The sequence below is a fragment of the Microchirus variegatus genome (genome assembly GCF_963457635.1).
Source record: "Microchirus variegatus genome assembly, chromosome: 10".
NCBI lineage: Eukaryota > Metazoa > Chordata > Actinopteri > Pleuronectiformes > Soleidae > Microchirus > Microchirus variegatus.
Genome location: NC_139811.1, coordinates 21,759,270 through 21,820,217, shown reverse-complemented (window position 1 = coordinate 21,820,217; position 60,948 = coordinate 21,759,270). Strand labels below are relative to the sequence as shown.

The 60,948-nt window shown below is 38.9% G+C and overlaps 2 protein-coding genes across 2 annotated transcripts; one reads left to right on the top strand and one right to left on the bottom strand.

The window, feature by feature from the left end:
* The first annotated feature begins 238 nt into the window (after nt 1–238).
* LOC310933211 (UNC93-like protein MFSD11) lies at nt 239–12,724 on the top strand. Its single transcript, XM_083896644.1, has 13 exons — nt 239–742; nt 1,334–1,389; nt 1,485–1,592; nt 1,677–1,756; nt 3,739–3,835; nt 6,083–6,141; nt 6,227–6,371; nt 7,360–7,409; nt 8,896–8,961; nt 9,592–9,717; nt 9,804–9,978; nt 10,087–10,222; nt 11,771–12,724. The coding sequence occupies exons 1-13, from the start codon at nt 653–655 to the stop codon at nt 11,921–11,923; spliced, it is 1,341 nt and encodes a 446-aa protein (XP_083752770.1). The 5' UTR covers nt 239–652; the 3' UTR covers nt 11,924–12,724.
* A 7,299-nt stretch (nt 12,725–20,023) lies between these two features.
* On the bottom strand, nt 20,024–27,440 carry kdm8 (lysine (K)-specific demethylase 8; the record flags this gene model as incomplete). Its single annotated transcript, XM_083896038.1, has 8 exons — nt 27,297–27,440; nt 24,564–25,042; nt 23,819–23,991; nt 22,807–22,939; nt 22,670–22,720; nt 21,143–21,292; nt 20,273–20,365; nt 20,024–20,188 (listed from the first exon to the last, which is right to left on the bottom strand). Exons 2-8 carry the CDS (start codon nt 25,035–25,037, stop codon nt 20,024–20,026), a joined length of 1,239 nt encoding a protein of 412 aa, XP_083752164.1. The 5' UTR covers nt 25,038–25,042; nt 27,297–27,440.
* Nucleotides 27,441–60,948: the final 33,508 nt, after the last annotated feature.

Below are 60,948 nucleotides of genomic sequence, written 5' to 3'. Positions count from 1 at the left end.
TATAATTAAAATTTTAAATCAAGCGAAACCATAATATTCTGGGTGCATTCAATTAAAATGGGAGCCCTCTATGTTGTTTTGTATTGCTCTCAATCTAAAGAAAGTTTGGAGACTCCTGGTACCCTCTTAATCTGGATGTAATTTCCATGGCCGCCTCTGGAGGGCAGCAAATATAAACGAGTGCAAACGCTTGGAAAATGGCACAAACAAACAGAAGAAGAAGAAGACTCGTAAAGTGGGCGATGAATATTGATGTTGACGAAAGTCATGACGAATACGTCGAGGTGGGGAAAAAAGGGAAGACCAGAGAAAAAAGTGTTTTTTAATTTAAGTCACAAGTTGTCATGCGAGCGCTGGTTGGTATGAGAGGCGGGAAGTGGCGTTTATTCCAGTGTGGAGAGTGTGTTTCTCTGCTCTGCTCCCCTCATCCCTGCTGTCTGCGCATTAAACTTTAACATAAAGTGAGAGTAAAGGCTGTAACTGTAGTGGCGCTGCTTTGTTAAAATGGATTTATCGGATACTTTTTACGAGTCCGCACGGGAGTCTCTATTAGATTTGTAGTTCATACCAGTCGACAACACAACATTACCAGTGACTATACATCTGCCTAACGATTTTTTTGTTCCTTCTTCATAAACCGGCGGAGACACAAATGGCAGACACAAGGACCTACAACGTTGTGATTTTGGGTGTGGGGTTTTTGCTCGTTTTCACCGCCTTCAACACGTGTGCAAACGTTGAAGTAAGTTTGAAAAACAAAATACAGCTTTAATTGTGCCATTGAACGTATCACAAACTCATGTACTCAACTTTGTTTTGGTCCCCTTTCCATCAAAAGCTATTTTTTTACGGTGCATTTAAACGCCGCATGAGCTAAACAAAAAATGATTTCCAGACTCCCAGCTCATGTCACTATACATTATTTTTATTATTATTACTACAATGTATTCGCATATATTATTACACATCCATATATTTTCTTACACATTATTGGTTACTGCACGTCACTGTCTCTGTATTTACCCTATAGCTTTATTATAATAATGCAGGAAACATGTGTCTTGGAGTATTTTAACTTTTTTTTTTGCTTTGACAAACATCTACAATTAATCTATATAAAGCCAGCAGCAGCAGATATATCATGGACACTAGGAAATTGGCCAGTCAGAGTTGTGTGTCATGTGCACCTCGTGTTTCCAATTTTCTTCACTGGCCAGTGAAGTGGTCAAAGCACATGAACGATTTTATCAGTACAAAACGAAATTGGAAAATTAAATTTGTTTTTTATTCATTTGTTCATGGTCCTTTTTAAAAAAAATATTCTTACTTACAGCAAACGGTGGTAAAAAGCCTGAACAATGACACCTTCAGTGGCAGTGGCTACCACAGGTAAGATCACACCTTCAGCTCAGGAAAATTCTTGGTGATGTATGTAATAAACCTGTTAAAATAATTAGTCATAATAATGTCTGCCTCCTTCACAGTCTCGGAATCATCTACGGCGTCTTCTCCGTCTCAAATTTACTTGCACCAATGATCGTCACAGTCATTGGACCAAAGTTTTCTATGTTTTTAAGTGGTCTGCTTTACAGGTAAACATGGTGATAATTACTCACAAGACGTTGACACGGATGAAGAATGACACACTCTAATGTCCCTTCATGTTCTGTGTCTAGTGGTTACATCGCTGTGTTCATCATCCCTTCAACGTGGTCCTTTTACTTGACCTCTGTGCTCATTGGCGTCGGAGCAGCCTGTGAGTTAAATGTCAGACGTCCTTCACATATACTGCATGCATACACACAGAAGTCACATTCTTGTTGATAGGGATGCACAATATAGGCTTTAAAACATATTATTGGAAATCAGCAAACATGCCAAGATCCCCAGATATGACTAATGACTGATAATAACATTTGGTATCGGTTATCACCCAAAGCACTCCCGATATATCGGCATATCGAATATAGGCCAAAAGTCCAATATTGTGCATCCCTAGTTGATACTTTCCAATTAGATTTTTCTCCAAACAACTTTAAATTCAGTTTCAAAAAGTATATATTTTAGAAGCCATGCAAACTCAAATACATCGAGCTTCAATTATTTTTTTCTGTACACTATTACAAAGGGAGGTGAATCATGGACTATAATGTTAATTATTGTCTTTTATTTGTGTTAGTATGAGTTGCATTTACACTAATTCATTAAGTGAGGATATAATGGTTATTTTTTGCCTATTAGTGAAATTTTCCACAACCCATGATGACTTCCAGAGGCCAAAGGTTGTTGTGTGCAACAAAGAATAGCACACAAATCATCACGTTTAAGATGCTGAAACTATGTGAACAATTACAGAAACATTTATTTAATCATCAGAAAAGTTTTACAAAGAAGACTTTAGCATTTACTTGGAGTTAAAAAAGTTGGTTCATCACATTTAATAATAAAAAAAAGCATGCATGTCAGTAAGGGATGGGACAACATATTAACATGTCAAAATAGTGTTATCCTGACTAGTGAGGTATGATAATCAATACACCACTGTTAAAATAAGAATACAGCATTCATAACAGATTACTTACCAGTTTGACTCACCTGCAACTCAACTTTGTGACTCCTCTCAGTTTTGATAATATCATGAATTAAGGAGGTTAAGGAGTTATAATAATAGACTGTATATAAAAATATGGACATAGTCCTTTGTTACCGCCTGGAGCCAACTAGGACATAAGAATGTATTGAACAGCCACCAGGGGGCGATGACACTTGTTGCCAAAATAACTCTGTTTGAATGGAAGCCTAGAGGAAAAGTCAGTAAACATTTCCCTGAAGAGTTAGTCACTGAGTTGGGAGTTTCAGGTCTTCTTCGATAGCACATGATGTTGAATTTCTGAATCATATTCCCATTTAGAGAAAAATGGACCATAAATATGGCATATGTGTGGACAGCAATGTGATTGACAGCTGGTATCATCTGAAAGTAGCCTGGTTGCAGGTGATGTCTGTGAACTTCCACTTACTAAACATCAAAATGGTGCCGGGACTTGGCAGACAGCAATAAAGAAATAAGAAGAAAGATAAGAAATCTGCCAATTCCTGCACTTTACATTTACATTTTGTATTCTTCACCTAAACAGATATCATGATGTTCATTTACCATATTATATCTTGAGTTTTTCTGCCATTCCCAATTCTAATATTAACATTTAAAACAAGCAGTGTGCTAAAAATGGTTGAAACACAGAGGCATGTATTCAAATACTTCACCATGGCTCCTGTTGTTGTTTTTTTTTGCAACCTTCCCAAACTCATTTTGTGTTAATATCCAAACGGTGTTTAATAATGCATGCAGGGATTATCATGACTGGAAATGTGATGATGCATTCAAATAGTATATCCCAAATTAGCCTTTAAATGGGCTAGGAGCTGTTTCTGTAAATAGTGCACAGCACCTTGAGCTCGCTCAAATCTGTTAATGAAAATAAAGTGAAATCAGCTCTTTGCTGAGTGTTTACTGGGGGGAAAAAATGAAGAGAAATGATTTGGTGGGGGTTGGTTTCTAAATGCAGCCTGAAACTGCTGTAGTGCAATGAATTTTCATCCTGTGCCTGACATGCTACGCTGTGCTTAAACACATTATCCACCAACACAGACGGATCACGTTTCTCTTCATGTAAGTCATTAACTGACCAGATAATGTTTCTTTTTCTTCTTGAAATGACCCCCACTGACCTGCAGTGCTGTGGACGGCTCAAGGACACTTTCTTGTGGAAAACTCAGAGGCCTCGACTATAAACAGGAACACAGGGATGTTTTGGGCTCTTCTACAGTGCAGGTATGCTGCTGTTTACTCTAATGATTGACTCTCTCTTTTAGGACTAAACAATACATCCTTATCAAATTGAAATGGCACGTTTAAGGGAAACTAAACCCCCTCTTCTGAAGCTAACCTTGCCCAATGCCTGATTTTGAAAAATGCCAAGAAGTTGGCTGAGAGCTGAGCGAGGGTTGATCGAGTTGCAAAATGAGTGAACTACTTTGATAATGGTTTAATAGGTTTGAGTGATTTTTCAGTAATTATTTTCTGGCTTCTTTGCTCCATATAACAAAGAAAATCATTAAAAAATAATCACTTTTGGTTCCGGTCAAAACAAGACATTTGAGAACATCATTTTTTCTGGGTTTTAGAAACACTGATCACCATTTTTCAAAATTTTTTGGGGGGATATTTTACAGACCAAACAAGTACTCTTTTAATTGAAAAAAATAATCAACAGATTCCGATTCACCATGGCTTTACGCTAAAGTGTGAAGATTTGCACCTTTTTTACTAATTACCTAATTACTTTGGCTGTCACCTTGATTGGCAGGTAACGTTTAGTGGCACTTTTAAACAACACAGTTGTCAAATGCAATTTAATTACAATGGAATGAAATAGGTGTTTTACATCAATTACACAAAGAATGCAAAAATGTCACACAAGTATAAACTATACAGCAAATATTTTTGATGGAGTCATGTTGGTTATTTAAAAAAATATTTGTCTGCAAGTCGCTAGAGTAACTGCAATATATATATTTAAACGACAACAGAAAACAAACAGTCAAAGGCCCTTTACTTCGGGGAGATTTTCAGGTGAGAGTTTGGGTCTTTTCATGTCTTTTATGTGGTCCACAGCTCTTGCACACAAGCACGGACATCTAATTTGTATTTGCTAAAATATGCAAATTGAAAAATTGAATTAGTATAATAATTACTTTGGCTGTCACCTGCGCCAGAGCTCACAACAGGGCAACGCTAATCCGAGTCTGCAGTGGCGATTCCTGCCACAGTAAACTTATGAATCAATTTCTCACAGCCCACACACACACACAGTATTCAGTCAGTGTTATCTATTATGAATATCCCGTTATCCCTCATTGAGGCTTTGTGAAAGGATAATTGCACAAAATGTTAAGCGCCCAAGAGGTTTGACTGTCGTAAAACTTGCCATCCACAGGAAACTGCATTGAGGGTATTGTAATTAAACGTTCAAGTGTTTGGAAAAATCAGATTATGATGAACTTTGGAGGGACAATTTAATTCTTCCTTGTTGGTTGCAGCGGCAACTGTATAATTTATGGGCAACTGGGTGCAACTGTGTTTTACAGTGGGGGGTTGATAAGCTTCATAAACACTTCTTTACACTTTAGTTTCAATTTGATGGATGAGCCAATGGTGGATTGTGTTCTTAACAGGAGAAAACCCTGTGTCTCTAAAATGTCCCATTGTTCGTAGCTGTTTTGGACTTTGAGTCATACCACATGATTTTCATCTTTAAACGTCCAGTTACTGATATGTTTAGCAATTTTGGGGGCTGCAGGAATAACTTGTGACAAAATTACCTTGGTAATTGGAAATTTGGTTGCTTATTTTTACACATTCATTCAGCACAGCAGCATAATCTGTTTTTAAGTGTATACAGAATACAGTGTGTTGGAGAACATCTTTTCTCCTCAGTTAGCATCAAAACTCAAAAGATATTTAGTTTGTGCATTGTTGGCTATTGTAAAAACACTGTGCTCCAAAATGGTGGCGGTAATTGAGCTGGCATGGCTCCTGATATGAATATAAAAGCAACAGTTCATACGATCAGGTGATGGTACACTTAGAAAAAGTGTAATTATTTTTCATCTTCAATTTATGCCAAATGAAAATCATTTCATCTACATTGTACACACTGGACCTTTAAGGCAGGGTATATTGTTCTTTGTCCCATGTTCTCAGCAACACAAACACTCGAGATGTACAGTGAAACATAAGCCTGCAGATATTCCTTTACACTGAGAAAAATTCAGTCTGCCAATTATATAATTCATATTGCATGACTGAAAACACCTAATAAGTCCACTGAAAAACACCAACAACAGCTGCTACATTGACCTTGAGGTCATATTTGTAAACACTGAATGAGGCAAAGATAAATTGTGACTAGTAGTGATTACATGTGATGTTAATTTTTTTAATATATATTTTTAATTAATGTCACATTGTCATGCATGTTTTTGACTCAAAAATCATTATTATCTCTTTTTTTTACAGCATGTTGTTTGGCAATCTTTACATTTACTTTGACTGGAATGGGAGAAAAGATATATCAGGTATGGTACTGCTGTGAATATCATGGAAAATATCAATATCTTTACCAATGCATTTTGTGTGATATATTTAAATTTTTCCTCTCAGACAACAATAGGAAAAACAACTTTATGTCCTTGTTGGTGGCCTCTGTACTTGGTACACTCAGCTTCCTAGTGTTGAAGAAGAGCCATCATGAAGAGGAGATACTCTCTGAAGACGAAGGGCAGCCGCTGCTCTCAACTCGCACAATGTAAATCCTTTTGATAATTACACCTTTCCTCACCGTGCTCTCACACAATGACAGAGGATGTACAACAATCACTTCTAAAAGGACACACTGGTGATGAATGTAATATAGTGAGTGCCGTGATGATATATATTACTGTTAACATGGCAAAACAAAGTTTTTAATTTACCTTTCGCCCGGTGTTCATCATGTTAAACTAAAACAAAACCACTCAGGAACATTTTTTTTCAAATAACCTACGCTGGATCCTAATAATTCTTTTTTTTTTTCCTGGATGACTTACCGCCGCAGCTCTGATGGAACACTTGTCCTTCACATAAATGACAGCAGCCATTTCTCTCTAGATCATTGCAATTTTGACAAGTCTAATCATAGCCCTCTTCAAGCAGGGTACAATCATGCAGATTCAGGACGACTGGGACGGACACTTGACAAAGGGACGGACATATTGATAGCGGTTAAACACCGTGAACCACTTCAGACACGGGCCTTCACATTAGATGTCAACTTTACATTTCTGTGACTTGAATGTGGACAAAGTTTGACTTAAACTGTGAAGTGTAGGACAGGAAATTGGCTTTGGGGAAAAAGAAAAACATGCTAAAATTGAAATTGGACGATCACATAGAAATCCTGTTTGTTCTCTGAGGCTGTGTTTGTCTCTCATGGCAGCAGATTGTTTTTGAGACAGTGTTGTGAGAATCTGCCAGATGCAGGTATTTGCTTTCCGCCGGAGTCTGTGCATGATTCGCGCAGCATAACAAGGAATTCTTTTGGGAGCAGTTGTTATCTGTGGAAGTGCTGTTGTGTGCACTCTGTTGGGATTTTGAGGAAGTCTTGTGATCTCGCTGCAGCTAAAGTTTTTTACATTTGTAAATAACTTTGCCAGGTTTACACTCAAAGGACGTTATGTTGTTGTTTGTGTGTGTGCGGAGATGATTAAGTTTCAGCTTTGGGGAAGTTAAACCGTGTTTCTTTTTCTCTTGTTTAGGTATAAACAACGAGCAAACACTGCTGTGCAGGACGCAAAGTCGGAATTCAGTAAGTTCTATTCTACATCACCTGATGCGTTACATTACAATTACACCCAATGCCTGCATGCATTTATTGTTGTAAGCATACGCATAAAACAAAATCTACAGCATGTCCCGTGTTCAGACAACACACTATCTCGATGCAGATATTTAGTATGTAGTGTGTTCACACTGGAAAAGTGACAAAATGATGTCAGCACCAACTTGACAGTGTGAATAACACACATTTTTTTTCTCCTGCTTTTGGTGCACAAGACTCCTACCGTTTTATCCTCCACCTGAAGCTCACAAAGGACGCTGGTGCCAATCCCAGTTGACATATAGGGCGAAAGCTGGGTGGAGCATAACCTGGACAGGTCGCCAGTCCATCACAGGGCCTAAATGGGAACATAATTTCCAAAATTTACATCATGTTCTATTGAAAAAGACATGGAACTATCAAATGAAAACATCAACTCCTCAGGAAAATGTTTACTGACATCATAAATCAAGTCAAAATTGGGCTTTACTTAGTTCGTTTCACACCCAGAAAACTACCCCCTTGTTAGCTAAGCTAAGTACTACTTCCATCCACTTTTTCACTTTTCAAACTGGAAAGTCCAGTTCTTGTTCAGAGTCTATGGTTGCAGCTAACAGGTCAAGTATCATGGAACAGCAGCATTACAGCACCACAACTCAGGAAACACTGTGACATGTTTTCTGTCCCTTGGGAAAACGGTGTTCCGATTTCCTGGCCCTGTTATTTTGGGATCAGGGGCTGAACTGTTTGGGAACCTTTGAATTCATTTATCAAATTTGGACCCTGTGAGTGAGTGATAATCATTACCTCCCACTGAGCCACTCCCATGGATCAAAATATATATGTAGTAGAAGAGGCAAATATTTTTTTTCCCTTGCATCCTTGCCGAGAAAATATTTCATATTTTTCTCAGCAGACGTAAATATGTGTGTGTGTTGTGTTCTTTTCTCCTTCCATACTGCAGTTAACCTCTAGTTCTCTGTTCCAACGCTGCTGGTGTGCATCTCACCTGCAGTCGCCGGCACTTTTTGTTTTTCCTTGAGTGAAAATTGCTGATATGAATCTTCTAGCATTACAGCACAGTACACATAAGCTGCTGCTTGTGCGAGAGTTTATTTCAGATTATATCTCTGTTACTTGACTGGGAACTCTGCTGCACTTGCACCTGCTGTCAGTGCAGCACCGATGCAAGCTGATGTATGTCGGCATCAGGCATCTGGGTACATACTAGAAAGCCTAGTGGGATTTCTTCATGTAAAATCTGAATTTTCCTCACTCTTCTACATTTCTCATGAGTGTTTCTCCAACCAAATGTGGCTTTTTGGCTTATTGAGAAATATTTTCTCATTTTGAACCGGCATTAAACTTAAATCGTCAAAGGAAAATTGGGCCTTGACATACTCGAGCAGACCATTACTGCTCAAATATAGTGATTAGCAATTCAAATCAATCTTTTGTGTCTCCCCTTGTTAAGAAACTATCCTGACACTTCTGAAGACTAAAATTATACTGCTCCTGAGTCCCTGCATGGCATACAGTGGTAAGTGTAATGCACAATGTATTTATGTAATAGGCAATTTCATTTAAGTACATACAGGATCCACATGAAACAGTGGTTGTCACTGAATTTATTCCTACCTTTTTATGTTTTTATATTATTTAACTCTCTGGGGAAAAATATTATGTACTTATTTAAAAATGTCTTAGTTTTAAGTCTATTTTTATCTCCGCCAATGTATATTATCTGGGTGTTTTCATATAAGTGCAGGCAGATTTCTACCACACCCTCACTCAAACTTTTTAATTTGACTGGATTTTATTCCATTTCTTTGTATCAGGGACAGTGTTGACAAAATATATAAATTAAGAGACATTAAAGACACTTTGTGCCAGATTTAGCAACTAGCTAATTGCCATCTGTAGTCCCCGGGCAGGTGAACAAACACAATAAAGTACAGAGCATACACACGTACACACACTCGATAGCATGCTGAATAAAAGCAAGACGCTCTAAGATATCAAAATCTAAATCTAAAAAATGTAAAAATATAAATGTGTTCATGTAGCCACAGACAAATCAATGCCAAAAAGACTAATTGAAATCCATTTTTTTCAAGTTATTTTTCTTGTATTTGTGGGCACGAAATCAAATAAATCCTTTGTTTGCCAGGCCTGGAGCTATCTTTCTACAGCGGAGTATATGGGACATGTATCGGAGCAACGGCACACTTTGGACAGGCAGCAAAAGGCTTGATTGGCATCTCTGGGATCGTGGTAGGCATTGGAGAAATCGTGGGTGCGTTAATATTTCTCTGTTATCAGAGTTTGTTTACAGTCACTGAACATCACTGGGCTCATGTCGACTTTGTTCTTCCTCATCAGGTGGAGGCTTGTTTGGGTTGCTGTTCAAGAACAACCGCTTCAGACGGACGTCTGTGGTTTTCCTGGCAATGGTTGTCCACTTTGTTGCCTTCTATTTGATTTTCCTCAGCATCCCGGGTGACGCTCCTGTCGTCTTTACAACCACCACCCAAGAGAGCCCATATCTCACTCCTAGGTAATTCATTTCTGTGATGATATCACCATAAAAATATACAAACAACTGAAATGCCAATGTCACATTTCTGTTTCGTCTTTAATAAAAAGTCAATATATTCCCCCTCAGCGTCTCCATTGCCCTGCTGTGCAGCTTCTTGCTTGGATTTGGCGACAGTTGTTTCAACACACAGCTCTACAGCATATTAGGCTGTGTTTATGCTGAACACAGCACATCTGCTTTTGCCATCTTCAAATTCATCCAGGTAATCCCATGTCTCCTGTTCGCAGACACTGTTAGCAGAGCCAAGCAAAGCTGGGTTAAAGTGTTGTCCCGTCAAGTGTGAAATAAATTCACCTGAAGCCTCATTAAAATAGGAAAAGACCGAGACCCACACACAAAGCTTAATCCCTCCCTTTTTTTCTTCCAGCAAAATTGGTGTCTAACCAAACATAAACCCTCGAAGTTGCAGTGTTTTTATAAATATTTAAAACGAACACTTGTTAAATAAAAAGCTTACTGCTACATGGGTCTAATAAACAGGATTTTCTTTTTCTTCTTCTTACGTATGCATTATGTTATTGTAAATGCATAAAACAATTAAAGTTAAATTATGAAAACGATTCAATCTTAGATTCAGTTTAACCGTAGTAAACTATGTTAATTAGCCGGAATTATCCCATTATTATGCTGTGGAGTGAGTTACTTATAGCTAGCTAGTCCGACATGCTGCAACATTTGCAGCGTAGACAGGATACAGTGCGATACGATAAAATATGTTACAATAAGATATGATACAAAACGGTTTCATAATTGTAAGATATGATTCATACGATGAGATGTGGTACAATGTGATATGTACGATAAAATGCGCTATAAGATACAATACACATGATAAGATAAGATGAGGGTATGAGATATGTTACAATACGATATGATGCAACCCAAACTATATAAGATGCGTAATGATACAGTACATACGATAAAATGTGATATACGGTAAAATACATGATACGAAAAGATGCGATACATAATGTGACAATACAATAAAACGTGATATGAATACAATATGTATGTTAAATGATGAGATGTGATACAATACGATACATGTGATATATGATATGATACAATACGATATGATACAACACATACGATAAAATGAGATTTAAGGTACAATACATACAAAACGATAAGATGCTATATGATACAATATGACATGTACTACAAAAATGCAATATGATAAGACGCGATACAAACGATACCATAAGATGTGTTATGATGAGATACGATACATACGATAAGATGTGATATTATAAGAGATCATACAGTGAGATAATATATGATAATGCTATAATATAATGATATGATACAGTTCGACAAGATAAAATAAGATATGATAAGACATGATAAGGGGGATAGCGCAATTGAAGCATCATTTAAGAAAAGCATCTACAAATAATTAAATATAAAGCCTAGGGACAGTATAAACATAAGGATTATAAGCAGATGAGCACAGTTTACGCTGTGAAGACTACTAAACTAACTCTTTAACATAGCGAGCGCTGCTTCCCTGAGAGCTGCCGTGTTTAGTTACGGTTGATAAGCTGTGACTGGGCAATTGCTGTTTGGGAGCAGGGATTATTGAACAGCCAGCCGACAGTAAATGCACCACAGGGATGTGTTAGTTTGACAAAAGAAGCGCGAGTGTTACTTCCTGCTGTCAGCCGGGGCGCCGTAACTCGTTCAGGCTATGCAAGAGTTACCCTGTCTATTAAATGACGGAGCTGAAACTAAGTTACTTTTCCCTCGACAGTCTGTTTTTGCAGCCGTGGCGTTTTTCTACAGCGGTTACGTCCTATTGATGTGGCAGCTCCTGCTGATGGTCATCCTGGGCTTCGCTGGGACGCTGTGCTTCTTCGTGGTGGAGAGGATGCAGAACGCCTCAGGGGATTTGCAGGAATATTAGAGACAAGACATTCTGTGGTTTTCTAGCTTTTTTTAGTTTTTGATAATTGTGGTTGTGTTAATGTGTACGGCATGGATTTTGCCAAAGGGGTGTATTTCTTTTTGGTACATTTTAATTTGTAAACCATTTTTTCTAAAATATGACCAGTCAGTGCCTTAGTGCTCCCAATGAAACCCGTTCAAACTGATTTAAACTTCCCATTAGAACATACTATCATGTATTTTTTGCCATTATGATTTCAATCTCAGGTCATGGCTTCAAAATACTATAATTTTATACAACATGCCTATACATGTTCCTCTATGTGCCATACAGTATAATGTATGTATAAATGAGCCATAACTGTGCACAAAATAAGGTAAATACAGTAAATGCCAAATTTGAGCCCATGTATAATAACTGCATAATACAAAAAATCTATATGGATATTTTATTAGAGGCAAGACATTTTATAGCTGCTTCTATTTTTTAATAATTGTGGTTGTGTATTTTTTTGGGTAAATTTTTAATTGTGAACCAGTTATTTTCTAAAATAATGACCACTCAGTTCCTCCCAATGAAACACATTTAAATAGATTTAAACTAAAGGACATACAATCATGTATTCTATGTAATTTTAATCAAAACATTGTTGTTGTTGTTTTTTATTCTATTAAAACACCATACCTGTGCATTTCCCTCTATATGACATATAAAGCACATGCAATATCAGGTATACCAAATATGAAGGAGTAATCGGAGTATAATAATCACATAATACAAAAAGCAATAAGGATATTTTACTCGGACCAGTTTGTTTATTTGACACTACACAAAGAAATAATGATGCCATAATGTTGTGGCCAATCTCGTTATCATAATATGATAACGAGATTGGCCACAACATTATGGCATCATAGTTTTTGTTGTTTTTGTCATATGAAAAATGGTTGTCTAATGTAAACAAGCTTTTACTTTAAAGAATGGAGATTCTGATGAAGGATAGATATGATGGTCTTTGTGATCAGGTGAATAAGAAATGAGTTAATATATGTAGTCGGGAATAATTGATTTGTTGACTGATAAGTTCTTTTATTCATGATGGGAACCTGTTTTTTTTTTTTTTTTTTTTTTTTTTTAACTTTAATTGACAGTAGGTTTCACACGTTTGGAAAATAACGACTTGAAAAGTTCAGATTGATGTCATGACTGGAACTAAGCTGCCTTAAGAAAAGCGTTGACTAGTATTGCACAGTCCTTGCACATTTCACTCTTTTAATTACACTAAACAATGTGACTGCTGACTTTTTTTTTTTCTTCTTTTGACTTGATTTACTTCCTGAAGGAATTGCATTATTTTTACTGCATCGCTTCTAGCTCAGGTTTGTTTGTCACGAAACGAAGTGTCGGCGATGAAGATATGTTCTGTTTATATTGTATCAGAATGATTGACAGGTGTGAAAAAAATGCACAACATTGTTCCCTGTCATCGTGTGTCAGAAATAATGGTCACTAATTAACGCTTGACAATCACTCTTTCTTAAGGTTTTCTGTAAATTTTGCATATTAATGTCAGTGTTTTTGCCTCCGTTTTGTGACTCTCTGTGGAATAAAGGTCCATGCATTTTGCATTTCTGGTCTCACTTGAACTGAAACTATAGTGAGGAAAATGTGATTTATTTTTCTTATTAATTTGTCTAATTAATTCAGACAGTATTAATATTGTTATACAAGGCTTGTTATATTTGGAGAAGGAGAAAGGAACCAAAAGAAGAGTAAAGTGTGAATTTTGGAGTGGTGAAAAACGCCTGTACATACACTCTTAGAAATAAGGGTTCCAAAAGGGTTCTTCTACAAGGGCTAAGTTTCTACCTGGAACCATTTGCTTCTGAAAAACCCTTTCCAGAAGAAGGGGTTTATCAAGGGTTCTTGGTAACACTAATGGTTCGAGTAAGAACCATTTTGATCCAGAGAACCCTTAAAAACCCCTTTAAGCCGAAGAACCTTATATTGTTCCACTTATCACTTTTATTTCTAAGAGTGTAGTTTTCAATTTTTTGGACATTGGGGAGGACAATCATACCGTTCAAATTTAACACACAAACCCACTGTTCATGTACAACTGTGTTTTTGTTTTGTTTTGTTAATTAAATAAAATGTTAAAAAATTGTAAATAACTGCCAGATATTGAGACTCACTTTTCTGTTCCTTTTATGGTTAAAATAAGCACAAAAAAGTCCAGGGGGACATTTTGAGGATTAGACATTAAAGGGTTAACTACTCATTTTACCAGATTTGACTGGGATTCTACTTCATTCACCCCTTACTCAACATTCCCAGTTTACACCCAGCCCTCACTGTGTCATATAACAAGACAAGACACACTAAATCTAATGGACTGGACCTTATTTGCCAAAATCCATGAGGTCATTAATCACAAAGACTAGAGGGAGACGAGGGCCTGGGTTGAAGAGAAAGGGTTACAGTGCCCCGGGCGTCCGCCATTACTTCACTGGTAATTAACTATTGATTACAGTATAATGAGCGTAAGCAGTTTTGTGTGATCAGTGTGATCTTAAGTCAATTGTGCCACTTACTTGACAGCAGCGATGCACTGATGTCTAAGTGGAGCGGACAGCGTTTACGCGGAATTAAAGACGGACTGTGTTCATATTGGTCGAGCGATAACCTTGTAAGGAAAGTAACCGGGTTTGGAGAAGTCTATTACCTGCACGCTGCCATGTTTAATACATAAGCTGCTGGTTTCATTTGCTCAACTGAGAATTAAATCTATTCACTGTTTTATATTTATTTTATAATCATTATCCAGCGATTCATTTTACAGAAGACACTTATATTTTTCGGGTTGCTACTAATTATTGTCAGTCAAACCAAAACATTTCATTTTCATAGTCGATTAATTGATTAGGGCGCACGGTTGGTGTAGCGGTTAGCACTCTTGCCTTTGCGGCAAGAAGACCTGGGTTCCTGGGTTCGAGCCGTATTTGGAACAACTTCGGAACAAGGGCCTTTCTGCAAGGAGTTTGCATGTTCTCCCCGTGTGTGTGTGGGTTTTCTCCACGTTCTCCGGCTTCCTCCCACAGTCCAAAAACATGCAGTATGGGGATTAGGTAAACTGGTGACTCTAAATTGACCGTAGGTGTGTGAGTGGGTGGTTGTTTGTCTCTATATGTGGCCCTGTGATGGACTGGTGAACTGTCCAGGGTGTACCCCGCTTATCGCCCAATGTTGGCTGGGATAGGCACAGCACCCCCAGTGACCCTCTGGTGGGGGATGAAGCGGTAGATGATGGATGGATGAAGTAATTGAGTATTGTTTGGTCCAGAAAATGTTGAACATTTTCCCCCAAAAATGATGACATTTTCAAATTTCCAAAAACCAAAAACGAAGCAGGAAACGTCTAATCAAACAATACATGGATTTTCACAATAGATTAATCAATTAGTTGTTGCAGCCTTAATTACTTCTCTGTATTTTGACAAACTAAAAAGTAATGTTTCCTTCTTCCTCAACTCTTGTTTCCATTTGTAAATGAACCAGGGCTGCAACAATTATTCAAGTATTAATCAAAATGAATTGTCAACTATTTTGATTGAGTCTTTTTCTAAGAAGTATCTAACAAGTATTTACTGGTTTCTTTGCTCCATATAATAAATACATCATTAAAAATGTATAATTTTGACAAGACAAGACATTTGAGAACATCATCATTTCCAGAGTTGGTAAATACCGATCAACATTTTTAAAAGGTATTCGATTAATCGAGAAAACAAGACAGATTAATCGATGAGGAAGATGATCCTAAAATGAACCTGGAAACATGAGATCATGTGGTTTCAAAGCGCAGCTGCTTCTCCGTTTCATCAGCCGAGCGAGTTAATCTCACTCTCTGCAATATTATTGTGGAATGCAACAAATCATATTTCTGAGGTTTTAAAACATCAGCATTGACTGATTTCCTCAAACACTGAGTGTAAAGGAGAAGTCAATAAAGACGACCGAAGCCAGATGGCACTCTCTGCATGATTTGATCATTTCCATTTCACAAAAGTTGACTTAAGACGGCTTCTCATTGTCACAAACCATTTGCCTGATGAAGGTTTATTGCGCTGAAATGTTGGGAAATATTATAATGTATCAGTGCAAGTTAAACTGTGTCTTTGTTTGTCGTTTAAAAGACTTAAAAAAAAAAAACACATTTTCAGAAGCACATTTTCATCAAGAATCCATAATTATGTCATTTTTTTCTCTAACTCCACACTTCACAGAATGTAATGGAAATCATTTGGGTAGTTTTTGATCCAGACAAACAAACAGTAAAATCATTCCTGCCTCTGTGAAGGTATGATGTCGCGTTTCATTCATTTCGCTTCTGCCGTTTTATTCAAAATTGTATTAAAATTCTTCCCACGTTGCTCTTTAGAGGGAGAAAGAGTTTCGCAGCCTCGATTTCCCCAAACGTAACTTTTATTTGATGAAAAGCAGATCAAATTTGAACATCACTGCTGAGCTGCCTGATTTTCTCCACATAGCCACATCGTGTACGTCTGTAATGTAATTAGCAGGCTTCATTGAAATGGGTGTAGAGCCAGGGTTCTCAACCAGGGGTCCAAGAGATTACATGAGAGGGCTTTCTCTGCTCTGAGGATGGGAGGTTATTAAAATGATAATTGTGCATATTGCATTTAGAAAATCCCAATCACACAGTCTATTTGGATAATCAGAACTCTTACAAGTACGAAAGAAACAAGTTTATTATAGCTGACGAAAAACTAACAAAAAAACTGATAACTAAGTGAAACTGAAGTGTGTGTTTATAAACTAAACTATAACTAAAATTGTAGAGAAAATGTGCTTAGTTTTCGTCTTTGTAAATTTATATCTAGCAAAGTCGCTCCTAAAGCAAATGAAATCTGTCATTAAAAATAATAATAAAAAAAAAAAAATCTTCAAAACTAAAACTAATGAAAAATCTGAAACTATTATAACCTTGGAAAGAAAAGCGCTACCCGGGTTTTGACTTGATGGAAGCACAGGACAGTTTTTATCCATATGAGAATAGGAACATAACGCTGTAAAACGTTTGTAATCATTCACTTTTCACACTTGTCCACTTGTGTAGACAGAGGCTTGAGCTGTGTGTGTGTGTGTGTGTGTGTGTGTGTGTGGGGGGGGGGGGGGCTTCAAGGAAAAAAGGTTGCAAACCACTGATCCATTTAGATGAAAAAATGAAAGTAAATAAGCAACATTTCCCTGTGTTTTCCTCTGCTGTGGATGCAAATCAGTGTAAAGTAAAGTGAGGCTAAATTCGCCTGAATATCAGGACAAATGCTGATCACACAAACCTTTGATCCATGAACAGTGAACACACACACACACACTCACACACACACACACTGCAGAATGATTAGTCTAATTATGCCGCTGATGACTGCAGCAACATCCATTGTGCAGAAAGCTAACAGCAGAGGAAAGAAAAACAAACACACACACACAAAAACAAACCCAAACCAAAACAAATGAGCGGTTAAAGTCGTTTGTGCTCGTTTCATCTCGCATATTATTTTCCGAGGGCTGTCGTCTAGTTTGATAGGATGTGCTTCTCTTTTCAAAACGGGCTCATTTAATTGCGTTCTCGACCTTTTTTTTATTTTATTTTACAAATACCTTCAAATGTGCGATTTCCATAATTCATGTGAACGAGGCAGGTCCTCGGGTTTCATAAGTGACTGCGCTACAGGTAGAGAAAAAAAACAAAAAACTGGTGGAAACTGGTTTAAGTGGCAGTCTGACAATCATGCAGGTCACAGATGCAAATGAATACATTATTAATCAATTTCCTGAGCACAGAGACTGGTGAAGTACCTGGTGGTACAACAGGAACAGAAAGTACAATCAGAAATGAAGGAATAGCGTATCATGCAATATTCATTGATTTTTGGACAAAGTGACCATGCTCCATGGTCTTTTTAACCTAATCCAGGTGCTTTTCATGCCAAAACCTTGTTCATAACTGGGAAATGTTTTCATTATTCCAGCACAAAGAGCGACAGCATGTTTATGTGGACAAACATATCCTGTTTAAGAGCACAGAGAGATCATCTGGATCTGTACTGTACAGAACTTTACCTGCTTATACTGTATACCTGTATAACCATCTCACATAAGCATGACAAAATTCATCGTGATATGCTCAGATGTCAGGAAGATTACATTCATTTGAACGTGTTAAAGGTCCCATATTATGCAAAATCAACTTTTTAATCATTTAAATCCTTATATTTGGGACTGGAGGCAAAGTGTGAAAAAAGATAACTCACTCATGTCTTTGTGGTCCTCCTCAGTCTACGTACAGCAGATGAAACATGCGATGTTGACTTCTGCACTCATTGGGACGTCACAATGTGCTGAATTCCTGGAATTGTTGTCTCGCGGAGCTCCGCTTTCTCCGTAAAACACACAAGAGTGCTGGAGAGGGCAACGGTAGTCTAGTCTTGGCTCCACAGTGCAGCACAGAGTCCTACACAAACTTCCAGCCTCAGAGGATTTATCTGTCCAGTGGATACATGTTATATATGACGGCAATGTGCCTGCTAGAGCCTGCAAATTATTACTTTTCCAAATACTAACTGATGTTAGCTCCCAGTAGCCTCTGTTGCTGATGACATTTCCTGTCCCTAAAGTTTTTTTTTTTTTTTAAGAGATACTACTAAACAGAGCGTTCTGAACAGAGCTGTTTTGGCAGGATGATTGAACTGCTGTGGTGCTTCATCCTTATGGTATTTTGACCAAAGCATCACAGACATGTTCATTAGGACACCAGGGAACTAGTTTAACTTGGAGAAATAGGGTATAATATGGGACCTTTAAATGGGACTGATGCTAATTTCAAAATGCTGCCAAAGCATGTAATCTGGATTAGATCCGGATGAAACTTAAGTCTAGTAGAGTGTCATAGAGGTGGAAAGAGTACTGAGATATTTTACTCTAGTAAAAGAACAACTATTTTGATAACTTAGGAACAAGTACTCAAGTTAAATTAAAAAAAGTAGTAAACTTTTTTAAACAAGTTTGGGGTTCTTTCTTGTGTCGTGCAAAAAGGACAAGGGAAGACAAATCTCACATTAATTGCTTTAAAGCTTACATAGAGTGGTCCTGTTACACATATATGTTAGTTTTGGAGGTCTACTTACATACATTAAGTTGTTTTTATGGTCAAAAACCTCCTAGTTGCTGTAAACGAGCCAATAGAAATCCTCTTTTGTGACGCTGTTTGCCAGCCGCGAGATTTGAGACTCAACTCTCTCACCCAGAAGTACCCAGTCCAGTACCCGGAAGCATACCCGCTCTCAGAAGCACAGCTCCCCCCTCTGGAACGGTGGATGCACTTCTACTCATTATCAAAACATTGTTATAACAATGTTTAAAAATAGCTTCTTCACGACTCCCCGCCGCAGTCCCTTTTATGACTTTGACCCAGAGTCAGACCCAGAGTCAGAAGACACTGTCGCTCGTGAAACACCTCCACAACGGACGTTATTCTTCTTCTGCGGTTCAAAGTATGCAACCGGATGTGCCCGGACTAATTCCCGGAGCAGGACGATCGGCTGTTCCAGAGAACCGCCTTTTACGTAACTATAACGGGATTTTCAGAGATCTCGCTGAGCCCGAGATTACAATAAAACACAGCGTTCTCAGCAGTGGCTGAACTGTTTGTTTAGAACCTTCAGGGCTTCTTAAACAAGGTAATGACGCAGATACACACTAAAAAAACAGCATTAATTGGAACTTCCGGTCTAGGTCCACTTTAATTAAAGGCAAACATTTACAAATTAAATTGCTAACAAAATAAAAAATTCTTACCAAAATGTTATGGGAACCTTGGGAACTTATGGTAAGTTGCTAACTTAGGAGGGGAAACTTGGAGATAATCCCACACCAATGAAAACATGTTTTTTAAACACAAGCTCACATGTTTAAAGCTGTTCTTTACTTTGCAGAAACACACAGAGGCAACAATCCAGCGACTGAGATAAGAAAACAAGCTCAACTTAAATTCTGATAGCAAAATATTTTTTTTTATTATTACAAATCCTGAATTCATGACCACCAGAAGCTGACGGAGAAGCTGAGCTCCAAGGATCGGACGTAATGCCAGTGCTGGACAGGGATGAACAGCACGTCTCCCGGGTGTAGGACACATTCAAGATACGGAGCTTTGGCAAACTCCGGGAAAAGCTCCGCGTCTGGATTCTCCACCTCCACCTGCACGGAGGGAGTCAGAACTGGAAAAGCGGCATATATTTGCAATCTCAACGTGTTCTATCTCTCCGGGGCTGTCAATCCTACCTGACTGGTATTGTGAAGCAGCTGTGACTGATGAGGGTACAGCTTGTCTGTGTCCTCTGGGGAATAAAGGCGAATGTATTTGCTTCCAACAACCTAGCACATCATATACAGAGGGGAAACGCCATGTCATAAACAAGCTGCGATCACGTAACTGATCTCTAACATTCACTGGATCTATTAAAGCTGTAGTGTGCTGCTTTTTAAATCTTAACCAATGTCTGTTACAGTCAAGCCAATGCCACATTTGTCCAATTAAGACCGTCAGGTCAACGCAACTCTTTGTCTCTCTCTGTTCTTCAGGATTGCAGTGAGCGTTTTCTTTTTTCTTGTGTAACCCCACGACAATCAGTGCTGTGCAGAGGAGTTCTTTTGTTTTACATCATGACTGACGAAGAGACGAAGGAGAGAGCAGCTACATCTCAATTGTAAAACAACAATCCTGCAAAAGGTTGGCGTATGGCTGAAAAACATCAAGCAGCTAACAAGAAAAGTTTCTAAAGTGCATTCTGTTAATAAAAAAAACCGATCACTGCTCATTTCCTGAATTGATTCAGTCACAATTTCATTAAATTCCAATTGTGCTTGTTTTTTTTCCATTTTTCTTGGTCAATTTGGATCTCTCTCTAACCTCTAATTCTTAATGTTATGTTAAAAATGGGTCCTAAAGTAGTTATGTAAACACTATTTTATTAATATGACAACATAATGAAAACTGATGATTCAAGCTCAAACTGTAAAAACCTGGCTGAATTCAGGAATCGATATCAGATCTTTCAAATCGATAGGAAACAGATTGTTTTTCTAACCCAGGCCTACTTTTTGGTATTTCGTATGAAGTTACGCAGTGGAGCTTTAAGTGGTGCTGTTCACCTGAGCCAAGAAGTTCTGCTGAGGGTCCTGGTGAAGAGGAGACACCGTACCTCCGGGTCCAAACCACGCGTTTATGGTGATATTGTCTTCGTCATCTTCACCGAGACAGCAATAATCAGGGAGGCGGATGTCTTCCTTCAGCTCTGGTATCTATGGCAACGTTGCAGAGAATGATTCAATTAGAAAAGATCCACTAATTCAAGATTATCAAGATTACCTTTCCTTGACAATGATGTTAAATCAAGTTCATACCAGGATTTTCTCTTGGTTTGGTCCTTCCACCAATCTTCAAGTATTTAATGATACGATTGATCACGATTGATGAAATAATCAATTTATATGTGGGATTTCCTCAAACCTTAAAATTATGAATATTTCAAAATATCTTTTTCGTCTACAAAACAAAATTAATTAGTTTTAATGATTTCTTTGTGACATGGAGCAAAAACATTCACATTTAAGAAGCTGAAAAATCAAAGAGCTTTTTTTAATTACAAATAATACATAAAAACCAACAAGTTGATTGTGAAACAGTTGGCGATTAATTTAGTAACTGATTAATCATTCATCATCACTGCCATAATGGCTGTTGTGAGCAGCTGTGGCTCAGAAGACTACTGCTGTCCATGTGCCCAAGTGTCGTTGGGCAAGAAAAAATAACATCTGGAAGAGTGTGAATGATAAGTCCGTACACAAGACAATGAGTTTAGGAGAGTCGATAAAAAAAAAAAAAGACAAAAATTCCACACAAAAAACGGCGTTTCAGCGTCCCTTAAACAGCATTTATTTAGAAAAAAAGGCCATCTCAAAACACAACCCTTGAGTTTTCATGTACACAACCACTAGCTACTTCAGGAATAAAAAAGGCTGGTGTTGGGCAAAGTAGTGTTGTCTGTGTGAACAATGTGCTTTATATAGACGCGCTGTATGAATAAGTGTGAACAGGTGTACGGCAAGAATACGGTGTATGAGAAAAGCATGATTTAAATGTTGACCCTTACATGTGTATTTAAAACATATCCATGCATATCATCTTGTTTTCCTAACAATAATAATAACAACAGGGCTGGGATTATTTTCATAATTACTCAACCAATCTACAAATCTTTAGACTGATTATTTGACTTTTAATCAATTTAAAATAAGAACATGATAAGACTATTGTAATAAATCCTAAAGACATTGTGAGGACAGACACTAAACTACATATAAGACGTTACTGCTGATTTCTGGTTGTGTGATGATTCCTCGTTTTCCCTCATTCTAAATGATCAGTGGTCCAAAAAGCAGCTTTTAGCTCCAGGGGGTGGCCATTTTGTAAAGTTCAACTCAGACAATGTTATTGACTTCTATGGTAAAATTAGCTCCGAGGAGTCAATACTGTTTCGAAGCAATGTGGTGCAACAAATTTCACAGTGCTGGAAACGTTAGCTGATTGAACAATTAGAGCACTGACAAACTCTTTCTTTCTCAAACACTTTCATCATTATGTCTAAATTAGTTTCAAAGTGAAATATCGAACTGTACCTGATCGAAAAGCTGGTGCTGAGCCAGATAACCCAAACCTTTCCCTCCATCCTGTGGAAATATAACATGAAAATACCCCCTGTTAGATTCAATTGTGCAGTGTATTACCTTTGCGTGCATGCTGTGGATGCACTTACTTTATTGCAAATATATCGATCGATGAAGTCATTGACCGTAAGCAGCGTCTGTGACCATTCCTCGTCTGTGTACCTCGATCCCACCTCAACGGGAACAGTTCGACAACCGGCCACGCACCTCAGATACTCGATGCTTTGCAGGAGGAGGGAAACAAAAGACTGTAAGACACATGTCAGAGTGAAGAAAACCATGTTTGCTTACATCAAGCTGTAGAGTGAGGAGTAAGGATTATAGTGGGAAAAACAACTGAGCTGTTTACACGGTTTGTCATTTTAAGGCAGAAACGTGCTCTGTATGTCAGTGCTTTTTGTCAAACTCATGTTAAATGTATGCTGCACGCTGGAGGTGAGCACTCGAGCAGGCTTTTCCCCTCTCAGCTGGATTCGAGCAAATCAGTCTAATTACATAGTGAGACTGAACACAAGTGGAGTGGATGACTACAGGTGTCCGCCTCACAACGCAAACAGACAGAATTGATATGATTATTTTCACTGTTGTTATTATTATCAATCCAGCATTAAACACAACATAAGATGGCAACACAATGGCAAATAAGAGACCTGTTGATTGATTGATATTTATGCATTTCCTTTCATTTAAAAAAAAACAACAACAGAACATCTGAAATGTCACATTCTGTCAGCATTAGCTTGGAAACATTTGCATTTACTTAAATATTCAATCATATTCTGCAAGTTTTAATAAATTTTTACACCGTTTTTGACACACCAGTGTTCTACATGTTTGAACATTTTCCAGAACAGGTAATTTCATACGATTTTCTCAGTTTCCAAATTTGAATGTAGTAACTGTCACTCATTTTATACAACCTCTGCATACTTTGTGTCTGTACATCACTTGTATTGTAAACTACTAAATCCTCATATTCCAGTAGGTTTCGTTTAATAAATAGAGTGCTTTTGCCCACAAATTAAATGGTAATGGTAATTAGCACAGAGAATAAAAACTTACAAATCATACAATACATTTTTGAAAAGCGTGTCATCAAACCTCCATGGGTGTGTGTTGAGCGCCGGCCAGTGATCAATGATTCCTTCTAAAACCACTGGTTTACGGAGCAGCAGATAGTTTGTGTTGAAACTCTCCAGTGATGGACATTTTATCCTGGGAACTGCCGACTCCTCTCTGATCACAGGAACATGTGGGCGCTGGATCTTTATTCTCTGTTAATGAGACGACAAAGGGTTTGTCAATTCTTATTCTTTTTGAGGGTCATGGTGGGAGCATACAGAGACGAACAAAACTAATGTGTTTGCAGTCAAGCTGCAGCTGCTATTAACTAGTGAGAAAATGAACAAACAATGTTGCGTGGATCGAAGTGATCATGTGCCGTCACTAGAAAGACATAATATAGTGTACCTGTAAAACATTCATTCTTAGCTATCACTTAGATGTGACATCGATATATAATACCATTTGATGAAATGTATTTGCATAGCGCCAATTGATAACATTACATTATCTAGCAACCCTTAATACCCTACAATTATTATAGCATATATACATAGCATTTGGCAAAAGTGGAGAGAAAAAGTTCCCTGGATCTCTCAGAAACAAAGTGTACTGCCATCTGCCTCGAGGTGTTGGGGTAGGAGAGAGGATGAAGAGAGGCGGGAGCAATGATAAGATCATCTTTGATTAATATCAACTTTAGATTGTCTTTTTAGCTCTCTGTAGCTATCTTGGAAAATGTGTATTTTCTACATGTGTGTTATTATTTAAAAGGGCCACTAACCTTCACCTCCACTTGTTCAGCTTCATCATCTTCCTTTAAGGATTTTCTGACCTCATTGTGGAGAATCCCAACAATAACCTGGAGTATATTGTTCATGATGGCCGCACCCATGAGTAAACCCATGTCACAAGTCCTGACGGCCTGCCGGACCTCGTCCTCCGATGGAGCGTCCCTGCACAGAGCGGCCACTTTGAAAAGGCAACCGTAAGAATAGACACGTCTCCACTCTTTGTCCACATGGCGCCAAGTTCCCGTGTTGAGCTTCTCCCATGAATAATCCAAAACGATCTTAGCGTTTAGCACACGGATGGCCCTGGAAGTGTTGCTGTACAGCTGCTGCCTGGAGCGTTTCAGCACATCCACCACACTTGACTCCACTGTGTCACTGAAGTGCAGGGGAAACTGGTCCTCATTAGGAGGCAGAACAGCAAAGATTTTCGACCACAGCTGAGCCATTGATGAGGAGGTCTTCATTTATGCTGTGGGGCACACAGTGGTGAGTCAGAAGAGCACTTGAGATGATGATGAAGCATTTCTCATTTTCAGCTACACTTCCATGTGCACTGTGTGACTTTTCAAAAGTAAAAATTTGACCCTGAAATACTCATTCTGTGCTCAGCTCTTTCAGAGTTCCCCTCTGTCACAGTTTGGTGAAACTGCCCACATCGTATTTCATCAATCCTACTTTATTTACAAGCATCTTTCATACAACGCAATGCAACTCAGTGATTCACAGGATAAGAACACAACAAGACCTATTAACCATCCCAGCAACACGTACGATGGGGGAAAACACTGTAGACTAAAATACTCATGAATTACCATAACTTACTCAGCAGGAATAAAAAAAAAAAATTATGAAAGTAAATCAATAATAACAAATAAAATAAAAAATACAGTAAAACGTTCCAAAAATTATATCGAGTTCTGTTAAAAGTCAGGTCTTCAATTTGCTTTTAAAAATACTGATATTCTCTGCTGACTTCAATGAGGCTGTTCCATAGACAGGGGCCATAATAATGAATGGAGGCTGCACTGTAGGTTACTCAACCCTCCCTTTCCCATGTGCATCAGGGAAAGATGTTGTCATTTGTGCAGTTAGCTTCCTAACTCTAACACTAACTCACACACTGATTGGTTGCATTCAGTGCACAAAAAAGGCACATTTTGATTTCAACTAACCCAGTTAAACCAAATTACTACTTATACACTTTTACAAGCACACTTATGGGTAGTTTATTAAATTTTTGCCAATAAACCATCCTAAATGTTACATACTGGACCTTTAAATGTTTTTCTTTAAAAAAGAAAAAGAAAATACCGTGGGAAAAAAAGCAATCTTGAAACATCCTGCCACCTCTGCTTGAAAGTCTCCATCTCCATATTGATGCCATCATAACAAAGTGAACTGACATTCGTCACACTCTATCTTCAGTGACACATGATGGAGTGCGGCAAGATAAAACTGCCCACCGCAGTTATACAAAAACACAAGGATACTTGTTTTTCCCCATCACTGACAGCCTCCTCGCTGCAGTGAAACAGATGTAAACACCTAATTTCCAAACTGGCATCTACAAACACAGGTGAGGGCATCCTGAGCCGAGCAGAGATGTGTGAATGTGACACATGCAGAACAATGACGCTGCCAACTGCTGGCTTCAGTTGAGACGCTGTCCACGTTTGGATCCTCTGTGAAGCTGCATGTTGGCAAAGCACAATTGATTTGGGTACATGAACACAGCCTTGTGAAGTCTGAGGCTGGTGCAATTATGGGTCCAAACTATAAGAATAAATGATATCTAAGTGGTGTGACTGCAAGATGATAACAAACACAGGTTTTCTGTGGGAAGTCCATTTCCCTTGCATATTAGGGAACTTCACATTGGATAAAATATGTTCTTATGTTCTTTTTTGTTTGCATGGTAAGCTTGCACTTGCACAACATGCAAAACATGCAATCTGGCTGATTTGTCATGATGGACTGAGGTAAAAAAATGGCAGCCTTCATAAAAACATTTTGATGATTGAAGTGATTACATGCAGTCTCACCATTAGACGTAACTATTTTTCTTCTCATCATTATAATAACAATTACATGATATTGGTAATATATTGAAATTCTGCTAATAAACCTTAGTAAATGTTAAACACTCTAAACTCATTTTTAGACACTTGAAATACCCTGAACAAAAGTATTCACATAATGGCTGAAGAGAATGAAACTGAAACTGCCAACTTTGATAATTTATTCATTATTTTGGAAATCTTTTTAAAAACAGGTAAAATTATGTGTATTTTGTTTCTCATTACAAAGAAGCCAAACAAATTATAATGGCATATTACAATATGATTTTAATATCAAAGGTTGGACACAACATTTTTATACCATTTTCAGTATAATCTAGTATAATATAGTCTGTAAATTGCAGCCCGACTGCACAGTCACAGCAGCAGGCCGTTCTGGAACACGACTACATTTTTGTGTTTTTTTAAACTGCAAAATACACGACCAAAAAGCAGAGTATTTGATGATGTGTGGATTAATTACAATTCCACAAACATGTGTTTGAAGGAAGAATTGACTCCATCAGTCCATCAGTAATCCACAGGAACGTGTCCACAAAACTAAGACCACACACTAAGTAAAGAGGAACAATTTAATTCCGGCATAAAACTAAAACCCACGTCATATAAAGCAAAGTAAGTGTTGATTTGTTTGCTGCTACTTACACAGACAGGGAGTCCAGGTAGCCGACACATGTTTAAAAGCAGGAAGTTGAAGACGAATTCAATCAATTAAATTACATATTAACCTTTTAATGTAACAATAACACCGTTTTTGTAATAACAATGTCGATAGAATGACAAGACACGCTGAGAATCAGTGGTGGCGAGAACGCTGCTGCCGACGGTGGCGCAACAAAAACAGACCGGGAGGAAACGAGGACACGTGAAGACTCTAGTTCCACGTTGCGTTCAGGATTTAAAACACGTCAAAAAGCTTTGTCACAACTGTTCTAAAATACACATAAATTCAACAGTAGTAGAGCGGAAGCGACAACAGCAGGGTTGTCAGTGATTTGTAGTGGAGTGTATTTGTGAAGAAGAAAGTTGGATTTGTATTCACTATCTGGTCCAGCAGAGGGTGGTAATCTGCTGTCAAGGTTTTTGGTCTCCATGAGGACTATTGGTCCTGGCAAGGTCAATGTTTATGTCAGAAAAGATCATTAAAAGGTAAAAAAAATGCAAGCACATGCACAGATTATGCATCCAATAACCCCTAACCTAAACCCCAATTCTAACCTTTATAGCAAAACTAGGACTTAACCCTTAACATTGTGAGGCCCAGACAAAATGTCTCCACAAGGTCAAAATGTTGTTTATTAAGGTGTTCATATAGATCTAACGTGAAAACTATGTGTGAAGTGTGAAGAATAGATTTACTGCCTCATTGCTTAATTTTACAATAAATATTTCAGTGACTAAATTACTTAGGGAATTGTATAAATGTTTGTGTCTCAGTGCGTATGAACACGATTACAATACCAAAATTACACTATACCTAAGATGAAATCAAATAGAGTAAAAAGTACCGTAGTATATAGAGCCATGTGCAAATGGAACACCATGCCAGGACAGATCATTCAACAAAATAGCAAAAGATCAATTCAAAATATTACTTAAAAACATCTCCTAGCTGAGCAGCTCTCTGCATTTGCAGATATATATAATCATTAAGGGTTTTGGTTTATGTTTATTTATGTGTGTTTTGGACTGATGCCTGTCTTGTTTATAAATATATATGTTTGCCTCTACATTCTGTGAATAATATAGCTCCTGTGTGTTGTGTTGTGTGTTTTTTGATTGTTATGGTGTTTTTGTTATTATTTTTGATATTAGGTCTGTTATCACTGTCTTGTTATTGTGATGGTTGTTTAATGTAATTATGCACTGCAAGAATAGCTGTGTCTATGGCCCCAGCTAATGGAGATCTCAATAAATCAAATCACATCCCCACAAAGATAAGTTTGTAAAATTTTTTGGACCTCCAAAAAAATATAATTGCGCAGCTATTCTTCTCCGGAAACTGCATCGACTTTGATTAATTTAGCCCGCATGAACAAAGCCTTATCCCAGACATTTACCACAACCAAATACTACCGAACCCCTAGAATTCAAAGTCATCCCTTAACTTAGACCAGCTCCACAGAAATGAGGTTCTGCCTCATTAGAACCAGGTTTTGGTCTCCATGGTCCTGACAAGGTCAGATATGCCAGAAGAAAATCCATAAAAAGTAGAAATACAAGTGCACACACACACACGCACACACACACAAACACAAACACTGTACAAACACCTGTTAATCATATGTTGCCAGTTTCCCACTGTGCACACTCCCTCCCACTCTCTGCTCCGAGACAGTCACATCTGTCCACAACCCCTCGATCCCCGAAGCTGCAAGAAAATCTGTTCTCTTTTCATCTGATTACTTTATTCTTCCTGTTATTCACATTATGGAGTAACTGCTGTACAGCTCAGTTAGCTTGGTTAAAAAAACCAAAAAAAACCAAAACAAAAACACTGCTCCTGTGACAGCACAGCCTGATTTACAAACACAGAAAGACACAATAAATTATTAAATCTGTCTGGACAGGCGAGCACAATCATTTTGTGGCAGTGATACGGTTCTTCCATCATAATAAATGATACAATTGTTATGCAAACATTCCTCTCCTCTGCTTTCCTGTCGTCCTTATATAAATAAAGATACCCCTACAAGAATGATTGATATGTGTCTACTCATGCAAAACTAAAACAATAATTGGGTTTATCTTTTTGATGTCACATAGTGATATTTGAGTTTTCCTGGGATTCAATTGCTTTTGCAGGGGGAAAGGGAGGGGGACGCACACTGAACAAACATGATAGGAATCCTATGACAGAGGAGTGTAGAATCTATAAACACATACCACCATTATCAAATGTCAAACACTCTATGAAATTCAAATAATCCTTGTGCGAACCACAGATCTGCTCCTGTATGTAAATGCAGATGGAAACAAGAGAGGGAGAGAGAGCGAGAACATGCCTTGTCAGAAATCACAGGGGATTTAAAAATGAAATGTTTGATATATTCTCACTGTGTAAACAGCAGAATTCTCATGGCTCAATCTATTCTTCACCGAGGGGAGAAATTAATGTACGGCCACAACTGCAGCATCTTGCTTTTTTTTCATCGCTCTCTTTCAAGCTTTAGAAACAATAGGGGCTTCAAGGCAACTGCAAGCTACACATTTGAATGTAAAAGAATAAAGAGAATTGTAATGCAGACAAATCAGGAAGTCAACGCCAGCTGGTCAAAACACAGTGCGTTCTTTATTGTACGGTATTGCTGTGGGAGAAATACTCACACCATGATGTGAATGCAGTTTGTGCTCCTCTGCTTGTGGGCCCAGCAGGAGAGGCCTATGTATTATTCAGATGCATCTCGTTGTGAGACAGTGTGGGGCTACACTGAAGGTCAAAGGCCCAGCAATGTTATTCCTCGCTGTGCTGTCACTACTGACTTCATGTGCAGGCCGTCCTCTCAAATCTACCTCGGCAGGGGTCAGTGACCTCTCCCGTGTTTACTGGGAGGAGGAGGTGATTGTACTTTCTGTTCCTGCATGGCCTCGTTAGCCAGTGTCACTCAAAGGAACATTGCATTTTTGTTTTAAGTATATAAGATTTTTCCAGTTTTTATACCCAGAATGTTCAACTATTTACATTTTTATCGTGACAACTAATTATTTTACTGTGCTATAGCCGAGACAAAATTATAATACGAATACAAAGAATGATAATATTCTTTATAAAGTCTCATAGAGATTTCTAATCTCTATAATCCAACCTTAACATAGGTTAACGAACTAGATTGAATAGATTTCATTGAATGGTTTCTGATATGTCAAATCACTTTAAAGGCCTAAAACACTTTAATTGTTATAAATATATAATATAATATAAAGTATAAAATAAGTGATTATGCATTTTATTGAGTGATTCTCATCTCTCAAGTTGCCTGTGAAAATCATGATTAAGTAATTCTGCCTTTTCTTTAGTTCTTTGTCTATATTATGAAATTATGTTTTTTAATTAAAAACAAGTGATTTGCAAGTTTGAAGTTTTTTCTACACCTTTCAAACACCTTTAGGATCTTAAGAGTGCCTGAGTTTGTTTAGTCAACAATTCTTTTGCGTTTTATCATCATAATTCCTTCTTCTTCCTCTTTTGTTTTAAAGTATTTTCCTTTTTTTTTGCTTTACCCTTCTTAACCAAGGCTGCATGTTGCTGCTCGGGGTTCACCAGTAGCCAAACAGGACAATGTGAACCATGACTGTCAGCATGTGTATTCTCAGGGGCCATGCGAGGGCTGAGACACCGGGACACCACAGGAGGGATGTAATCACCACCATTACGCTTCAGGTGCCGCAGAAATAATAGAAGGAAACAACCCTCCGGTGGTGTTGTCATGGATCAGAATCCAATTAAACAATGTTTAGAGCGACATAAACTGCCAGTCGTAGCCTGATGACTCATGAAATTAATGTATTGTCATGGCACAACGAAACTGTTGCAACAGAGTGTGTAGCGTGACCCAAGGCTGCGCCCGTTTAAGTGCTGCAACTTCATTTTTTTTGCATCTGCATCCCGGAAGGTCACCCGGTTTTTCTTAAGTGAGCGCAAACACACATCATGTCAACAGCCCACAAATGCAGTGTCACATTTATTCCCTAGATAAATTATGCATACATAAAAGCTGGTGGAGGTTAAAGGTTGTTACATTCCCCGGAAACATGGTAATGGATATTTGGAAATGCCCTGAAGAGGTAACAAATGATAGGTGTAAAGTTCAATGTCCTGTGAAATCATCAGGGGACCTGAAACAAGCTGCTTTTACAGCTTCGGGGAGGTTTTCACAGACTGTTATCTACAGGGCACACGCACGCTGCTCTAAGCTCAGTGTTACTGCAGGCCAGTGTCGCAGTGGCACTGTTCTCTCACAGATGTTGCTGGTAAGTCAGAGGCGGGGATGACTGTGGCGTCTGCTGGGTCAACTGTGAAAAAAGGCGTAGGCCCGCCAGCTTGGCGTGCCTCCACGGAGCAGTGTTAGTGGGACGCTCGTGTCTGCTCACTCTATGCAGGTGCTCAGTTCCAGTGGCTTAATGTGGGACGCCAGAGTGCAGGCAGTCCGTCAAAGCCACTTTAGATCAAATTAATGCAACCAGGTGTGCCCCTGCATTTGGGGGCTCAGGTGACACCTGCTACTTCTCTTTAATTAGAGCTCAAACAGCTGTTTCAGCACAGACAGAGAGGAAGAGGGTTTCCCCACGTTAGACAGCCGCCACCCCACTCACTGCTTGACACTGGTCACACACGATTATTGCTGCAAGCTTTGGGTAATGATGATACATGAATCAATATGTGGAGGTGGAGAAATTGTTTGGTTACATCCGTCAGAGAGATTTCATTAGCTGTATCGTGCAGCACGTACAAAAATACAGCAGAAGGATAGACTTTCAGAGCACAAAGTCTATCCAAGTTATATAGTTATAATGAGTTATTTCTATTTCTGTTCATTTATAGATCAAATCTGCATCATAAATATGTTCATTTTGTGAACTATTTATTGTTCCATAACAAAACAAACACTTTTATTTGGAAATTATGTGAAATAAATAATAATTATTTATAAAAATAGTTATTTACGATATCCTTTATCCAAAAAGTTAGAAATTTTTCCACTTGACTGGTCCGACTGACCAAACTAGACACTCAGTGGTCATTTGAGTTTGAGACCCCTGAAATAAAACGTGGTTCTGGATCTTGATTTAAATGAATACATTGACTATGAGCATGTGTATTAATATAAGGGGTGGTTCTACATTTGTAATTTAAAGGGACAATGTGTAGTATTTATGGGTTTATATAACCCAAAATCCCCTTTTTTATACATATTGTGTGCTCCTGCATTGTCTAGTCGCTGTATAATAGTTTTTGTTTCATTTTCGTAGTGTTTCAAAAAGTCATGTAAAATATCATGGTCGTGGGCCGCGGTTGCATAGCCACTGTTAGCAGTGAGACGCCATGTTTCTACGGGAGCCTGTAAGGACAAACGCGAGAGAACAAATCAAGCGTCTCTTTACTTGTAGCGGAAGTCCCGCCTCCTCTCTCTCCGCTTCGTCTGCTACGGCCGCAGTAGCTCGCCCTCTCCCTCGCCTCATGAAACCTCATCTGCTGACACGGAGAAAGACGACGAGGACGACATTTGACCGGCTGAGGATACCGTAGCGCTCAGGGAAGGGAGGGGGTGAGCAGAGGAGCAGTTCTTTGTTGTAAATTTCAGCCTCTCCTCTAGATGGCACTATAAACTACTTACTTCACCTTTAATTGTGTCAATTTGGAATATTTTTGAACCCTTGGAAGTGTGTCACCCTCTGACCAGTTCAAGTTGCACCCCCAAAAAGACCTTCAAATTCAACACCAGTTGGTGTTTTATTGTCTTTAAAGTAGTCATGTTTGATTACGGTGTATTTTACGTATTTTCAGTGCTCCTGCTCCACTCAAGAGTGCCTGGTGTTTATAATATAAATGCAAAAAAGGAATGATGACACGGAGTAATCCCCTGTTTGCAGTTCTCCCTCAGTGCATGCATGAGAGGAGTATATGGCACTTCTGGCCAGGAAGACTCACTTCTGACAAATATGACTCACTCCGTAAGGAAGGCAAAGATAAAAGTGGAGGCAGTCTATACACCTCGTTATTCCTGCACTGTGCCGAATCTTTAGAAGGGCTGCGAGCTCTTAGAGTAGTTTAGGTAGCTTTGATCTTTCTTGCATGCAACTAATAAGCATATGGTGCCGATGAAGAGAGAGGGCATCCATCTTGAAATGGGATTTCTCCTTGGTCGTTAAGGCTAAGTCGAGGTAGGTGGTCAGCTCCGGGTGCTCTACAGGAAGTTCTAAACTCCTTGACAAGGTTTGAATGTGAAAGTGAGTAATATTACTCCACATGTTTGAGATACACACACCCACACACACAGAGTCAAGATGGAGGATCTGCACTGTAATCCTGCTGGAAGAAAGAGAAGACTGAACAGTTCTCCCTCTGTATAGTCAGGTGATTGATCTTTCTTCACACAAACACACATGTAGAGTATTTGCATTTGTAATCGTTTGTGTGAGTCATCAGAGATTTCCTCCTGCTCTCTGTGGAGATGAGCTTTCTTTCAGCCTGTTTGTGAACCGAAGGCTCATTCTCTTCACAACTGTTGTCCTGAAAGTGTGCAAAGGTTAGTCAGACAGAACCAGCAGAGAGCAGTTTTGTGGCAGCAAAAGCCTCATTCTTCACAGCCTAACGATATATTAGGCATAAGAGGAAATGTGTGCATGGTGTTTTGTCATCAGGTCATGAATGGCATCCTATGGTTTTAAAAAGAGACGCTGTAGAATAGAATAGACACTCAAAATTTGTAGCCATGCCACACGTCATGCTAAATTTTAGCAGGACGACTTTTGTTTTGCTTATAAATGTAAAGGCTTGTCAGAGTTGGAATTAGAAAATGTCAACTTCAAACTCCTCACTGAAATGCACAATGAACTGGGCCAAATCCAAGCTGATTGACGCATGATGCAAGACACAATTTTCTTCCTCTTTGTTCTGCGTTTGTTGATTTTTACTTTGGTTAGATGGGAAAAAAAAAAGATTTTTTATTAAAAGGCGATAATATTTCTCTTTATTGACTTGGACCCCAACAGAATGAAAGTAATAATAAAAACCACACACACACACACACACAGAGAAAAACATCATCAACCATGAATAAATAAAAGCTGTGGGTGGGTGACCTTGCTGCATGTTATACTGGCATCAAAGTGGGTCAGCAGTCACCTCTACTCGTAAGAAAAAAAGAGTCTATTTTTCATTTGTGTGCGAGTTATAAACTAATGCCCTGGGTGGATGCATGCACTTGCATGTCAGTGTATGGGAGAATAAATGTTTGCTCTTGTTTGCAGTGAAAGGAAGAAGATGGTTCATTTCCACGGCACCTGTGACCTGCCGCTGTTTCTGTCGCAAACACAACTGCCTCGGTGAATAAGGATGGAGAAGACAAAGATGAATTGAGGCAGATTTAGAGGTGGAGGCCTGTTTTTTTTCCCTTTGTCCCGACGGTGTTGTGCAGATGTATGCAGAGTGATGTCAAAATGCCATTGCATGGTATTGATTGAAGAAACCTGAGGAGATAATTGATGATTTCCACTCTGCTCTCTTTCAGAACAATGAGCTCCACTTTCACTGGCTCTCTCTCTGTCTTTAGTGTTGCATGTGTAACCGAGACGCTCGATGTAAAGTCTCTATGTTGTCCTTCACTTTGAACTCTAATCATTTGAATTATGGCTAACGTAATCGCAATCAATCACATTATGTTCAACAGTTAATGCAGATTATGCAATCGCAATGTTTAAAGGTCACATAGAGTGGTCCTGTTGCACATATATGTTAGTTATGGAGGTCTACTTACATGCATTAAGTTGTTTTTATGGTCAAAAACCTCCTAGTTGCTGTAAACGAGCCGATAGAAATCCTCTTTTCTGATGCTGTTTCCCAGCCGCGAGATTTGAGACTCAAGTCTCTCAACCCGGAAGTGACATATCAGCACACCCGCTCTCAGAAGCTCCCCCCTCGGGAACGGTAGATGCACTGCTACTCATTATCAAAACATTGTTTTAACAGTGTTTAAAAATAGCTTTGTCACAACTCCCAGCCGCAGTCCCTTTTGTGACTTTGACCCAGAGTCAGACCCAGAGTCAGAAGACACTGTTGCTCGTGAAACACCTCCACAACGGACGTTATTCTTCTTCTGCGGTTCAATGTATGCAACCGGATGCGCCCGGACTAGTGCCCGGAGCAGGACGATCGGCTGTTCTGGAGAACCGATGTTTACGTAACCGGACCGGGATTTTTCAGAGATCTCACTGAGCCTGAGATTACAATAAAACACAGCGTTCTCAGCAGTGGCTGAACTGTTTGTTTAGAACCTTCAGGGCTTCTTAAACAAGGTAAGATACACACCAAAAAAACAGCGTGAATTGGAACTTCCGGTCTCGTTCCGCTTTAAGTCCTCTTGAATAATGTACAGCGAGTCTTGATTGGGAATCAAATGCATGCAAAGAAAGTTAATTAACTTGAGGCTGTGGGTTGGATTCCCGGCTCTGCTCGTCTACATGTTGATGTGTCCAAGTTTGGCATCACAGTAAAACTCCAAGTTGCTCCTGATGGCTGTGGCGGTAGAGTGTGAAACGGTATGAAAGATGTGTGATAGAAAAAATGTGCTGCAGACCATTTAATAAAGGATTATCTTATCTTTCTTATCTTACCTTATCTCAGAGGTCACTACTTCAGCATTCTGCTCTTTGCAGAACATCCAGCTTAGTTGCCTTGTCTGTTTCATACAGATACTGTATAGGTGTTGGACATTTATTATTTATTTATTTCACTTCCTGACGAGTGCCCTTTCACACTGTCAGTTGGGATTGGCTCAAGTCTCCCCCAACCCTCATGTGGAGAAAAAAACGGTCGAGAATGAATTAATGAATTAATGAAATTCCTTTTTTCCACAGTGGGGCTAAAAAAAACGAAACGAAACCCAACAAGTTATTGCAGATACTTAATTAATCACTATTTACGTATCAGCTCTACCAGCATACTTTTAATCTCCCTTAATACCCATTATTTATTTTGCAGCGAGTCTCTATCTTCATTCAGAGCATTTTTCCAGAGATTTTAAATGAAAGACAAAACGTAAACAAAGCATTCGGTTCAGCTTCAATCACCTGTGAACAAATACACACAGACACATCCGTGAACATGCCCAAAGGGCTCTTACGACATCCGGCTGTCAAACGGGTGCTGATCCATCATCCAAGTTTCTATGTTCACACTTTGACACGCTCACCTTTTTGAATAAATCATTCATCTCCTCAGAATGAGTTGCATATTCACAGCTCACGTGCTGACATTTACAGTAAAGAATTTTCATAGTAGGTGGAATTGTTTTGACATGTTCTAGTGTATTATGGCAGGTGGGATTCATAATATGGCATTACTGTGCTGCTGCTTCTTCTCTGTTGTTTTGTCTATTTTATTTCCTGCAAGGTTTGACTCTTCAGCTCATTCTCCAGAATCACACTGAATGTTTCCTTTCTGCGAAATATTCTTCTTGTCCTGCTCAGGTTTTTTCCGCTATAGCATCTTTTGTTATAAAAACAACACAAAACCTTGCAGGGTTAACATCCACCATGATCCTAGTGGAAAATTGTAACAATTTTAAAATGCTCAACTCCAAAGTGAGTCAAATAAAAGGAATTTATTCAACAACAACAACAACAACAAAAAAACACTCACATGGGGGATCAAAATCTAAACGTTTAAAGGTGAAGTAAGTAGTTTATAGTGCCATCTAGAGGAGAGGCTGAAAGTTACAACAAAGACCTGCTCCTCTGCTCACCCCCTCCCTTCCCTGAGCGCTACGGTATCCTCAGCAGGTCAAATGTCGTCCTCGTCGTCTTTCTCCGTGTCAGCAGATGAGGTTTGTGAGGCGAGGGAGAGGGCGAGCTACCGCGGCCGTAGCAGACGAAGCGGAGAGAGAGGAGGCTGGACTTCTGCTACAAGTAAAGAGACGCTTGATTTGTTCTCTCGCGTTTGTCCTTACAGGCTCCGGTAGAAACATGGCGTCGTGGCAATGCAGTAGCGGCCCACGACCATGTTATTTTACATGACTTTTTGAAACACTACGAAAATGAAACAAATAATATTATACAGCGACTAGACAATGCAGGAGCACATAATATGTATACAAAAGTGGATTTTGGGTTATATAAACCCATAAATACTACACAGTGTCCCTTCAACTTATACTTGATGACTTGGTTCTTGGACAGCAGGACTAAGCTGCAAGACAGACAAAAAACAACTGACACAAGACAAGCGAGATGAGGACTATTTAAACACGCGGTAGGGGAACAGGTGAAACCAATGAGGGACACAAAGGGAGGAAGTCAGGATCTGAAGACAGAGGGAAAAGACGAGAACAAAATAAAACAGGAACTGCAAGACAAGACTGGGCATGATTGACTTTAACTCAAGGACAAAGTAAACACAACGGTCAAACAAATTCACACATGACAAAACGTGAAACACTAAACATGATTAACGCTCAGGTAATATTTGACGAGACATAACAACAATCATCTTTGGCCCCAAATGAAAGCACAACATAAATTACAAATACAAAAACATCTATTTAAAAAGGAGAGTAAAAACTAAATTCAGTTTACCAATGTCATAATCTAATAATTTAATAGTACTTTTCTCTCAGCCTGGTTCAAAGTGTTTTCTGATACTTATTGGACTCCATTTTGTTGGAGGCCACCACCGTCTCCTCCTCTGTGTGAAATGTTTCGGCTCATATTCCTGAGAGCGATGCCACTTCAAAAAACAAAATGTAACATTGAGATATTTATTTCTGTGTGCACAATCTATAAATGCAACATCTACCGAAATTAAAAATAGCAGCATCTATTGTGGGAGGTAAATGCTGGAGTCCCTGTTTGACCTGGCGTGTTCTCGTGTAGGAGTTTGGATTTCCTCCAGGTACTCGTGCTTCCTCCTTCAGTACAAAGACATGCAAATTGGGTTTGATTTAATTGGAGACTTTAAATTGACCATGAACATGAGCATGAATGGTTGTTAGTGTGTTTGTTGGCTCTGGTGATCTGTACGGGTGAATCCCGGGCAGCGGGGAATGACTCCCCTACTCCTGTGAAGTTCCTCACAGGATAATTATATAGATAATGGATGGATGGAGAAAAAAAGAACACATCTTTTTTTTTTTTGTAAACTGTCCTGTTGGCTTGTTCACGTACAATTTAACAAGGAGTAGACAAAGTATAGCTTGTCATTTTCACCCATCACAGCGGTTTCACAGGTTTATTATGACAAATATCTCTTCTCCATTTTGTGATTGTGTAATATTATTTCCTAACAAAAATGCTGCTCACCTTGGAAACTGCAGCATTGATTGAAATGGCTGTCGTGCTGGAAAAGACAGAGCATAAACACCTAAAATCTTTATGACAAAGATCTTCCATGCTATGTATTCCTGCTATTGACTTATGTTTTTTGACATTAGGAAATGAAAAATATACCTAAAAAGAGAGTATCCATTTTTTTTTTCGAATGACATTTACCAACAGAAATCACAACCAACCTTTATTTGCGGCAGAGGAAAGAGGATTTGCTGTTTCTGAAGTAATCAATATTGTACTTTGTGGACTTAATCCACAGAAACAGTTGAAATGTGAGTGGGAAGACAAGACCCTTTGATTCTTTGTCTGGCCACAGAAAACATTTCCAGTTGCCACATTCTTTGCTGTTGAAATGCTGAGATGAATCCTTTCGTAGGATGTGAGAGATTTGGCAGGTCACTGACTTGGCAGGCCTCACTAGTTTGAGTCTACTGTATACTCGAGCTGAAACACAAAGTCAAGTCGCTCCCCGATGTGGCCCTCTGATCTTTATACGATAATGCTAAGTGAAACATAGAAATCCTGGGATTCAATGTAGGAACGTTGTAGCTGGAAGTGAAGTCATGACAACAATTCAAGCTGCTCACCCGTGATTCATCATCCAAAACAGAGAAGTAGAGAAAAGAGAACTTTTTTTTTATTGAATTGAAATATCTTTATAGGCTACAGTCTTCATTCAGTCCCCATTAGAATTCAGCATATTTACCATAGAAGAATAGCATGACCCTGGCTCTCTTCAAACCGGAGTGGAGCACTTGCTAATGTGACTGATAAAATCTTTGTTCTTCAATTTCATGTCGACAAATATAACAATTTGACAGACTCAGGCAAAAACAAAACTGGGTCTCTTTATACTTTTGGCACAGAAATTCACTGTGGCACCAAAACCTTAAATCTACAAACTACGATCAATAAGAGATAGACAATAACAGCAAAATATCCCATGACATTGGAAAAATCTTTAGTTTATATGGGACACAAAATTTTGAAATTTGTGACACAGAAAATTAAAAAACTTGCCTGCAGTACCTGTATGGCCCATAGGGAGCCAAGGGCCACACTTATATTATGCTACATCAATGAAGCTGAATGTGATTCTCACAATGTTTTTTATAATTTTGAACAACATCAAAGATTCATGCGATTTGTTTGAAATGAAGGTTACTGTACATTTAATATCTACTGTTTTATGATTTTTCTCCATTTATCTCCACTTCATCGTCTTCCCCATCCCTCTTACCCAAACTGTCTGTGATTCTCTCCACGCTCCATGCATGCCCTGGACATTCTGGCAGAGAGAAATGAACCTCCAGCACAGCACAGTGTACAAACCTCAGTCCACAGATCCGATCACAGGTATTTCAGCCTCTCCTTCAATTTATAAGCTTTGCATCGTTGCCACACATTTCATTTTTTTTCTTCTTCCCCGGCTACAGTACGCCGGGGCATGATTACCTCTCTACCTGTGTGATGGAGACATTCCTGCCGTGTCTTGGGGTTCCTGCATGCTTTCATTACGGCACAGCCTTACATCTTCCCTGCATCTTGATGGCGTTTGGGGAGCGCAGTAGCCATCTTGGGGAGTACACAGACATACAACACTGCATCATTTGTGGCAACCGCCAGCCTCACCTTTTTAATTCTAATTCCGCGGGAGAGTTGAGTTGTTGCGTGGCGGTGCTGACGATACAGTCGTCTTCTGCCGAACAAAAGAGGCCGTGGAGACCAACTGTCCTCCTCGAGATGCATGAATCATCACTGACAAGGCTCCTCCTCCCCTTGCCGCAGTGTTGCCGCCATGAATTATCTACCTCTGTGGAGGCCTTGATCAATTAGTCAATCTCTCAAATGCGGCCCTCAATTAACATGGTGATTCCCCCAATGCTGCTGGCTCCAAACATGATGTGCATCACTTGACACTGCCAATTAAAGCAGAGCTCTGCCACAGCACTCAGAGAGAGCTGATACAGGTAAGTATACTGAAGGATTTCTTCTATAACTCTGCCGGCGAAAGCTGAAAATGAGGGGGAGGCGAGGATCTCTCTCAGATTGATGTGCACAGGGATGCTGTTAGAGAATTGATTTTCTTATAAATTCAGAGAGAAGGTGCCAATCACCTGTGCTGGTAGCCAAAAACACCCAGTATGACCAGAATGCGAAAACAAGCGCATGGGTGAAAAAGGAGATGTCTGCGGGTCCGACCAGAATCCAGATTGGCAGTGGGATGTGTGAGCCCCCAGTGTTCCAGAGCAACATGCAACTACCCCAAGTCCACTCCAATAGACCGCAACATGTGTCAAGGGGACTGTGGAACGTGAGGCTTGCTGTAATTTTAGCAATCTCCTCCCTTGGCTTGAAGCTGCTGAGGCTGTTACATGTTTGAAGTAGTAATCCTGGCAAGATGTCCTCCACTTTCCTCCTCCAGTGTTTGCTCGAGAAGTATCAATCTCAGTTTTCTCTTCACCGCAGCCAAACACTCTTTGACACGTTCTGCCTTAATGTGTCATCCGGTTGGTTCATCCCAATAGCTGTGTTCAAAATGAGGAAGATAATGTCAAGAAAATGCATCACACATCAGATTGAGGACATTTTGGGAAACGTCCTTTAAAGTATTTATGGGTTTATCCATCCATCCATTATCTACCGCTTTTTCCTCCACCAGAGGGTCACGGGGGGTGCTGTGCCTATCTCAGCAGACATTGGGCGATAGGCGGGGTACACCCTGGACAGTTCGCCAGTCCATCGCAGGGCCACATATAGAGACAAACAACCATTCACTCACACACTCACACCTACGGTCAATTTAGAGTGACCAATTCACCTAATCCCCATATCGCATGTTTTTGGACTGTGGGAGGAAGCCGAAGAACCCGGAGAAAACCCACGCACACACGGGGAGAACATGCAAACTCCTTGCAGAAAGGCCCTTGTTCCGAAGTTGTTCCAAACGGGGCTCGAACCCAGGAACCCGGGTCTTCTTGCTGCAAAGGCAAGAGTGCTAACCACTACACCAACCGTGGGCCCTTTATGGGTTTATATAACCCAAAATCCACTTTTTTTTATACATATTATGTGCTCCTGCATTGTCTAGTCGCTGTATAATATTCTTTGTTTCATTTTCGTAGTGTTTCAAAAAGTCATGTAAAATAACATGGTCGCGGGCCGCTACTGCATTGCCACGACGCCATGTTTCTACCGGAGCCTGTAAGGACAAACGCGAGAGAACAAATCAAGCGTCGCTTTACTTGTAGCAGAAGTCCCGCCTCCACTCTCTCCGCTTCGTCTGCTACGGCTGCGTTAGCTCGCCCTCTCCCTCGCCTCACGAACCTCATCTGCTGACACGGAGAAAGACGACGAGGACGACATTTGACCGGCTGAGGATACCGTAGCGCTCAGGGAAGGGAGGGGGTGAGCAGAGGAGCAGTTCTTTGTTGTAAATTTCAGTAAATTTGTCACTATAAACTACTTCACCTTTAAGACCTTCATAGGATTGGTTGTTATAGCAACGCGATATGATCCAGTAGTGACATAACACAGTTTTAAGTCTTTTAAGTTTAAAGTATTCAGTACGACCTTCACCAACACCAGAACGACCCTGGCTCTCTTAAACCTGGAGTGGAACAATAATGAATGTTGTTGGTGAAGTTGAAGCATATCTGCTTTGAAAAAGGTCTATTACTCCAGATGTATACATACTTGGGCATCACATACTCATGTTGTATAAGTTACACTCAGGCAAGTAAGCAACTTTTGCAAACTCTATGTCCACCTGTCGCGGGGATGGATGGGGGTTCCAACTGAGATCTTTTTCTTCCATAAACAAACTTGCTGATAGACACTGAAGTAACAATGCTGCAATACTCAAAGACAGTCCTCCTATATCTCAATTTACACCTTGTCTTAATACTGACAGCACATTTCCATTTTATTCTGTTGCTGAAGATTGCACTGACCGCGCTGCCACACTGATACAGACCTTATACATCTCTCATTTACACCTCATTTAAATACTGCCTGTGTTTATTCTTCTTTTTTTCTTTTTAAAAAAAAACTCTTATTTAGAACTTCTTCAAACCCAATTGACTTGTTTTGTGTTTGTTAACAACTGCTCTATGTACCTTTGAACTTCCACCTAGGAGCAAATAACTTGCTTTTGTTTTAAGTACTTCTTTTTAAGCAAATCGGGGATATTTTATATCATATCATATTCAAGAAACAGTTTCACGCTCCTAAATCTTATTTTTTTTAAATGTAATTTGTTGCTGCACAATGAAAAAATGTCTTTATGTCAGCTGTTTCCATCATTGCAACACATCTGTCAAGTTAACTACATTTATTTCATCAAATGTTTTTTAATACTATAATTAAATCGAAAGTTTACACAGATAAACAGATTTATTTAATTCTGTCATTCATTCAATGTCTACTGCAGTGGTCTTAAACATTTTTTCTAATACTACTACTATTATATTAATTTACATTTATCACATTGTCTAGCGTTTTAATTACGATTGTCTACATGTTATTTTGATTGAATGTTTTGATTCTATTTTATTTCTGTCTTCTGAACTGTATACTCTTTTACTTTGAAATGGTGTGCAATACCACCCTGTATTATACACCATGATGGATTATGAAGATATAGTTTTAATTTCTAATGACTAAACAGTTCATTTTTCCCCAAACTTCTTTCACTTGACTGAATCCTGACCAGAATAGAAGTTCACTGGCCTCCAGGTCATATATTGAACTTGAGGCCCCCTGGTCTATGGCTTTAGCTGGAGCCAATCCCAGCTGCCACAGCGTGAAAGGTGGAGTACAACACACAGAGATAAACAACCGGAGTGTTTAATAAACCTCTGCATGTTTTCAACTGTGGGAGGAAACATACGCTCACATGGAGAGAACATGTAAACTCCACGCAGAAAGGCTTTCTTTCGCTTTTAATTATAAATGAGCATAATTTGCCTGATTGTATTGTACTGCTCTGAACCAGAAAATAGCCCCATATTTTCTGTCAAATCAACACGAGTGCTTTTTATCATGACTACAAATCAGTCTCCTATTCAATGACCATGAAAGAGCAGCATAATTTACCCCGAGAAATCTTTCTTACATGAATTAAATAACAAACGACGCATCAGCCGTGTCTGAGGCTTCTCTCCATCTGCATACTGTACTGTGCTATTTGTTTGATTCCACTTCACTCAGCACTCAGACGGGCCGTGATAATGTGGCAGAGGATATGGAGGGGAAAATGTCCAGTAGGTCTCAGGTGATCGCCGCAGAAGTGCCAGGCCATGTAATAGAACAACTGTGTTCTCTCTCTCGCGGGACTGGAGACGGCGCGGGCACATGAATGACCACGCAAATCCTCGCATTAATATTGAAGGTTGATGGACTCCCATCAAAGCTGCTGGGCCAGATGCATTACATTTCCTGCCTCATTGAAATCGACTTTCTCTCTCTTTGGTCTTTTTCAAATTAGACATGCTTTGTTGGAGGAGTGTCTTTCTCAGCAGAGAGATTGTTTTTTTTTTCTCTTTTTTTCTCTCCAAGTGGACTTGCAACACAATGCTGCATCTGCCTTCGCCTTCATTGCCTGTGAGATTCTTTGAAAAGGCGAGAATGTGATTTCAGGTTGTTGGCCAAATCCAGCTCTCCAGTTCTTTTCCGTCACATAAACAAGCAAGAATAATCTCATCTGGAGACATCCGTCGTGTCTGCCTCGTACCTGCAGCTGCAGTGATCCATAGGGTGCTCGTGCAAATCAATTTAATTTACTAATCGCATCAAAATGTTTGGCTCTTACACATTCAATTTACAGCGAGTTATCCTGCTGTTGCGGAGAGAAACTCTACCTCCTCCGATATTATCCTTAGGGCTCCTTGTGAATCCATCTCAGTCATTTCATACATTTGTCTCCACGAGGCCTGAATTGTTCTTGACAGCCTGCATAATTTCAGGACTCCTGTGGGCCTCGATAAAGGCAAGGAAAGGTTTTTCAATACCTGCAGTTTTGGGTAGGGAAAAAAATGAAAGAGAAAATTAGTGGTGTGATGAGAATAATTAAATATAATTAGCACATTGCTGCTTATAGTCTTACCCTTAGGTGCTCTCAGAAATAAATCAATGCACCAACGCAAAGCACTAATGTCCCATCATGTAAGTCCAGATTTAGATGCATTAATGGATGTCATCGCACATGTGGAAAAAAATAGGAATAGAGGTAATTTAATCAACATTATTCCAGAGACAGAAAAGAATACAGTACTGTATGTACAGTATATGCTATATTCTTCTCTGTCTCTCAGCATGTAAAAAAAAAAAAGAAGAGTCAAAAAAAGAATAAAGCCCACCAGGCGAAAAACAAGGACAAGAACACACTTAAGTTACAAAGAAATCACATCTCATCGACCACCTCAGTTGACAAATGGAAAGACGTCACATGACCTAATAGCGAAGCAGGTGAATCAATGTATATGGAGACAAAAACATAAAATAATCATCCGAAAATAACACATCCTGTGGGAGAAAGAGAAATGATACAGAGAAAAATGACTCAGAGGAAAATGACAAAATGTTGCAGAAAACACTGCAAACCCCCAAAGATAAGGAATGTATTTGAATCTCCTACGTTTCACAGTCAATAGGCTGATATTTATATATATAGATATAATAATAAGATGATATAGCAAATATTCTAAGAAAGGATGTAAAATAAGCTCCAGGGAAGTAATGGTATGACTGTTAAACACGCAATGCTTTATCCTTGTTTTTTTTTTTGTTTTGTGTTTGTCTTATACCTGCACTTCCTGCACTGAGCACAGTGTCCAAGTGTGTGTCAATATGAACATGTAATGACTTTTGCTTTGTTATTACAGATGCTGAAAACATATTTTAGGGTAGTGTTTACCAAAACTGTCTACAGTGGTATGCAAAAGTTTGGGCACCCATGTACATTTTCATGATTTTCCTTTATAAATCATTTGTTGTTTGGATAAGAAATGTCAGTTAAATATATCATATAGGAGACAAACACAGTGATATTTGAGTGAAATAAAGTTTATATGATTCACAGAAAGTGTGCAAGAATTATTTAAACACAATTGACCCTTGACTTCCATACACAGGTGAATCCAATCATGAGAAAGAGTATTTAAGGAGGGCAATTGTTAGTGTTTCTCCTCTTTGCATCTTCATGGGAGCCTCAAAACAACTCTCAAATGACCTGAAAACAATGATTGTTCAACATTGTGGTTTAGGGGAAGGATACAGAAAGCTATCTCAGAGATTTAAGCTCTCAGTTTGAACTGTGAGGAACATTGTGAGGAATTGGAAGACCACAGGCACAGTTCAAGTTAAGGCAGACTAAGAAAAATCTCAGATAAGCAGAGGCGAAGGATGGTGAGAACAGTCACAGTCAACCCACAGACCAGCTCATCTTGCTGCAGATGGTGTCACTGTGCATCGTTCAACTATTCAGCGCACTTTACACAAGGAGATGCTGTATGGAAGAGTAATGCAGAAAAAACCTTTTCTCTGCACCTGCCACAAACAGAGTCGCTTGAGGTATGCTAAAGCTCATTTGGACAAGCCAGCTTCATTTTGGAATAAGGTGCTGTGGACTGATTAAACTAAAATAGAGTTATTTGGGAAAAACAAGGGGCTTTATGCATGGCGGAAAAAGAACACAGCATTCAAAGAAAAACACTTGCTACCTACAGTAAAATTTGGTGGCGGTTCCATCATGCTGTGGAGCTGTGTGGCCAGTGCAGGGACTGGGAATCATGTTAAAGTTTGGGCTGCATGGATTTCACTCAATATCAGCAGGTTCTGGAGAACAATGTCCAGGAATCAGTGACAAAGTTGAAGTTGTGCCTGGGCTGGATATTTCAACAAGACAATGTCCCTAAACACTGCTCAAAATCTACTAAGGCATTCATGCAGAGGGACAAAAACAATGTTCTGGAATGGCCATCTCAGTCCCCAGACCTGAATATTACTGTTTTGAAGAATGGTCCAAAATACCTTCTGCCAGAATCCAGACCCTAATTGGAAGCTATAGGAAGCGTTTAGAGGCTGTTATTTCTGCAAAAGGAGGATGCATAAAAATTATTTTGCCTAAACTTATGCACATGCCTAATTTTGTTTAAATAATTCTTGCACACTTTCTGTAAATCATATAAACTTTATTTCACGGTGTTTGTCTCCTATATGATATATTTAACTGAAAATTCTTATTCAAACAACCAATGATTTATTAAGGAAAATCATGACAATTGGACAAACTTTTGCATACCACTGTATGGGGAACCCACTTTTTAAAGATGGCAAAGACATATACACATAAATAATAAAATGTCTGACTCAAGGTACACATTTATGCAATTAGATTGTGTCAATATTTGCAAACACTTTTTAAGAATCAAATAAAATATTGATTTAATCATTCCAAAATATTCATCAATATCAATAAATCAATAAATTACAATATTTTCGAATTTTCTTCTTAAAAAGTGTTGCTTGCTTTGTGAAAAGTGTTGTTTGAAAATATTGACATACAAATTCGACTGACTGCGTGAACATTTTGAAATCCTGAAGGCCAAACAAACATAATTGTGTTACAATATTGTGTCACGTTGTGTGTGTCATTCTCCCTAATAAGTTCAGCTTCACTTATCAGTGGGGAAACAGATACTGACAAAACACACATCACGACTGTCACTGACCTTGTATTGTACCCCCCCCCTTCCATTCTCTGGGTTTTATTTATTTTTTTATGGAGAGGAGTTCAGTCTGGGTCAGGATGTGTGATATTGGGGCTGTACAAACACACTTGACTTTACTTCACAAGGCTTCTCCTCAGGGTGCTCCAGTTTCTGTGTGCAGCACAAAGCATGCAGGTCAGCTTGACCGCAGCCTCGGTCTACCCCCCAGTGTGAAAGTGTGTTATTCTCTATAAGACCTGCATTTAGTGTTTGTCTGCCTCCTGACGCTCTGGACAGATGGATGGATGGATGGGTGGAATCGGGATACAGTGGTTACTATTCGCGTTCCAAAACCTGGAGAGATTGAAAATCAGCCACACAGCAGATGGCAAAGCGTAATGAATGAATGAATAATCTGTGGTCTGGAAAGTAAAACCGACTCATTTGTGTCACGATGAAAACGGCTGAACACCTTGGACTCTCGAGCTCACTGGTTTTGTTTCAGAACTGGGCCTTAACAGGCTTTGTGTTTTTTAAGCATATTTCTTTTTTTTGCCCTGTCCAAAAAAAGCAGTTTAAACAGGCGATTTGTTATAATTTAAATCATGAGTCAACACTTGTTGAGGGCTGGGTTACTTGATGGTGGGATCCATGGATGGTTTTACATTACCTGAACCTTTTAACACCTAAGCCTCAAAAACATCCATCTGGACTTTTCTGGTGGCTTATTTTAACCATAAAAGTGCCAGACATGTAAGGGAGGTGTTGCAATGCTTGGATCCAAATGCACAAGACAGGAATCAGGACGAATGAAAAATGATGAGGCTTTATTTGCTCCTCAAACACATGGAGAAACAAACAATGTTGGCGAAGATCTGGGTCTTATAGAAAAACAAAATAACAAAACAAAATCTAGCACTGAGCTTCAAAAATGACTTGGCTATTAGACTTGAAACAATGACTTCTTCAACTAGACGGCACACTGGCACCGACTGAGGGAAGTGGGGACATTATAAAGGGGAGAGGGAATCAAGGGCAGGTGTGTGTGATTACTGAGTAGCACCAGGTGAAGTGCATGAGGGAATTAGGAGGTGTGTCAAGGTGGATGCAGTGCCAGCGCGACAGGATGAGTGAGTGTTTACCAAGGGGAAGTGAACCTAACATAACACCAAAACGTGAGATGAACTTAACGTGACTTAAGACATAGACAGGGCCGTTTCTAGCTGTTTGGGGGCCCTATGCGAGATACTATTTGGGGGCCCCTATTTTTTTCAAACTCGAGGTAGAGATTCCCAACTTTTTCTGATTACCCCACAAACACTTACATGCTTTGCAAATATATGCATAATGCATCCAATACATGCAAATAAAGACAGGAACTTTTAATTATCAAAAATAGAATAAAACATGGGTCTGAACTTGCAGTTTGGGGGCCCCCTGGTGGCTGTGGGGCCCTATGCAGCTGCAGAGTCCGCATATAGCAAGAAACGGCTAACAAAACAAAAACATTAACATATCTGCCGCCTCGTGACAGTAAATAAGTGCTTTTGCCAATTTTTCCGGCAATATCTGGCAATTATTTACATAAAATAGTGTATTAAATGAAGAAAAGCACAAAAACAGGCCAACACAAGTGAAATTACCACATGTTGACTTTGACATGCAACTTCTCAGCACTGTTGGAATTTTTCCGATAGCACAAACTGTTGCATAATTACAGTAATGCAAATGTGTCGTCTGCGATATGCTCGGTGTTAAAGGGTTAAAACAGCATGTTTGGTTTACATGTCCTCCTGACTCTCAAGTCACGGCAAAAAGTCAAGAAGCGCATTATTTCTTGATAGAGATGCCAGATTATAATTTAATTTAATTAATAAGTTAATTATTTGGGTTCCTTAACAGAGAAATGGTTGAATGTTATGCTTGATTAATTTCTGACCAGTGAGTCAGCTCAAATTTATGTATAAAAAGGTGAATGCAGTTTGGTATTTGTCAAATAAATAACACACTTTTGAAAGATTTCTAAAATATTTAAAACCCTTTTTATGACAGGTGGTCTAATACATTTGTTAAGCACTGTATACATCTGAAATGATTTGTTTTTGTCCTTTAATGCATCACCGTTATAGCACATGGTATAATGGTGGCCATTTTTGTGGTGATGCTAGGTCTATGAGCTGAAGTCACTTCATCCAACCCACAGAAGTTTTTATTTTATTTTTTATTTTTCACAGCCTTTTACATAGGATTTAATACATTACACCTGTATACAATGAAGTTGTGAATGCTAAATCAGATGTATTCAGTGCTTACATTTTTTTTTGACCACCTGCATTAAAAAAGGGTTATAAATATTTTAGAAATCTTTCAAAAGTTTGTCATTTATTTGGCAAATAAAAAAACAAACTGCAATCACCTTTTTATATATAAATTTGAGCTAGCTCACTGGAGAGAAATTAATCAAGGATAACATTCAACCAGTTCTCTGTTCAGGAACCCAAATAAAGAACTATAATCTGGCATCTTAATCAAGAAATAATGTGCTTCGTGACTTTTTCCCGTGTTTTTTTCTCAAAACAGTAAATTTGAAAACTCATGAATAACAAAAATAATTATATTTCAGAATTAAAAATATCATTTTGGTTAAAGGACTTATACGTTGATTTAACCTTTACAGAAACATAAAAAAACATTTTGATAATGACCAATGCTGTTAATTTAGGGCATAAACCTTACTCTGGGTTGTAGTCTAATGCATTTGTTCAGCACTGCATCTCTTGGAACTGCCTGTTCTTTCTATTAAAAAAAGCTGGAGACAATCCCAGCTGACACCGGGTGAGGGGTCATCAGCCAGGCTGCTCACAGACATCTCCCTGAAATAGTATGTGAGAACACAAATGCCCACGGAAGTTGCTCCTGACATTCTGGAACTTCTGCCAACTTCTTGACACTCTGACAGACTCGAATGATAGAGTGAGGAAAAGCTTTGGATAATTCACAGCGAGAACGTGTCCTGCCCTCTGCATGCTTAAGGCAGGTAGCATGTGTTTTTCTGAATGTTCCACATATACTCTTACTGTTGTTGTGAATGTGTCTGACCTGACATGCTGCATTTGTCACATGTTAACAGCAAACTGTTAAACATTTTCCACAGTTTATTATTATGTCACAAAACTGCTGACGTTCATGTCTGCAATAAGGTAAGATAAGATAAGATGAGCTAGTCCTTGAATAAACGTGCATTACCAAGAAAGTACAAAATAGATATTAGAAGATATTAAAGTGGAACTAGACAGGAAGTTCCAATTAACGTTGTTTTTTTAGTGTGTATCTGCGTCATTACCTTGTTTATGAAGCCCTGAAGGTTCAAAACAAACAGTTCAGCCACGGCTGAGAACGCTGTTTTATTGTAATCTCGGGCTCAGCGAGATCTCTGAAAAAACCCGGTATGCTTACGTAAACAGCGGTTCTCCGGAACAGCAGATCCTCCTGCTCCTGGCACTAGAAGAATAACGTCCGTTGTGGAGGTGTTTCACGAGCGACAGTGTCTTCTGACTCCGGGTCAAAGTCATAACAGGGACTGCGGCGGGGAGTCGTGAAGAAGCTATTTTTAAACATTGTTAAAACAATGTTTTGATAATGATTAGCAGTGCATCCACTGTTCCAGAGGGGGGAGCTGTGCTTCTGAGAGCGGGTGTGCTGAGTATGTCACTTCCCGGTAATGGCCAATCACAAGACAGTTGGGAAGGCTCTACGGTGGCTGGCCAATCACAACACAGTCTGTCTTCTGGATGTGAGAGTTGAGTCTGAAATATCGTGGCTGGGGAACAGCGTCACAAAAGAGGATTTATATCGGCTCGTTTACAGCAACTAGGAGGTTTTTGACCATAAAAACAAGTTTATGTATGTAAGTAGACCTCCATAACTAACTAACTAAGATATACAGTAAGAACACAGAAAGACTAGGATTCAAACCAGGAACCTTCTTGCTGCTTCGAGGCACATCCCTGCTAATAGACGATGTGTGTGGTCATCGTCTTCTATTTGGAAAACAAACTCCCCGAGATTTGTGATGTGACATTGTGTCAGTTTCTTTGAAACACTTACAAATAAGCTCCTATTGGACGAAACTAGCTGTCAATCACAGCGACCCATATTATTCTGTCCCTTATCATCTACTTTCCTCTGGAACATAATTTACAAAAGCAAAAATAGATTCTGTTGATGAAGACTAGAGAAAAAGACCATTAACTCCTCAGGAAAAGGTTTACTGACATATTGTCTTGTCATATATAGCAGATGAGAAGTCGGAGCTCTTTTTGCCAGTAGCAGAGTCGCCCCCTGGTGGCTAAATACTACTTACTTCCCACTTTGTAGGCTTCACATTTCCAATCTACGTTGCCGCATCTTTTTATGCAAAAATGATTTCACTAATTTTGTTTTGGAACACATTGTTCCATAAGAAAACTTCTTTGAGATCACAATAACAACAGCAACAACAACATGTGACAAAATCCATTCCAAGTCCCTCTCGTTTGTCTGTTTTCTGTCCTGCTGTCATATTCATAGTTTGATGGGGACAGAATCAGACTGTGCCTTTTTCATTATCCCTGTTTTTATTCCGCTGACCAGTTCAAATTGGCCTGTCAGTGTAAACAAGCTGTCCTGCACTTTTCATGCTTCCTGCTTTTTGGAGCTTTGGTGAAGTTACATGAATCTCAGTGTTATTGTGTTTCTGTTAACATTTTCCTTCAACTATTAAATTGACAGATATGCATGGTCTCTTTTTTTTTTTTTCATGTTGCACCTCCATTCTCCGATGCAATTTAGCATATACATTTGAAATTCCCAACAGAACGATTAATAATATCTTCTCATGAAGTATCGTCATTGTCAGATGATCAATATTTCGCTTTGTCAAATGCTTTGGTTTGTGACCAAAACGTCTCAAAGCACCCGAGATGTCAGTCCCACAGCTCCACTGTGACGTCTGCAGATACTTATTCCGTCTTTTCTTCTCTGTTTTGAATCCATCCTCTGTCAGGAGTTAGACCAACCAGTCAGTTTCGCTGACACTCTCTTGACAACGTCTGCTTGATATTTACCCTTACAAAATATGAGGAAGAATTACATCACCAGAATTGTCAAAATGGGAGTGAGAGAAGATGCAGACTATATAAGACTGCACCATCATTCACCCGTTGGCACCAAATAATATTTTAATAAAATAAAATAAGATGAAAATAAGATGCTTTACATACATTTTCATTTGCCTCACCAGTATTAAATATGAAATTGTAAAATGAATCTATCAAATAATGTAGTGTTTCCTCTTTTAGAATTCTCCCAGAAGCCATAATAAAATAATTTTTACTTGTACAGACTTTTTGATTTTTATCTATAAGACCATTCTTGGATTATTACCTCCACTCTTAAGGTCCTACATTACTTCCAAAATGGTGGAAATTATGACCAGACTTCTTTTTATGAAATGTCCCAAAGGTCCGCACTAAAACTGGTTGGTGGTCTCACAGATCTTTGCATGAATCTGCAATATCTGTACATGTTTAAACTGAATTATTCTCTCCTGTTTTTATAACTGTATGTTGTAAATTGTATGGTTTGAATTGCATCTGTCTGTATTTTGTCTGTACTCTTCCAAAAATCCTATACAAATAGTAGTAGTAATATTTGTTATTTTGTTTGGAACACAATTTGGTAATTTCTGAGGGAACGGCAATGGGATTGCTGCCTTCAAATTGCAATTTGAAGGCAGCAATGTCCTATGTCCTATGCCTTATGTCAGCTGACATAGGGCACAAGGCGGGGGTACAACCTGGATAGTGTCAGTCCATCACAGCGCCACATTTGGAGACAAACAATCAATCAATCTCACGCTCACACCTACGGTCAATTTAGAGTATCCAATTTACCTAATCCCCATATTGCATGTTTTTGGACTGTTGGACGAAGCCGGAGAAAACCCATGCACACACACGGAGAACATGCAAACTCTAACTTTAACAACCGGGGCTCGAACTCGGGTCTTCTTGCTGCAATGGTAGGAGTGCTAACCCAATTTGAGGACCAATTTGAATGTCTGCATGTTGTAAATGTATTTCTATAGGGAAGAATGTGCAAAAAGCCTTGAATATTTCAGACATTATGATATATTCCAATAAGAAAAAATACAAGCAATAATGTCCTAATTGAACTGGATGGTTGGAAGTTTGAATGTGGAACTAATTCATGGCAGAATAAAAAGAAGTAGAAACATCTAGTGGGAGCAATCCCACTAAAAACTAATGTTTTTACTGTGTGAGTACATTGTTAGTCAATCCAACCAATACAATAATATAATTACATCTTTTGTATCTTTTCCTGTCCCTTTAACCTCCTTATTTATTGGCAATGTGATGTGTAACGTGATTCTATTTTTCAGTTTTTTTATACAGTGCAGTTGCAAGGAGTTTTACAGCACATCAGTCAAAACCGAAAAGAAGGAAAAGAAAGTTGATTATTTTTGCTTGCTTGTATAATTCTATAAACCAGGCTCCCCTGATTTACAGAGCGGGCGCCGTCATGCGTACATTTTGCTCATAAAAGCTGAGAATTTGTTTGAAACAATGCGAACATCCATTAAAAAAGTGGGTAAAACTTATGTTATCTGAAGATAAAGTAGAAAGGACTGGCCTTTTTCTGCAATATACAGCAATATAAAAGAGTGTAAAGGTGGATTTATCCCCTCCAATATTGTCCTGTACATAAATGTATCTTAAAGGATGAATCACTGAGCTGATAGCAGGGGGTGAGCTGAGCACAGGATCAGTCAGGATCAGGAGCACTCTCTCGGATTCCTGAGGTGTAAAGCTGCTCTAATAGTCACTGCGTCCTCACCTGCATACTAAAGAGACTCTGCTTTATTCATCCAAATGACTGTGAAGAGGAATCAAAAAATATAACTGAATGTGTCGCCCAAAACAAAACTGATTAATCAGTATTTCATTGAACTGAGCAGACAGGACCAAGTTGGCAGGTTGGCATCAACGTACCACGATAAGAAATAAGTCCTGAATTCTGACCTCATCATAATACATTTTTTTGGTGTATTTGAAATGTGCTGGCTTTTTAAAAACAGGCGGTTTTACAATCTGCTTAAAAGGTTTTTTTATATGAAGCAAATAAATCTGAAGACAGATGTCAAAACTTTACATGTACTTGTAACTTAAATTCTGTAATTTGGTTGCCTTATGCAGCCACAGCAGCCAATTACAATGAAATTAGATGTTATTTGTTGCTGCTCTTTTTTTTTTTTATTTGTGTCTGCTGTATTTCAGAGTGGTTTGCTTTGCAGTTTAACCATAAAAAATGCATTACTGTGTTTACGGAGGAATTTATTGAAGGTGTAAATGTATCTTAGTGTGAGCTTGCATAACAAAACGTGTGGAATTATGAGGCCACAAACATTCAATGAGACAATATATATATATATGTATATATATATATATATATATACATATATATATATATATATACATACACCCGTATCTCTTGTCAGTTTTTTGATATGTTATTGTTTCTGTTTTACTATTACCAGCTTACTTTATTATAATGTGGGCCTGATGGTTCATTTATGTATGTAACACTGTGCTGTTTTTTGCGCACTCTTGCTTTGTGATTTTGTGAATTTCTGACACCGTCCCAGCTCCAAAATAAACAATGCAAAATGATATATGCATGATAAAATAATTTGTGAAAACGACACTTCCACACAGAGGCTCCCGTATGTGGTCTCATGTCATGAAAACAACTCTGTTATTATTTACAGGTCATCAAGCCTGAACAACGAGCATGAATAATAACAACCAACACCATCTGGGGATCTTCAAAGTCCCACATAAGCCAGTAATGAACATTAGCGCCGTGCTGAGGGTCACTGAGCAAATCTCTGTCACACAGTGTGCGTTCGCTCAATCGAAAGCAGCAAAACGCTGCAGTGAACCGAGTGTCTGTGTCAGAGCCTGTGGGTGAAACCTGCGTCCATGTTGAACACAATGTGTCTGACAACAGGCAACACAACCGTATCAACAGATACTCAGTTGTTACTGACAATGGCGCTTTTCCACAATAAAGTTCCAGCTTGACTCAGCATGGCTGGACTTTACTCGGTTTGGTTTCGATTCCTGTGTCGGATGTCGCGCTCATGACTCTTCCAGTACAATGAGTAAAGGTAACTATTAAACCTTTACTTGAAAGGAGGGTTTATATTACTGTGCACAAGAGTGTAATTGGTTGAAATAAAAGTAGCCAATAAGCCTTTATGTGTATGTTGCAAAGGTGTTGCTTTACTGAGGCTGCTATCTTGTGCCACCATGTCTCTACAGAAGCTGGAATGGACAAACCTGCCAGCATTTGCTTTTCATGTTTTGAAGTGGAAGCTTACTATAAAAAACAAGGATGAATGACATATGGTTTGGTATGTGAAGACCACTGTAGTTTCCTGACATAGTAGGGAAAGGGCATGGGGCACAAGCATTTACTCATTCTTAATTCTTCAACACTGGTCCCTTCACATCGACACATTTGCACAAGCGCACTCTGCAATTACAGACTGTAATTACAAAACGGTTTGTGCTATTGGAAAAATTGCAACGGTTTCTGAAAGCTGAGAAGTTTCATGTCAAAGCCAACATCTGGTTATTACGTTGTACATGTACAACTGCAGTGTTTTTTCTGAATAAAACTAATTGTTAATACACTATTTTAATATGTAGTAAACTGTAAATAACTGCTAGATATTGAATGCTATTCTGGAAAACTGGGCAAAAGCACTTATTCACAGGACACTTTCTGGCCCTTTTATGTTTTGAATAAGCAAATTTTGAGGCTTAAGTGTGCAGTTTATTATCAGTATCAACTAGTATACTAGTGGGTCAAAATATCGACTTGGTGATATATCTTTTTCCTTTCTTTGTTCTCTGTGTTGTGAATAAAATGTATTCACAACACAGAGAATGTAAAAGTGCAGGAAATGTAAAAGTGCAGGATTTCTCTATTTAATAGAGAAATCCTGCACTTTTACATTTTCACGGACGTTTTGTTTCCTTCGCTATATGATTGTCTTGCAATATTGCTTATAACAGAATCACTGTATTGTGATATTATTGGTACTGGTGTCAATGTATCGCATATCGTATCGTGAGTCACCCTGTGATTCCCAACCCTAATATTAACACATTTCCTAAATCATTGCCACCTCTTTGAATTCCTGCTGCACGTTGCCCCGGATTTAAAATGAGTAAACTGAAACCCAATAAGTTGCAGGCTCTAACTATAAAACCAAAGTGTCATTTTTCTCTTAAATATACCTTCTGCAGACTGTCCCTGGCTGCCTGGTGTATGGCGTATTGGTTCAGATCAAGAATGTGCATCAAGATGAGGCATGGAAGAGAGGGATCTCTGTTTGGGAGCACTGACTCTCACATTTGGGCATAATTTATCCCGCTGTATCTCACAGAGGCTTCATCCTGGAGTCCACTGGTGTCATAACTCTGACAGAATAAGCCTCCTGTGCGGCAGCAGATGTGTGAGAATAGTCTCCATGTCGTGAGCAAGGCGAGCAAGAACAAGAACAAACTGGAATGTTTCTCACATGTCGCATTTGCTCTTCTCTAGTCTTGCTGAGTGCTCTGCAACAACTGAAAAACAGTGCATTATTTATGTGTGTAATTTTTTTTTTTTACCCCGTTCTCTCTCTCTTTCAATGAAGAAAGATGACTTTATGTGTAAAATGCTACAGGACTGTGCCATGTCTTCACACATGCAAATGTAATTGAAAATAATGGCTATGGCTTCGGAAATATCACCTCAAAATGCAACAGAACGATGTAGCTCAATTATACATGTGTGCATGAGGAGTTAAGAACACATAATGGAGGTTTTAGCACCTCGAGATTCACACTCTCTGGTTAATGATGATCCTCGCATCTTCTGTTGAAGTGTTCTCATGCCATAGACTACAGAACAAATGGACACAGTCTTCCAGTAGCGAAGCAAACTCCCATTTTTAATGTTTTTGAAGACACCTTCATTACATCTTTCATTATTGAAAAAAATCTTATTTTATTGAAGATGACCTGAAACTAGTGATTAAGGCCATTAACTCCTGCAGGGAAATGAGAAAAGGCTGAATATTTAGTACTACTACTTTAATACTTCATCCATCATCCTCCATTTTGTGACTACCACCTTAAGGACGCCGCATCCATCGGTAGGATTATTTTGCTCTTGAACCTGCATTTGTTGGCAGTGAGAAAAATCCAGGCCTTTGAGCAAACTTCAAGAGCTGGATTTGTTCGCAAAAAAAAGGACGACAGAAAGAAAACAAGACCTGCAGTCTTCTCTCGAGGGCTCTCAGGGGGAAGATTGAACATGATGACAAGAACAAGACAAAGCTGCATTCTGTGTCAGTGTGGTGGAGGATGAGGCCTCTACAGTGCACAGAGATGAGTCCAGCCAGGCAGGAGGAATCTGAACACATTTAGTTAAATTTGCTGAACCAGAAAACAACAAGTGACAACTGGTCCGAGTGGAGGCAGCCGTGCAGGAGTCACACAGCAATTACAAAGCAGGGAGGTGCATGGACAGAAGCAGGAGCAGGGGGGAACTTGTTCTCTGCACTGATAGGCCCTCTGTCACATCGTCTTTCCTTCCCTCAGCCTCTCTAAAGTCTTATGCTGGGTGACTATTATGGCTTCTGTCTGTGGAAAGAGAAGCACTGTAACACATCTTAAGCTCCATAAGTGCTGGGAGGAGAGAGACGTGGCTGGAGTGTCAGTCAGATGCTGAAGGCGAGACACTCCAACCAACATGGCTCCACCATCAAAGCGGGAGAGGAGTCGCAGCCGCGATGGGCCAAACCGAGCACTTTAAGACAGATGTGCCAAAATGTGTCAGTATTTTCAGCTGAAATTCACCTCACTGTGATAATGCATACAGCCCAAAACAAGGTTGCTGCTGCGGCTGTCGAAACTATCAGCCGAGGTACAGGTGCAGCAGTGAGCAGAGTTCGTCCCGGGAGACGCGGCCAGAGGAGAACCCAATGATGAGAAGATGACAGAGTATCAGGGCTTGACGGCACAGCTAGGAGTGATGTACACGGAACATGCACTCATCATGGAAGGTCAGGCAGATGTCTCTTCGTAAAAATGCTGCGGTCTGCTGGATTAAATGAGTGAGGACGCGGGGCACCTCTCCGTGGGGAGGTGCACCACCAGGAGGATGGCAGGTACACATGGGGGCAGGAGCTCAGGGATCTGGAGCTGCATCGTTTGTTCGAGTCTCACGGGGCTGTCACAGTCACACAGCAGATCCTATATGACATTGGCGATGAAGTAAAGTGATACATGTTGCTTTTAAAAGCCCGACCAATCCTTCCCTTTGCTTTCTGAGACAGTGATTTCAAAAAGAGCATATGCATACATATATATGTATAAACACACTAATCCTCGTAGCACATGCATTATGCATTTAACTGGATGAGATGATGAACTGTGTACTGAGAGGTAAATATTTTATACATCAACAACTGGGAGCTTTACTTATATATACACATCATACTGTATGTGTAAACCCTGCAGATCAAAAACAGCCCACTAACGTGTCTATATAGAGCGTATGATCCGGAATATATGTATGTATTGTAAGCAAAAATAAGCCTGGGGATTTTACTTCTTGTATGAAGTATAGTGTATAAATGTATGATAATTTTTGTCATTTGCATAGAAACACACAGATGCTTTGTTCCTTGGAATTTACATATACTGTATATGATATTGTTCTCAATTTTTTTTTCTGATGAATTATTCTCATGTATTTATAAAGCTTATAAATAAGTCCATAAATAAGTCCTATATAAATAAAATTTTATCTATTTAGTATCATAATGTTGAGTGAGTAAATTAGTACATTTTGTAAATCTTTACACATTTTGAATGATTTCAATGATATCCAAGATAATAATTATTATACAATAAAAATGATCCTGCTAAAACTGAATGCACATATAATTATGAGGGGCCGTGTAGGCCATAATTCCTTTTTTTTACCTCTCATGTACACAATTTTACCTCACACATTCACAATTTTACCTCTCAAATACAATTGTTTTACCTCTCACATACTCTCTTTTACCTTTCACATACAATTGTTTTACCTCTCACATGTAATGTGTAAAAACATTTAATGTGTGAGGTAAAAACATTTAATGTGAGCGGTAAAAAACATTTAATGTGTGAGGTAAAAACATTTAATGTGTGAAGTAAAAACATTCAATGTGTGAGGTAAAAACAATTGTATGTGTGAGGTAAAATTGTGTATGTAAGAGGTAAAATTTTGTATGTGAGAGGTAAAAAAAGGAATTATGGCCTACACGGCCCCTCATATATAATGACCTCAACAACAGAGGATTTTTCATTTACATTTACAATTACATTCATTTTTGGTCAAAAATGTAATTAAAACAATTACTGAATATGTTTTGTTTCATTTAGAAATTAAATCACACCTAAACGTATTTTCCTGGTCTGAACAAAGAAATATTCATATTATTTTTCCCATAACATACATAACTATACATTCAGGAGTGAATGTACTGTAAAGGAAGGTCGATCTTTTGAGCTTCACCATTTCATGCTGCAAGAGAAACCGGCACCTGGAGCTTTCACAATAAAACACAAGAATTCTCTCAAACGTACAGCACAGCTTAAAACTAAACAATAGTCTTCAGAGAGTGGCACAATGGAGACCACTAATAAATACATGTTAGTGTATTTTGTCTTGAGGGGAGGAACAATGGCCGTTACAGACACAGGCTCCTTTTATATCCTTGGTGGAAAAAAGAAAAACTGCAAGGATTCATGGAAACATGTGTGAAGTCATGCACACACTGCTCTGTAAGTATTCATGCTGTGTAAGTCCATGATTATTATTTTTTTTTCGGGCTCATTCTCATCGTACTCTGACGGCGAAATGATTGTGGTGTTAAAAGTTCACGTTGTCAGCTTTGAGCGCTGGAGGCGAATATATCAAATGAACGATGATGTTAAAGAGTCGCAGAATGCTTTGTTAGTCTGCTCTAAGAATTTGAACAGATTAAGAGTTGATCCTTGTGGTTATTATCTGTCGCCTCTCTCTTATCAGCTGCTGTTGCAAAATGCTGGGTAAACTAAGAAGAGGAAGAAAAAAGAGAATCCCTTGTCAGAATACAAGAACACAGTCGCACATTTGCAGATTAATATCTGTAGTTTTACCTCAGGAACAAATCTGCTTTTAAAGAAAACTCGGAGATCTGAATAGAAAACAAGCAGTAGCATGAGAGCAGAGTTTTTAATTATTATTTTATTATTATAATTGTTATTATATTATTTATATAAAAGTTACCAGTTTCTGGTCTTCTTCGACAGCATTTGATGGCAGTTTTATACATTTATTCTCATTTTGAGGAAAATAAACGACAACAAAAAAGCATGGCATTGGACACCATT

What these genes read in the sequence shown, in the direction of transcription:
- LOC310933211 (XM_083896644.1), top strand. Translation starts at nt 653, where the DNA reads ATGGCAGACACAAGGACCTACAACGTTGTGATTTTGGGTGTGGGGTTT. An exon ending in CATTGGCGTCGGAGCAGCCT is followed by an intron (nt 1,757 to 3,738) that starts GTGAGTTAAATG and finishes ACTGACCTGCAG; the next exon opens with TGCTGTGGACGGCTCAAGGA. An exon ending in CCATCTTCAAATTCATCCAG is followed by an intron (nt 10,223 to 11,770) that starts GTAATCCCATGT and finishes TTCCCTCGACAG; the next exon opens with TCTGTTTTTGCAGCCGTGGC.